The sequence below is a fragment of the Sturnus vulgaris genome, chromosome 1 (genome assembly GCF_052056855.1).
Source record: "Sturnus vulgaris isolate bStuVul1 chromosome 1, bStuVul1.hap1, whole genome shotgun sequence".
Lineage (NCBI taxonomy): Eukaryota > Metazoa > Chordata > Aves > Passeriformes > Sturnidae > Sturnus > Sturnus vulgaris.
Window position 1 is genome coordinate 42744404 of NC_142243.1, and position 72089 is coordinate 42816492.

Genomic DNA, 72089 nt, shown 5'->3' on the forward strand with positions numbered 1-72089 from the left:
CCAAGTAGGCAAAAAACCAAGGCGTGAGCTCTGCAGTCCCGAGGAGAGAGCAAGAGTTGCTTTCCTGCAGTTACACATAATCAATTAGGTTGGAAAAGATCTCTGAGATCATCGAGTCCAACCTGTGAGCGAGCATCACCCGGCCACTAGACCACGGCACTGAATGGCACGTCCAGTCTTTCCTTAAACATCTCCAGGAACAGTGACTCCACCACCTCCCCGGGCAGCCCATTCTAGTATCTAATCACCTTTCTGTGAAGAAACTCCTATTGTCCAACCTAAACCTCCCCTGGCACAGCTTAAGACGATGTCTTACGTTAGTAATGCTCGATGTACAACATACATTTTCACATCTATTGTTCTTCCAAGACAGTTGGTGTCAAAGTGCAGCTGATACAGGGACATGGAACCTCGGAGCAAAAACGTCTATTGCTGCCGGTGTTCGAGAACAAAGGGAGATTAGAGACTGGAGTTATTTGCATGCAATTTATTGCATTTCCAGCCAGAAAAGGTTAAAAAGAGAACTGTCAAGGTTTAGGAACTATCTGTAGTTCAGTGAAGCTTTAAATCAAGTTAACAGTCTCATAGCCCTTGGGGGATTTTCACCATTTCCATAATGTGCAGCGTGTTTTTCACATCCCAACAGAAGCCAATCAGTTATGTAAGCAAATTGTCTGGACAATTATACAAATGGAAAAATAAATTTAATTGATTCAACAGAAAAGCATGCTGTTTGTTTCACCTGGAATTTATTTCAACTTGTTGAGGAATAAAATAAATTGGGAGAGGTCATCAGCAAATGCCAGTGCCAGATACCAGCTCCACTTCCTAGGGTATACATTTTCAAATAGGGCACCCCTATCCTGCCCCAGTGCAGGAATTAATTCCTGCTTTTTAGCTAAGTCTCAACATTTATTGTGCTGATGGGGGTACTACTGTGGCTTTATCTGGTCATGATATTCCCTATCCATACCCAGGACACATCCCACTAGCTCAGCAACAGCTGCACCGATTTCCAAATGGAAAGTTTGTTTTATACCAGATAAAATTATCATCTGAAAAAGTTCGTATTTTGATGTCTTGAGCCCTAACAGAGAATTTTAAACATTTTTGCTTCTTAATTCTAAGTTGCTACAAGTGGCAATTGGAACTGTTTTCTCCTTACTCATTTATTTCTGTTTCGGTCCTTGGCCTATGGAAGGTCAAAAAAAATGGCATCAGTTTCTCCAATCCATCACATGCAATGGTCCAGAACTCTGAGACAGTCCTGTCAGTATCATTCTGACACTACACATCATTCTAGTAATTTAAACAAAAAAAAAGTTATGCAGAAATTAAGACTGAAAAATGTCGAGCTGGATTTGCAAAAAAACCCTCTCCAATAAAACCACAGATGCAAGACACATCTGGACAATGTGAAAGGACAAGGAATGTGAATCATTGCTTTTACTGTGGCTAAATTTTACTAAGCTTAGGAATACGACATTGAGATTTTAGTAATTAAACTTTTACTACTATAGCAGAGACATTTAATTTTACTATTTCTCCTCAAGTGAAACTCTCACTAACATCTTTTTGAGTTCTTCAGTGAACTGAGCACAGCCTGTAACCCTGGCAGTAGCCTCCACTTCCAGTTAAAGCTGGAAGCTGGCCATCTCCACAGCTGGGAGTTTCAGCCAATTTATTCATGAACATTTGCTACATTGTGTGCTCTGGTGTGGTGAAGAACTGCATAGTCTGACTGATTTCACACTTTCTTAACCTCCTCATGCTGCCTATCATTCTCTAGACTCTTGTAGTGGTTACAAGATATTAAACTCTCCACGTCTACTTCCCTGCTTGCCTATCCTGCTGCATATCTAAGAGTGTTCATTACAGGAATCTGAATAGAATGAAATAATTTAACGACAATTACAGACTCAGATATTTTGAATGCTTTATATAAATATTAAAAAACGTTTATTAACAACTTAACAACTCCTCCAAAATGCATCCCCCTTCTTCCCCCATTGCTCTTTATAAAACACCACAAAACTATCAAGGTCCTTTTTCCAGCTTCTCACCTCTGTCCCACATTTTAAAATTCTCAAAATTATCAGTATTTTTGAAATAAAATTGTGGTAAGTCTTCCAAACCACATTATTCTGTTTTACTTACAAGAAACTGTCCATACCCAACAAAAATAATCTTTCCAAGAGCATAGTGTGTAAACAGTGAAAACTGCAGAAAGATTTTCACAGAGGGAATTTCTCATGCATCTAACAACATACTGAAGGAGCACAGCGTTGTCTACTCCAAGCTACTGAGCACAGCACAGGGAAGTTGTTATTTGCACATTTTCCTGTCTCTTTCTGCAAACAAGTAAACATACACTTTATTTCCTATATGAAAAATTATACCAAATAAGTTGTTTTATGTCAAAGATAGAAATTCTTCTAGTTTAACTTATACTGAGAGAAAGCAAAAATATGGCTATTTTCTACTGTGTGGCTGGCTCTGCAAAACTGTGTTGCCTCTGTTGTGCTTAACTTTATTCTTCAGGATATTTTTTTCCATCTTTCCAGGCTCATTTCCATTCCACAGTGGACAAACAACAGTTTTGTCCTGTTTGGCACATGGAATTTTTCCAACTGAAATACAGAGAACGTTACACAAGAAACCTTTCTGGCCTTCTGATACACATCAAAATGATGAGGACCCAGACAGAACAAAAATGTGAAATAAGGGACTTAACAGCAAAGTTGTTTCAATTGCCTACTGGTTTATCATGGTGAAACAGGGAGAAATACTAAATTGACACAAACACCAGAAGCCTCAGTTGTAACAAAACTTCTGAGCAATGATGTGAGGAGCTTGCTTTGCTTGTTAATATAAAACGTGACTGAGATTACATCCTATCAGCTGAAGATGATACTGAAGAGATGGAGCCAAAACATTGCAAAAATTTTACACAGTTCCAAGTCAAGCTCGAAGGTCAATGATTAACCTCTGTCTGAAAAATAATGCAACATTTGGAGTTTTGCTCTGGGGATGATCTAAGTGAAAATTCAAGGTTGCTTACAGAGGAAAAAAATCTGCTGTCTCTAGAACATCCCAAGTTTTGAAGCCATACAAATTATAAAGAGAATTGTGTCCTTCTGTATCTGTCAAACACACTATTAGCCACATCGGGTACCACTCATAGAAATGTGGGATTTAGCTGAAGATCAGATAGCCTCTGTCTAATTCCAAGGGAGATTAAGCCACAAAGGATCTTACAAGAAGTAATTAGCAAAAATGACTTTGTTTCTTACTACCAGTTTTAGTTTGTTGGAACCTTCCAAAATTGCTCTTTTCACTAATGCTGGAGTGCCTGCAAGAGCATCAGTTTAGAGCCCTCACCTAAAACCTGATTGCTTCTAACCCAGTCTTTCAGCTACTGAGAAGCAAAATCAGCAGAATCCAGTTGGATTTGATCAGGGGGATACCCTTACGAATGGCAGAACCATCTTCATGAATGTGAGGGGGCAGAACTCAAAGTCTGTTTGGACCAGTGCCAACTGTATTCTAAGACTGAGGTGAACAGCTCCTACAGAAATGCCATCTGGTACCATTGGTACTGGATCTACCATTTTTTACAAGGCAGGCAGATGATCCCCACAGAAGAATGATACCCTGTGAAGACAAGAGCCTCTATCCTAGCATTTTTCTGTACAGGTGGCACACGAGGAAAGTAGTGATCTTGGTGGTCATCAGATCCAATCCTCTCTTCCAGTAGCAACTCCCTAACAGACTGGATGAGAAGTGGTATTGAAAAAGGTCAGGATTTGGCCCTGAGGACATCAGGAATCCAACAACTGACGATCAGATTCATGACATCAGATTAATGGCATAAACCCCAAGACTGGAATGGCAACCTCCCGCAAAGAGAAAAAACCCTGGATACCAAAACCCTCCACACAACCATCCAGTACTAAGGTCATGATGGCTTTCATGATTTAGAGCTGCAAAGGACACCTGCAGTAATGCTGCAGGAACTGGGAAGAGACTTATGCTACGCCAAAGGAGAGACGTTTTTCGAACACTGAGGTCCTGCGCCACCATCTTAATAATGGAACAGATGAAAAACCCATGAACTTCTGTATGTAAAAGAACTTAAGTGTTCAGAACAAAAGGCTTTAAAATGGATGGAGAGCAGGACCAAACGAGCTGTATTATTGGCAAGTTTGTGAAGGTTGGTGCTGGAGATCCAAATTAACAACACTACAAAAGTGGTGAGCTCAGTAACTATCAACTTTGACAGAGGCTGTACTGTTTTGCTGTGAGAGGTTTTCTGGTATTAAACGTTTGGTTCTTCTTATTCAGGCTGTAGAGCGTGACTTAAGCAACTCATGCTTTGAATGTGATTCAGGATTTTCATGTGGAAAAAAAGCAGAAATCCTGAAGAATCAGGAATGGTGGAACAAGCTTGCTAGAAGTCTCCATCTCATTGTGCAGTTGTCAGAACCTAAAAGATGGGCAAAACCACCTCTCTCTAAGAGCGCAATCAAGGGAGAAAGCAAGTTTTCCTTTTCAGTGGAAGTATCCATATATGCAAATGTGAAACCATACACAAGCTATTATCTATATCAAATAAATATCTAATTAAATGATCAACTAAACCTTCAGCTGTGAGCAGTGTCTAGGCTCTCAGTTCTGTGATGAAAGATATCCTCAATCAGGAATGTCTCAAGCGATTTTGAAGTTCTTTTATTCTCAGTGCTTTTTATTGGGCTTTTGGAGCAAAGAAATTAAGATCTAATGTGCAAGAGTTGGGACAGTGACCTCTTAAGTTACTGTAAGGCAGACAAAAGAAAACAGGCATTACTTCTACAGACTATAACTGAATGTGGAAAACATCTCACTCAAGAACAGTAGATGCACTCAACCAATGCATTTATCTACACTTCTATCTATGCTTATATGACTACCTGCTGGGAGAAACAAGCTAAGTACTAATTCTTTTTAAGAATGGAGAATGTAGCTTCTGAGGCTGCAGCTCCCTCATTATCTGGTAATGCCATTGCAAAACATCTATATAAGTCAGTGTGAAGTTTATATAGTTAGGGAAAATGACTCTTTCTGTGCTACTATCTGCATTATCATCAATGTAGTATTTAAAACCACAACTTGAATTTGAAACCTTGCTGTAGATCAATAAGACATAGTCTGAACACTTAGGGAACAGTGGAAACTATTTAGTAACTACTGAAACAGCCAGACCTTCTCAGCCCATTCCATATTCTCCTGAAGCCACTTTAGAGCAGATGAATGCTCTAGGCTGTAAACTTCTTCCATATTAACATTCATTGTCATATGCTTAAGAAAAAGCTTTGGATCAGATAAATGAGCCGCCTGGATCAGCCTCTCCACTGCCCCGTGATAGGCACTGTTATTGTGAACTGCATCTTCAGATCTATAAGGGAATTATAACAAATAAAAATTAGGTACCATACAGGCTCAGTGTCACTTGCTTAACACTTTATACTGGCAGGAAAAATAAAGAAACATTAAAATAATGCCTTGTATTTTTCACTGATAAATATTACGCTAATTTCTAGACAGATTATATTATTGTCCTGAAGAATTTAAAAGTTACAGAAAGTGTATTTTTAACATATTTAATGGTAATGAAAAATAACAGGCTTTAATGCTAGTACAAAGTAGCTCTGCAATATTCACAGCACATTTAAAGAAAAAATGTCTCTGGGCTGAAAAATTCAGTAGAATACAAACCATTTAATGAACTGGATATAGCAAGAATTCATGTACATGCTTGAATCCATAAGGTTTACTCAGTTTTGGAATGTAATCACTTTTGGAACAAGGCTGTGCCTAAGTGACATGCCTACGTTTTTTGCAAGAGCAGAACTTACTCTTTAAGAAAACAAGCAGATGTGCAGTAGCATACACATGGAAACAAGAGATAAAAAACTTCTCAGTTATCCCAGGAACAAAATGAAGAGATGTATTCTTAGGGAAGGATAAGGAAAACAAGATCTATTACTTACATGATCACATGAATAAATACAATCAAAAGGGTACATATCGGACAACAAACCTTTTCAGTATTATTTGAAGAGCCTGACCAGTCCTTGGACTTTGAATATCACTGGCGTTTGAAACAAGAAATATTTCAATGGTCAACAGCATCTCAACTTCAGACAGGTAAGAGGGAATCTTCAGAAGTTTGTGATACAAATTTCCCTGCAGCTCTGGGTAACAACCCAGTGATAAAGCATCTGTGAGTAAATGCAGAAACATAAGGAATTAGGATTACCAATACTAAACATAGATCTGTTTGCTTCTCTGTGACTAAATGTGGAAAAACCCCAACTCCAAACCCTTAAAATGGATTTTACTATTTCACCTATGAAATAGCCTGATTTGAGAACACATCACACAGCATTTACACACACAGCATTTACACACACACACACACACACACACACACACACACACACACAGTTATAACATGTTTGGATTTTTTTTTTCCAAAGACTTTTATCAGCTATCATTAAAAAGTTCTGTCAGAAGTCTGGGGATACCAAGTGTGTGATAACACAAGTACAATTTAGGCAGACAGAAGCTGTTAATCATGGTCAAAATGAGAGAACATTTGAACAGCGTGTCCTGCTTTGCTACCCTCTCTTCTGTCAAGTGACCCCAGCAATCCAACATATACAGCATTTCAGGGGAAAAAGAAAAGATATGAGGAAAACCAGTAATTTCAATGTTAACAAAACCAAGTATCCATCCCAGGAAGGATGGACTCTTAAAGCAGTCTGCTAACCTCAACAATCCTAAGACAGAATCAAATAGTAAATAATGTGGCAATATGGAGAGACCCTATGCAGAGTGCACACCCAGTATTATCTTAGCTCAGAAGTGAGGAGTTTAAAACAATTACAGACTATTAGCTTTTAGTTGAAAGGAATTTTCTTATAGTTAGAAAAAACTAATTAGCTAGACTTCTCAGATCTTAAATATTATGCCACCACAGAGATGCTGGTACACTTCTAGAGAGAAGTATGAGGAAATCTAATTTGCCTAGATGAAAATGTGAAGATGATGCATTTTTCAAACATTTCAGGGCTCACATACTTGAAATTCTGAAACTGAATGTAAAAAAATAATTTTATCACAATTACATTTATTTGATGCCAGGTAGTATGCACCGATTCTTATTTTCAACTTAACATTTCCTAATAAATATTTTGGTTACAAATAAATTCCTGAGAATGACACAGAAAGTACCGTTTTTCTTTTTACTCATACTGAAATGTTATGAGCACATTATCTAAAGAATGTAAGGAGAGGATACTGTCTAAGAAGCAACTTACTTTTGTAATAGGTCCTAGCTTTGGACCATAAAGAACTTCTTCCCAAAGCTTTGATTAATCCTCTAAGTAAAACAAAATCAATAGCAATCTTCCTGGAAAGCATGAAGTCTACTGCAGAAGATGAGACCCCAAGGTTCTTGTTCTCATAACAGGCATTTACCAGCTTGTTAAAAAGGTGGCTGTATTGAGAAGCATCTATAATATCTGAAATGAAATTAGGAATATTAATGACTGAATTAATTCAAATGCAAATCTGGTTGAAGGATTGTTTCTCAATCAGTACCTAAATCAGAACTCTTGCCCCTATCAGCAAGATGGAACAAGGCTGGGAAAACATGAATGCTTTATTCATCAGAAGTCTTTTCATACAGTAGTTCATTCTTATTGTGAAGGACAAGTGTTAAGGTTCAAGTAATAATTTGCTGCCAAAACCAATAGAATCAGATAAAAATACGTTCACTTGCTCAAGCCTATAAATACAATCTTCACCTGATCTCTTACGATTTAAGATTTCCACCAATAAAAATCCCCTTGGTTTTCTGCTTCTACTCTTATTCTGAACTGTCTCCTTTTTGGTAGGACTGAGCAGCCTTGTATTCACCTCATAACTCAAAGAACTAGATCTTTTCATTATTCTCTGAAGTAGATGGTCTTCCAACCAATCTCTCCTAACATACCTAAAAGTGGCAGTACACAGTGAGACCTACACACAGGAATCAGCTGAGGTTTCCACAGTGGAGCCTAAGTAACTATATAGCGCATTTTGAAGAACTCATCCAAAATTTGTCAGAAAAACAGAGCCTGAAAGAGCACTTGGTTCTTAACATGGTATATGAGAGATGCTTAGGTTAGCTACCTTAGTTAAAGAAAAAAATCACCACTTCATTCATCTGAAATTAAGATAAAATAAAATTAAAATATTCCTATTTCATCTCACTGTATAGACTGTGTATGATCCTTAAAAAGTTAATGGTTTCCTGTTGCCCTGTGTAGTAACTGAGCAAAAGAGGACAGGTGTGTGTGCACAAGTGCAGCAAGAGCTGCAGAGCACAACGCATACTTAACTGACACTACACTCTTTGGAAAACAGAAACAAGCTTCTATAAATCCTTCTTACTTCTTCAATAAATTTTAGCTAGAAAACACTATAAGTACAGCAAAGAATCATCTGTGAATTTTTAGTCTTTACACAGTATCTTTCTTTACTTACCAGAATGTTTCTGCAAACCTGGTAAGTTCTGCAGAACTTCAAATGCTTGCCTGTACAAACTCTTCCTCAAGTATTTGTGCACTATTGCACATAACAGATTATGTCGATTGAGGATGTCCATTTTATCACAGGGCCACAATGGTGCATCTGTAATCCACTCTGACTCTGTGGCAAACAACAGTACAGTGTTATTTCTAGGAACTGGAACTTTTGGATGTTGAGACTTTGGGCCATTAAGAACGTACTGTAAACTGGATCATGACACAAACTTCAGAATTGCACAGCAAATGTAGCTTGACTTATGAACATCTAATTTCTCGTGACCACTACTCCTTAGACTGATTCTCTGAACCTTTATGTTATAAATCACCCCTTCAGTGAAATATCACTGCAGTAAAATGGACTGTCAGTGGCATATATACATATGTATATATCTATGCACAGCTATAAAACTGAACAGCAAATTTACATCCTCAATATCATTTTACAGCATACATTCTGTTCTTCTTACATCTGAATTTCTTCTCTTTTCACCAGCTCGGAGTTCCAAAAAGCCATATGTAATAATTGAAGAAATATGGTACTGTTCTAAAGCAATTATATTAAATGGTGATACTGTGAGTCACAAAGGAACATTGCATCGACCCAATCCAGAAATTTGATACTGAATGTCCTCTGGTTCAAAGGAAAACTACATGGGACAACATCATTTTCCAAGCTGCATTCCTCCCTCACTACGGCAGATTTTTGGGTAGAATGGTGTTGACATCTGAAAAAAATTAGCTGTAATATTTCTTATATATATCAAGAAGAATATTAAGCAGTGAGATGATCACCTTTCCTTTATTGCCTCAGTATTATTAACAGTATTTAGTAATACACACCAGGTTTTAACTTTTATCTGAAATCTGTCACAGAAGTGAACTGTTCAGATTTAAGTCAAAATTCTAAGGTAGGCTTACCTCTCAATACCCTAATTGCTCCATCCAAATTTCCAGAATGAAGAAAGATTTCTGTGGCTTTATTAACAATCTGACATCTGGATGCTGACCTCCCTGGACCTATAAGTCCTTTAAAGAGTGTAAAATGTATCCGTAGCTCATGCAGTTTATCCAAAACCTTGCTTCCCTAGTGTAAGAGGGAGAGAGGAAGGGGGAAAGTCAGAGAAAGCAATGATATCAGTGAACACAGAGTATATATACATCAAATAGAACAGATTTAATTTGGTGACACAGATTTATAGGTACCAATACAGTTATCCAAACTGAATCAGGGGTGAAGTATAGTAAAATTTCAAATGAAAAGTTTAGGTTTTTTTTTTTACTATGTAGACAAAAAAATTCTACCAACATATTGTTGAAGAGTTGCCAACACACCATTACCCATAACATTATTTCTATTATATAACGTCCAATACAGTACTTCTAATATACTTTGTAATTAATTTGTATGTGCTTACTTTGGTTTATTAATACTTTTACTCAATCTACAAAATTCTAAAAGATCATACAGAGTTTTCATTTTGCAGCCGAGATGTAATTGTAAAACTGAAATAATTACTCCAGCATAAGTCAAACGAAACACTGAAGACTGTGTGCAGCAGGACAATAAACTGGAAGAAGCTGGGTCTATCTGCCTTGTAACAACCAACAACTTTATCATCAGATTCCAAATTGATATTTAGACTAGTTTTCTACAGAAACTTCATCTTAACAACTTTTTGGCTGTCCTTTTCTGTCAAAAACGGAAGAAAGGTAGCAGTCTCAAAGGTAATTAGGATCTGAATCTAAAAAAGATGATGATCGAGTCATGGTGAGATCAAAATCATGTCCCCAGCAAGGCATGGCCAGTCAGAATTCAGTACTTGCTCCACCTGGCTGCACCTTGCCAGTCAAGCAACAAAGACAAAACTCCAAACCAGATGTGTTTCAGGTCTTGCTTAGAGGGTGCATCAATGATGAAGTGGCTCACTAAAAACTATGGTGTGTGTGAGCGTGCATTGTGGTGGCAGAACAAGGCCTACGGTGGCAGAGGGAAAGAGAGGTTTAGGAGAACAGAGAAGTTGGCAGAAAATTACTTATTAAGAAGCTAATTAAAAAAAAAAAGCTTTATGCATATGTACATATACACTATGGACCTCGTATGTGCTCAAAATTGGGCACTTTTAAAGGCCTACAGGTATCTGCAATCTTTTATTTCAAAATAAACCATAAAAAATACTAACATTAACTGCAGTTAACATTTAAGGTGTAAAGAACCCATGCAATTGTAGATGTATGTGGCTGAAGGGGAAAATACATATCAGAAAGACTCAGGTGAAATTTGAAATCTAAGTGCAAACCAGAAATGAAATATAAAATTAAGGAGGATCTGCATGTATTCCATGCAAAAGAAGGGTTCACTAGGAAGTGGTCTTTATAGGAAGATGGAAAGTATGCAGCTATAAGCAGAAAAATGATCCTTAAAGGAAGGGCCCTCAATTAAAATGCAGCTGAAGAATGAGATCCTTAACTGGACTAGAACCTCTCACCAGTTCTCTGAAATATTAAAAATGTGAGTAAAAATAAACCATAGTGATGAGTAAATATCCAGAAAGCAGTCTAATGTTGCTTGAAGAGCTGTCTCCATACAAGACATATTCATGTTGAATGTTTTTTTGAGGTACACCTGTTTTATGAACTCTCCTTACCTCTTACAAAAAAAATTATCTTCAGAACCAAGCAGCATACATATTTTACCCCCAAGAGCCACCAAAGTTCTGCAATAAAGGGGTCTGGTGTTCTTGAAGGAAAAATGATATGAAAAGCACATTTAGAGTTTCAGGCAGTCCAACATATTCATAAAAGAGCACCGGGCATGTCCTAAAGCCAAAATTAATTTGGGCAGAGCAGAAAGAGAAAATCCATTACTACCTTATTTTTGGATTACCTTTTGGGCAAAAAAGACATGGACCAAGTAGATACCAGCCCACAACCCCAGGATTAGGGATTTATCTGATATATAAAATGGAGTGAAACTGGTAGAGAGAGGTAAGAATGACATCTTCCTGAAACAGAGGTAAGTTTGGGATCTGCCAATTCTGATAAAATTCGTTCAGAGCAGAGCCTCATTCACACTCCAATATAGTCAACACAGGTTATCTACAAAGCTGTTTGAGGATCTTGTCAGTAATCTCTTGAGAAGCAGGTTTGATACCTAACACAACACTCTTAAAGAAACAAAGATCTTTTGCTCTAGACATGAAAGAAATCAAAATATTTTAAGAAGCATCTACTTTCAGTAACTCTTGTTGTACAAGAACGCTACAAATGCTTTTCAACACCTTGCACCTCTGAAATTAGGACATGAAGATGAATCTACTTGAAATATCAGGGATTGTGCAATCCCAGATAAGGTTCTTCCTTAAGATGGATCTGGAAAGCAGCTAAAATGTCTGAAGGCACACAAACATTATATGCTGAAGAAGACAGCCAAAACCCAAGCCAAATTAAACTCTTCAGTGGGCATGTGAGCACTACCACTACTCAATGCCAAGAATTTAGATTCTCTCTTCTGTGGTCAGGAGTATCTTAACTGTTCTAACTGCTAAGTTTTGTGGAACAAAAATGCCTAAAGAGTTCTAGTGCAGTATTACTCAAGTGCTAATGCAAAGACCCTCTCTCCTTTCCTTTACTCTTAAACAATACCACACTGTGCCGCAGCTTGATAGGAACCTGCTGAAGGCCATTCAACTGTAGAAGCTGCTGCTGCAAAATTAATGGTTCATCAGAACAGGTATCCTGCCTGTAGACTAAGCACCTCTATCAAATATCTCCTGGGACTTGGTTTGACTCTGGAAACAGACTGAGCATTGCACAGGTTTTTTACATAACAGAATTCCTGAAGGTCATCCCCTAGAGGCAATCACACAAAAGACAATTTAATTCCCTGATGTGAACCAGAAAGGATTCCCTGATGGCAATTAGCAAAAAACAAAACAAAACAAACAAACAAACAAAAAAACCAAAACAAAAACAACCAAAAAAACCCAACAACTCAAAACCTCAAGAGACAAAAGGGGATGGGAGCATTTTCATAGAAGTGCATTCTAGAAATCATTTTGTACAGGATGAGGAACATCCCAGTACAGCATAATTATCAGCTGAAAGGATCAGACCCAAGTTCAGAATGGGATCACTGACCAAAACACAATCTAAAATCACTGGTGGTTTTTTATTACTTCTTATGCTATCACTTTTCATCTTGCTTTCTCTAAGAGATTGAATCTGCTATGCACTGGTTCCTTCCAGACAAATTTAACATTGAAATGGATCTTCCTGCAGTGAAATTATGACCAATACTGCCTGAGGCCTAAGAAATGTAAAACATGTAAAACAACCAAAAGTCTAGTCTCTTAACCCTGGCCCTGTTTAATATTTGACATCAAAGGTATGATTGTAAAGGTATTTCTTTGTGATATCGGAGTCTTGCAAAACTCACAGAAGTAAGAAACTTAGATTCAGTGGAAGAAAAGTACTTCCAGCAGCTCTGGAGAACAGGTAGTTCACCAAGTGCAGCCATGCTATGCTGCTTTTCTGCTTTCCTGGCCTTATCCATTCCATTTGAGGCCAGATGCAAAAGCACCAGTGCAGGAAATTGCCCAAACTTCTCTAAATATAACTTCAGTTGAGAGGACTCAGAATGCAGCATGATTGACAAGTGGAAGAAAGTGTTGTTTGTGGGAAATAATCCCATCAGCACCTCACCCCAGAATCTCAGGAAGACCCATGTCTTAGTTCAGATTCAGCCTCAGCTCAGAAAAATCACAAGATGAACATGAGCAATCAGTTTCTAGGTTGCAAGACCAAGTTATGATCGGCTCCATAAGACTACTGCTCAGAAAGGCACAATAAAATGCTTTGGTCCAGCTGGCCAGTTAGGAAGTACCAAGATGGCAGGGAGGCAGACTGGCATACCAAGTCATTCCACTAGAGAAACTAGAGTTTAATATCCAGAAGAGGAATTACTAATTATTTTTCTCTTTTTCTTCCAGTCAGTTTCGTGTAGCTCTGCATACCTTTATCCACTGCAGTACTTTGTGATAGGAATACATTACACTTATCCCAGTCCTTCCAACGAAAAGTCTGTCTCCTTTATTATGGCGTGAATTTTTCATTACTGGAAAGAAAAAGGCTTATTTATTTATTTATTTATTTTACATATAAAGGCAGTTTTAAAGAAATTACACATTTCAAAACCACAGTAATTGCAAAAATACTAACTACATTTTCTGAAATATTTGCCATTGAAAGCAGCATCTTCCTATGCCATCCATAAAATGCTTGGACATGTAATGGCCTAATTTAGTAACATCACTATTTGTAAAGTAAGCTTTACATTTTCTGGCACCACAAAGAAATTCTGGTAATTGCAGAACTGAGTAATTACAACCTCTTTGAAAGCACTGTTAGAATTTTAGAGCAGTGGTCTCAAAGTAGGATGTGAGCACAACAATCCATTCAGCTGTGGGAAGGAAATATTTTTTGTACTATTAGAAAATAAAAATGAGTGAAATACTTTACAATGTTGTGTTTATTTAGTATTTATCTCATATTTGTATTTCCTGTTTTTGTGTATGGTTTATAGTGAATTTAATATATTGGTGTAGTAGCATATGTATATAATATATAAATAAATTGTGCATGACTGCTGAAGAATTTTTACTGATGGAAGTGCCTATCAGTTAGAAGACCACTGCTTTAGGGAAGATAGACTAAGTTCCAAGCTCTGACAAAATCTTCTCACTGTGTCACAACTGGAACTTCTGACAGCTTTTTATGATATTAAAATCTGTGGTCAGAAAGGCTATGTCACATATGTGGAATAAATATTCACTATGCTTTAGTAGATAATACAGGTTGAAAAATATCTAAGTAATCCTTTGCAAAACGATTTAATATCCCACTGACACTTCACCAAGCCTCAGTAATCTGCAAACTCATTAGAAAGAATGATACAGATATGCAAATGAAGGGGCATAGGGAGGAAAGTGGCAAGAAAACCTGCCAGAACGATTAAAACATTGGGTTTTTGAGCACTCAGCCCTTGCAGAAACCCTTGGTTCTTTAGAGAATAAAATAATTCTAAAAATCCAACTTACTAAAAAAAAAAAAGAGTACAAATTATATACATGATGTATGTAATCTGCTCAATGTGTTTTAAAATACACAACTATATAAACATTTACAGCACTAAAGCTTATTTATGCTATTAACAGTGACACTTCACATGAAAATACTTAAATACATTTGCCGTTGTCGTGAGCATAGGCCATTTCTATTAAAAATGAATGAAATGAATTTTTATTAAAAATTAATTCCCAGCTCTCTTTTTTGATTTTACAAAACTCTACTGTTCCTCCTTCAGAATCTTCCTTGACTGTAAGTGTAAGCATTTTACTTCTGAAAAATAGCTTCTACTGAACATTACAGCTGACTGTATTTGAACCTCGAAAAATTCAGAGTATTGTAACATAAAATTAACTAAGAATCAGAAAACTATATGAATTAATTTTTTATCTCTTTTAAAAACTCTACAAAAGCACTTCTTGCGTTTTAATTTTACCTGCATCAGCAAAATCGCAAAAAGGCACTCCTGGTTTGTCTGTCTCAGAAGCTTTGGTTAGAATTTCAGCAATAGATAAACACAATTTCTGAACATCATCAAAATGTTCACATCCAGTTCTTGCATTAAGATACAAAGCTCCCAGCTTGGTCCAATCCCTTTTTTCCTTGCAGTGCTGTAAAGAAGGAAAAGAATAAATATAAGCAAACCTGCTTCCAGAAAACCAAAAAGAAAATATAGTGAAATTTGAGATATGTACCTGGGATAGACTTAAAGAGAAAAAAACATGATGATGAAACACTACTGCCAAGAATCTTCATGTTCATATGGCAGTTACATGTTGCCAAATTTGCATGGACTGCTAATTACTTCTATCCCTCAAGAAATTAAATTCCTTTTTTCATGTCATGACCCCAATTGAGAAAGCTCATAACTTATTCATCCTATTTAGGAACTGGCATTTATTCAGTATTTTTTTTCCCATGATGCACACTAAATTTATGGTTATTTTCTATATGAATTAGTCTTTTGCTTGCCAGATCACTTGATGACTTTGGTGTTAAACGAGTAAAAAAAAAATCAATACTTTTTTTTTCTTTTTATATTTCAATCTCTGGATCTACACAGGATGTGTGATAATATGTAAACTATGTTATAATTATGCATAATGAGTAACTTGACCCTGAATATGAAAGTCACTAGTGTCCAAATGAAGAATGTTTTACAGTATTTTCTTATTCTTTAAAATACTGCTTAATGTTGTCAATTGCAGCTTTTACAATTGTATGTTTTTATACTAGATATGAATTCTATTTGCTAAATAATGTATTAAATAAATTTTTGGTGAGGAATGATGTACCAATACCACTTACAAGCACAATAAATGTAAAGCAGAGGAAATAATTAAACTGTTTAAAATTACAAAATTTTTCAATTTGATGCAGAACAAAGATAAAAACTACAAGTATGTAAATTAAAATAGTGACATTACAGAAAGGCCAAAGACAGTTTTCTCCTGCATGTTAAGCCTTCCCAAACATGGCTTTACATAAGCTCACTACACTTAATAGTAAAGCTCACTAATTAAAAAAATGTCTAGAAATTGCTATTTCATGTAATTTAAAAGAAGTCATGAAGAATGCACATACTGTACCTGAATTTCAGCCACTGCCAAGTTGAAGTCAAAAATCCATGTCTTTGCAAAATATCTTTCCTTAAATCTTCCATATGAAAAAAAAATAGTTAAATTCTAACACATCCTATTGAACTAGCAGAAGGTGAACAATAAATTATCACAAATGAACATTAAACTGACGTGATTTTTGATCCTATTTGCTTTGTATCACACAACTGCACACTGAAAACTCTCATTTAAAATCTTGCCAAAGGAAGTTAGCACATATATTAAACAAATAATTGAGCAGAGCTATTTTCACAGATGCTGCATATTTGGTTTCCACTAAGAATCAAGGATATGTTTATGAATCACAAATTTAGTTTCTCAACTTATGTCCGTGTGTATATGATGCAGACGATACAAAAATGAAAAAGGATCACAACCTTGTTCAAGAGATGAGGAAGTATCAGCAATTTTTTAACAGATTTGACATTTTGCCCATCATATCCAAGCAGTACTAAAAAAATGACCCTCCTCCCTAGTAATGTTGGCACAAATGCTTATGTAGTCACACTGTAAAGGAAACTAGAAAACTACTTCAGATTATAACTAATCCTAGAAGGGTTTTTTATTGCAGAAGTACCGTGTGCTTAAGTAGGCCTAAATGATACATTAAACGATGATGTTTCTAATTTGGCTAGCTATATAAACTTCTATCATAGCTGGCAGCAGATTGTATAATGATGATTGATATGGAAAAAAACTAATAATTGTGTTCATAATCTAAGTTTTGATTTAACAATGCTTGATCTTTGAAACAGTATATTGACAGCACTTTAAAATACAATTAGGCATGATATGATAGGATTTTCAACCAACACAGCTTTTAAAAATTCCACATAAATTTATAAAAATAGATGCTGAAGAAGGAACTAGGCAGCTGTAATTAGAAAATAGTTCCTTAAAGACATACCTGGATTTTATGTTCAAAACAGTACGCATTTCCCAACCAGAAACTTGCAATTGGTGAAGTAACTTAATAATGTAATCAAAATGTTCTAACTCAAGGAAGATCCCAGCATCAATGAGCTGTAGTATCAAACAAGAAAAGTAAGCATAAAAAACTTGCTAAGACTTAATGCATTTTCAGAGGTAAATGGCAAACAACACTGGGAAAAACACATCGCAGTGAATCTGAGTCAGAAACGAAGGAATAAATGAAAACCAATACCACGAATTCAGCTGCTCACAATAACACTTTAAATATTATTTCAGTACTGTTTTTTAAATTGGTATGTTCAAGTTTTAAAATAGGCAACATATTTCAGAAATTCCAACAAACAACGGTAGTACAAACAAAACTCATACCTTACAGAAGGTACTCATTAATGTGGGCACAGCACTTCTTATATTCAAAGAAGCCACATGCTCAAAAACTTTCAGAAGAACATCTACAGCTGGCTAATATAGACAGAAAAAGCACAATCAGTTTTGCACCTCCATTCAATTAGAAAGCTTAGAGATTTTATAATAAGGTATTCTGAATTACTCCCCCCACTCAACAAACTAAAATTATGAAACTAAGATTTTAAAAAATATTACAAATTCACGTACCAGTGTCTTGATTTGTACAATTACATTCAATATCCGAAATACTTGCTGCAACATACAGTTGCTGAGCAATGAAACAAGAAGATCATTGAGCACTTCAGAAGCAAAATCCACACCAGGAATAACTTCTTTGTAATACTGCACAAATATTTGGACTGAAAAAGCAATTAAATTGAATGTCACTTTGGGGTTAACTGATGCTAACTATTCAAACAAGTTATTTCCTTAAATTTTAGACACAATGTAACAATGCTTAATTGTCCAAGATATTATGGGACAGGGATAGGGAGAAAAGATTCAGTCTGAATACAGTGTTAACCTTACCAGAACTAGACTGATTATTTTGAAGTATGTTCTATCATTGAGCTGAGCACTGTAAGCTCTGTATGTCTCCACAAAGTTTAGCTGATTTGGTGCAGCACAAGAAGAATGCACAAACCCAGGTTAGATTTGGTACATGCATCAAGGTAGTAGGGCCTTTCCAGACAGGAAGCTCTAGGAAGTGAAGTGCTGTGTTACAGTGGATGGTCCTACAACCTGTTCCAGTGCCACCCTTCCTTGATAGACACGTACAGTGGCCTGCTGGTATCCAGTGCTACCCACACTTACATGTTCAGCATGGGAACACACTAGAAAATGGTGCAACTGAATTCCCCATTCTCATTCTGCTACACTCTAAGAAGCTTTCAAAAACTTAAAGACTGGTACAAAAGGAATCACTGTCCAGAGTAAAAACAAAATAAAAGCCCTTTCTGACTGAACTCAAAAGCTCAGATGGATGTGAATGAACTGCAGTCCATAAAATGTGTTAACGTTTGCATATAGGTGGTAAGGACTAAACTAAAGCTGTTGGGGGTGTGTGCAGTGGCAACACTTAATTTCAAGAGCTTTCATTCTCAAGTTTTTGGGTTTTTGATGTTTAGCCAGGATGTTCAAAAGCACATTAATAAAGCTTGGGTTCTGTTAAACCTCCTCCCTGCCTTATTTACATATTTCTACTCCCAAGTCTAGTTACAGTCAGGTTAAGTTTATTTTATGTGGCAGTAAGATTTCTAAGGACCTCCTGAGGTAAGTGTGTATCTAAATTGAATGTATTCTTTCATTTGAAGTACGAACTTTTTATTCACTGCTGAAGTAGCAACCATTTCTCTCTCAACAGCCTATTCAATTTACTTCAAATATGCTAAGTAACAAAGATACATCAACAGCTACTACTATACCATACCTGCACGTTTTAGGAGGCCTGGTTCACTGATATTAATGTATGTCCTAAGAATTGCCATGCAAATCTGTAAAAAACCAGAAAAATTATAGTAAAATGTAACTTCAGTTTATGCCAAACAAAAGAACTACTCACAAACATGAGTTCTATTATATAATGAGCTTTACACTACCTCCATGTAAGCCACACATATTGATAAATTATATAGGAAGGTAATGGGGTCTGTAGACAAAGGCTCTGTCAAAAGGCCAGCAAATCAAACAGAAAAAATAATGCAGAAAAAATGTTTGGGAACGAAGCTGTTGGGACCACAAGCGTTTCCATGTGTGTGTACTCATAGCAAACAAACAAACAAACAAAAAAATAAGAGAATTTGAAAATTCAATTATTTCAGGATTAGTATAAATGTGGCAGACTGAACAAAGAAAGGGAAGCAAAAATGTGAAAGTGAAACGTGGTAAGTAAAAATTCCATGAATGTATAAACTAAGAAGTCAAAAAATCATCCAAAAATGAAGCTGGTAATGCCAGTTGTCAAAAATAACCATTCACAAGGACACAGAATAAAAAATTCAGAACTCATTTGATTTAATGAGCCATTTCACCACAGACCGAATTAGCTGAAAAAAAAAAAAGATAAATCCACACCTATATATTTTAATGCTATTTAGTATTGGAACATTCTTGTCTTAACATCTTAAGCTGTCAACTTTGTGATACTTAAACATTTTGCTCCATTTCTGCAGATGAAGAAGTAAAGATTACTGATATTATATCTTAGAATTCCAAGTTAGGGAAAATCCCAACCCCCTTTTAGAAATTCTCTCTCACTTCTGGTACATTTACAGTCTTTCTGCACAACAATGTAAAATGGTCATGTTAAATACTATTTTGTGAAAAAATTAAGTATCAAGAGACAGAAAATGCCCTAAATTAGTAGTCATGGTACTACAGAACTGAATCTGGTTTATTTTTACATGCAACTTCAAAACAACACAGGATTCACTCATGAAGCTTATTATATAGCAAATGAATTATCATCAAAGCAGAAGATACTGGTTTATGGCCAAGACATCTTTCTTACTTTAAAACTATTAGTCTGTTTAGACCATCAAGCCAAAGAATACAAAAATTGGACATCTAAGCATAAATGAAGCTTATTGTTTTTATTTGGAAGCAGTATGACAATGTTGAGCTATACTCCAAGATATACCTTTCAGAAAATCATGTCAAGTTTTTGATCAGTAATATATGTCAAGTGTCACTTGGGAACAGATTAACTCACTTAATCCAAATCTATACTCCTGGGTGCCTGAGGACATTTCCAGAATAAACTTTAGCACGTGCTTACAGTATGGAAATTAGTTTGCTTTCTTTTGGAATCTGTTTTTCTCCTTCTTTGGACTTCCCAAAAAAAGCCAAGAGTGCATCTGGAGCTCTGACTGTTCCAAGTATTAGTGAAATTGCTTGGACAACCACTTGTAGTAGTATTCAATCATGGGACATGCTTTATTACATTAATAAAAGAAACTAAATGTGTTCTTCATTTACACCTTCTAGAAGGCTTCAGTTGATTTAGTTGTTCCAATTTTAAAAGGTGTAACTTCACCCACAGACTATGTAAAAATGTGAGAATCTTTAAATTTTGAGTTAGCTGTAATAGATTGTGAATGAAGGTACATGAAAGAGATGATTCCTATTTTTAAAAGGCAGTATAAATCACACTATTCTGTCATCTATCAATTGATTCCATGACTCACTTAACACGACAATTTAATAAAAACCATAATAAAGGCCTCCGCATCTTATAAAACCAACCAACTCTCCAGTAAAAACATGGTCCTACTACAATAACACAGAGGTGCTTATTCAGAAGAACAAGCACAAGAATTCACTAAATACTTCAGCATATCCCAGTCAGTGCCCACTCTGTTGTTTAATAAGGGAGAAACCCCCATAATGCAGCCTTTATCTCAGTGAGATCAAAACCAGCATCCTTCTTACAAGCAGTTTCTATACACTGTAGAAGCTCTTTGAGATCCACAATCTCTGTTCAGAGGTCATTTAGTGGTGGTTAGAGACAGTAATAAAAGGACAGTGTAGAATCTTTTCTTTAGGAAGCCACATTAAAAACACAAAACCAAAATCCACCACAACAGAAGCATCTATCCAAGACTCTGAAGTTGTAAAACAACACTAATGAAGGCAGAAATCTTCTTATTTTATATCCTTTTTGTTTCCAGTTAAGAGGTTAATAGGACCAAGGAAAAGGAGAGTATGAAGTCACAGAAAGTAAAAAATTAATCAGTAAGGTTCACAAAGCAAAGATAAAAATCACAAAGAGAAAAAAAATCACAGCTTGCATAACATGCTTTGAAACCACTTATTTAACCATTAAATGATTGTCTGTGCTACACTGAAGTGTCATTTGAGCAAAATAATTTCCTGTATTAAGTTGTCTCTTGCCCTTTCACTGAGGACCATGGAGAAGAGTCTAGTGTCACCTCCTTTACTCTCTTCTCCATCACTGATACATATTTTTAAGATTCACTCTCCCTTTAAATACTTTGGCAAGTGTTTGAAACAGTCTTTTGTTTACCTAATACAACACAGATTTCACTGTTTGAAAACAAAAGGCATCTTTTAAAAAAACCCCAAAAATTGGTAACTTGTACAACTTGCTGAGCTCAAGCATATGCCGATTTTCAAAATGTATGATATTTTATGAATTCAAGAACTGCTGTGTTGTGTGATCAACTACAACTATAAAGTGTTAAATAATAGGAAGTTATGCCTTAAAGCATCAAACACTTACTCACGGAAAAAGAAAAAACATCATTATGGGGAAAGGTATTTCTCTTCAAAAACTCTGGTAACTATTACCACTAAGAATACAGCTCTAAGCAGACAGACTATCAGTCTGCATAACAGTTCTTCTCCTGAGGAGATTTATTCCTCCTGTGTAAGATTAGACTCCTTTATCGCTTCTTTACCTGTTTTTCATTTATGTACTTTGGTGCCACCATGAGGTGCTTGGCCTATTATCATTTTCAAATGGGCAGGTCTAAAAACAAATTCATACACAAATAAACAAAACTCAGGTATACTTTCAGGCTACCAAGAATGTTTGGCTAGGTTTGGTGGGTAGAGCAGTTAAACTGTGCTGGAGTGCTGCACCACAAGTAAAATCAAATGGAATGGATTTTTAAGAGTTTTAGGCAAACAACTCTTTAATGTATCTGTAGCATAATAAAGCACTTCAAACCACAATAATTCAGATAAACTAGCTGAAAATTACAAATATTCACTACAATCTGCCAAAGATATATCACACTTGAGAAAAGGAAAAGTGTTCCATACAAAACTACTCACGAATTATCTTACATATCATAAATAATGTAAGTTTTCAAAGAGGTTAGAAATCATTAACAAAAATATAAAGCAGCTTTTTTTAATATATAAAAAGGAAAAGAGAAAACATTAAGAAAAAGAAAACCAAATTACACTGATACATTTTAAAAATTCACACGCAGTATATTTAAGATATCAGTAAGATGGGCAAGCTCCTTCAGATGTTACTTTTTTTAGGAATTATGTCTAACAGGTTAACTACAAGTTATTTTTTACATTTTGATTCTGAATTTTTTTACTTGCTGACATCAATGATAAAATTGCTCTCATACCAGTAGGATGGTAGGTAAGAAATAAATCTTGTAAGATCTGATGAGGACAAGTTTAGGCCTTTGTTATTGGTTACTTGCTTTGATGTTTTTGTTTCTTCCAGTTAACTTACAAAACTTTCATACAGCCAATTTCAAAATATTATTACTTGTCAGTACAGTTAGCTTGCCTTGCACAGTTCTTCGAAGCATTCAACTCATAATGTCTCTGTTATATGGTTTGAAAACACATTTACTTTGCCGATCATTGGAAAACTATTCTTGCTTGCAAATATGATGAGAATTGTTGCTCTATTTAAGATTACAGCATCTTAAAACAAACGTGCCTATTGTTGCACAAAACATGCAGAAGGTAATATACCACAGATGGCTTTTGGCTTTATAATGCATACAAAGTCTTTGCAAAGATTTGCTTGAAATTTCTGATGTTCAGGATAGACATGTCTCAGAATCTGCCCATTCTACTATTCTGTATTTGTACAGCCTAATTGTTGATGCATGTTCTCTTAAAACAGCTACTAGTTCAAAATTATACCATTAAAAAAACCCAAAACTTTAGAAGACCTTGAGAGGAAGAATTTCTGAACTATTTTTTCATCCATCAATCTCTGACTGATTACTCACTTCCCATATATAAATGAACAAAGGAGATGATGTTTTGGTTTTAAAAAGTGTTCACATTTACAATCTTTTCCTTACTTCAATGAATGTTTTACCTTTTCATCCCCTTGTCCTGGAACATGACAGAACCAACATTTTGTTCTTTCACACCCACGTGAAGTCATGAAATAATATCTGCAGTATTTACGAGGCAAGTTAAGTGCATCAAGGATCTGCTGGACTGAATGATAAGCCTGGAATAAAATAAAATTACAACAAGCAGAAAAAGCCAACTAATATTTCTTGAAAGCAAGCATGGTCTTTGGGTTTTTTTAGAATTTCACAATATCTACAAACTGTAAACAAAAGCTGAAAAAGTAATCTATAATTATGTCTCTGAAACAACCCTCGTCTCTATACTGTACTTGCAGCATTTCAAAGGACACAAAGATCAATCCCTTGTCATGCCACGTTAGTGCCTAACACAACAAAAGCCTGTCTTGAAGACCACAAACAGGGATAATGCAAGAAGTGCTAAATGAAATGGAAAATGCGTAGAGAGGAGGGAGAAAGGTGACAAATTCCTGCACAGCTCTGAGTAATCATCTGAGAATTCTGGGGCATCAATTTCCTTGACCCTTTTTCAGTGCCTGGCATCATGGAAAAAGCAGGCTGTCCTATACATATGAAACCTTCTCTGCTTTTCAGTTCTACAAACACCAATAAAGCCAAAATCATTATTTGATTTTGCTTAAGCTGAAAAGCAGAAATCAAGAGAACTTCACTGTGAATAGCAGTCCATTCATCACTGATTTTGTTCTCAGAAATTATACTTACTCAGTGATAACACCTTTAAAGTTGTAAAAGCAAACATATACAGATTCACAGTTTCTGACTTGCTACACAGGGAACTGTCTGAACATCTGTAAGAAATTTAGTGCCACACGATCAGAAATCAAAGATTTAACAACTTACAATTGCATTTTTCTCCATCGTCCATGGCTCAAAATCTCCACAATTCTTCACTGGCAGTAAAGTACTTCTTCCTGAAGATTTGTAACCTAAAAATTAGGATGAGGGCAGCAAATCATATAATAAAAACGAATCATACTCAAACTACTCTCATTTATCTTATTTTCCTTTATATTTATAGTTCCTTCAAGTCACAGCAATGATTAATGAAAATTTGATTAATGCAGTCTAAAGCCAGTAATTTAAATTACAGTTTTCTTGATTATCCTAAAAGTGAGACTTTACACAAACTTCAAGAGTAAGCACATTTAAATTAAAAACTTCACTACTTCATCCAAGGTTCCTGCTCTAACTTACAGAGATAAGAAAAGGAATAAAAATATCCAGAAGCTTTAATTTCAAAACCTATCCACTTTATCAGTAATCTTTGCATTCCAACATCACTAGCCCTAAATTTAAGCTATTTTTTTAGAACTGACATACTTTTATGTTTTAAGCAGTGGAAGGAGCAAGTTTAAGCCCAGTGTAAGTTATTGGTTTCTTAACCATGAAATTTGGTTTTAGAACTTCAATTACTATTGAATAACAGTTTTCTTTCTTTGAAAAATGAATAATGCTAATAGAAGATAAAAGTTCAAATTTTCAACTCCATATCTAAAGACAAAAGAGAGCTTTTGAATACTCTGCATTCTAGGATTCCCATCTGGCCCCTTCAAAGAACTGAGTGTTCAAAAGACAGGGTGCTTAGTCCTTTCTGGCAAACTACAGTTACTAAAGAGCATCCAACAAAGAATGTTCTACTAGATACTGGCACTAGGTACATGGCTCTTAATCTCCATGTCTTCCTAACAGATAGGGCTATCACAGGATAGGAAGGAAGAGCATGATGTAGAACAATGAGTATTTAATGTTACGTATTGTCACATTGCAAAAACTTGTGAAGTGATGGTGGGCCACTTGGTAAATTCAGGATTGGATACATTTAGTGACAGGACTGAGAAAACAGCCAACCACTAGCTACAGAAAAATGCCACTGGGAATTTGATCTTTCCTCCAGATTTTTGCCATCCCCAAGAACAGAGTTTTTTACCAGGTCTTTTCAAGTTTGTACTCTCTCTTGCTGACTGTAGGTCAGACTTGTAGGGAAGCAGGCACTGAAGTGAAATAGCCAATCCTGCCTGCACAGTTCTGGGAACAAAAGGATGTTTTGCCCTGTCCTAGCAGAGAAACTCTTGCTTTGGCAACTTTCAAATGACTTGACGAAGGAAGACAGAAGAACTTTTCAGGAGGTCTATATGCTTTGAAAACCAAAGACATGAACAGGTTCAAACAACTGGAGTCTGAAGACATATTCAAAATTGCTTTTTATAACATGTGTTTCTTTCACTACCTGCAAATACTGTTAAACAACGTGATGACAAAATTATTCTACAAGCTCAGACTGACAGTAAAATTTGAAACTAAACAAGAACCCCTGTCACTGATCTTAAGAAATCCATGTTTATAAACATCTGTATTTATCAATAATTCTAAAAACGCTAATTTCCAAAGCACTTGTTGCAAACAAACAGAATGCAGTATCTATCCACAAGTAATTGATTTCTGTTTTTTCTCTACCTTGTACTCCAAATAAACCATGCATCCATGCAAGGCTAAATGTCAGATTTGTTATGTGCAGTGACTGCAGTTCCATTATGATTTCTCTGGTGGCACAGACAATGAAGAGGTATCTGCCCCATGTGTGAAATACACTGGGTCAACATGAAGTGGTACTTATTAATCGATATAATTTTTTGATCCAGTCTAGTGAATGCCTCAAAAACATTTGAATTAGCATAAATAACAAAGTTCTGACTTTCAGCAAGGTGGGCAAACCACTCTAGCAAGTTTTATTAAGAACAATCAACCAACCAAATCTCCAGTCACATTCTCTGACTACAAATAAAGGAAAACAAGTTACTTGCTAGTAGTCTGACAGTGTGTCAGACTACTAAGAATGCAGGCACTGCTGTACCATTAAAGTATCTGAGAGGCATAAATATCAGATAAATTATTTCTATTTGACCCTACAAATAGAATTCTGCTAAAACCTTACCCCAAACCTCTCACTAACCTACTATATCAGATCTTGCAGTTTTGCTTTTATATATGCAAAGTAGAATTTCAGCTAACATCTTCGGGAACTGAAGACAGTCCTTAAGATTTCATAGGCAAACAAAGCACAAAACAAAAAAATCTGAAGGGTTCAACAACACAGCATACAATACCATTTGTCCAGGATTTCATCTCTGTACTTCCACTGAAGAGATTTACTTCTCGGTCATTCAGTGGTAATCCTGATAGCATTTCACAGTTCACTTTGCATTTAGAGTCACTGTTGAGTATTAAAAAACCAAAAAATTGTTAAAATTGGTTTGTTTAACCAAATTAAACAGGCATTTATTTCAAGTACTGTATGCCTAAAAAGAGAGATTAAGTGCATAGAAGATGAGAATTTCTTCAACACTTTACACAACACTTCAAAACTTGCCATGAACTTAAATAGCCAGCAGTGCCAACAATTTCACTTTCATTACTCTCATTTGCCTGGTCCATTCTGATTATGATTTAAGATGAGATTATTCTGCCCTAATGCATAACCACACGAAATTCAATAAATAAGTAGAAAAGGCAGCTGAGAATCACTTCTTCCCCCCTCCCCCCCATGCTGACAAGAAGACTGAGATGATTTCTGTCACCTCTGAAGAAGCATCTACTTTATATTAGTCAGTTATGTAATATCCACCAAAGGAGTAAACCTCAAGGCCTTTCAAATTACATTTGAAGAGTAACAGTAAAACTGTTTTCTTTCCTAAAATCTGACTACTGGACAGAAGATTCAGGTGATTTTAAAGGGAACTCCAATTAGAGACTGTTCTGCTTTTATTCCCAAATATGTATATTCCAGAGAATTAAACGACTAAAATGTGGTGTTTTCAAAAATAAGCTAAAAATATTGCTAGCAAAATACTTAGTAATCTCTTTTGTATTTGTAAACAAAACCACAAGAAAAATATAATCCCCTTCCCCCTTTCAATTAAGAATCCTGGTTCAGTACAAAGGACATTTTAACCTGCTCGCTCCTCTGTGGACAGAAACACAGTTGCTGCCTCCTACAAGGCATTAAAGATATTTAATATTTCTCATAGCCAGGATAATTCAAATAGTTCCTAAACTTCAGGACAATTTGAAATAAAAATGCTACAGTAGAGAGGAAGAAATTCCATCTAACAAACTCAAATTTTTCAAGATCAGTCTTTATTCTCATCAATGCATTTGAGTTGGTTTCCAGAGGGAATAAAAAACTCTACAGTTTCAGTTACTCAGAAATTTCAAATTACCACATAAAATCTTCCTATGCTTCCTCATGATGCCAGTCTCAGTTCTGACACAACAGGATTTTCATAGCAGTTTCCCTTCAGATTTCCTTAGTCTAGACATGAAACTGCACACCATTCTGCCAGGAACTGCAAACTATATAGCTCTACAGGCATTTTTTTAGTAATAGCATCACTAGAAGTGGAGTTCGCTAAATAAGAACAGCAACTATGTTTTCTCCTAGACAAAATTTTGCAATGGTAACGTTTTTCAGTAAAACTAGAGAACATAGTTCAACTCCAAATGAAGGCCTCTTCTCTAACCACACAGAGTACTGCATTGCACAAACATATTTTATTCAGCACAATCTACTTACTCTGTAATATAAAGAACTATTTGTACTACTAAGGCAAATTTAAATAAGCATTTTATAGCAGAAGGAGGAGCTTGGAGCTCTCTAGTGGATTAACAAAAAGATGCAGTATTCTCCACTAACAGACTTCTGGTGCACTCAAATCTGTCGCAGAAATGCGACTGGTGTTGGAATAAAGGCAGTACTCTCTTCTATGTCAGCTAAAGTTTCTTGGTTATTTTGAAAATTACTGTGTCCTAGATCCAGCCATGACAGGGTTAATTCTTGCAGTAGCTAATTGGTGATTACTGCTCCTAAACCACAACATTCTAAAATATGTTATTTCTCTTCTAATTACTTAAGAATTCCATCTTAAGTATACCTTTCCTACAAAAACTAATTCTCCATCATTTGTGGACTGTTGATGAATGAAAATTTCTCAGTCTGACACTAATTCAGGCTCTGACAATCACCCACCATAACAACAGAAAGTGCTGGATTCTGCACTGGAACAGAGCAACCCTGGAAGTAGAGGCAGACTGGGGAACAAGAGGCTGGAGAGCAGTGCTGTGGAAAGAGACCTGGGAGTTCTGGTTCATGGCAAGGTAAATGTGAGTCAGCAGTGCCCTGGCAGCCAACTGGGGCCCTGAGTCCTGGGGGGCATCAGGGACACCATCACCCACTGGCCAAGGGAGGGGACTGTTCTGCTCTGCTCTGCACTGGGGCAGCCTCACCTTGAATATTTTGTGCAGTTTTGGGTACTACAATGTACGAAAGGCATTAAACTATGAGAGAGTGTCCAGAAGAGGCCAATGAAAATGGTGAAGAGCCTTGAGGGGAAGCCTGGTGAGGGGCAGCTGATGTCACTTGGTCTGTTTAGCCTCGAGAAGATGAGACTGAGGGGAGACTTCACTGCAGTCTGCAACTTCTTTGTGAGGGGAAGAGAAGTGGCAGGCATTGATCTCTTCTTTCTGGTGACAGGAGCCGAGGGAATGGCCGAAGATTTGTCAAGGGAGGCTTAGGTTAAATATTAGAAAAAAGGCTCCTCATCCAGAGGGTGGCTGGGCACTGAACAGGTTCCCTAGGGAAGCAGCCACAGCACCAAACCTGACAAGAGTTCAAGAAGCATTTGGACTCAATGCTCTCAGGCATACGGTGTGACTCTTGGGAATAGTGCTGTGGTGGGCCAGGAGTAAGATTTGATGAGCCTTATGGATCCCTTGCAACTCAGCTTAACTTGGTAATTCTGTGATTCTGTAAATCAGACTAAGAAACGACGTGTACAACAAACACCACGAACACAGCTTGAAGCTAGAAGAACGGTAAAGCATGTCCACATGCACGTGGCATGTTTTTAAGCACCTTTTTCTACTGCTGTACAAATATTTGTCAGCCTGAATTTGAATAAGATATTTCAATTCTTTCATAAGCAGAAAAGATAAATGAAAGCGTCACGATTTATTTATTATTATTTTTTGGTTTTGTTAAGTTCTGGTATGTGCTATTGTGGCAAGAAATGCATCTTATGCTACATTGACACTGAGATGCAAAAGTGAGACACTATCATGAAGTTAATATATATTGCCACCAGTTGAAAGACAAAATAAGCCCTATTGTCCTGTCAGGCTATAACTATACTTGTTCTGTATTTTTTACAGTGAAATGATATTATTTCACATACTTATTTTCTTCATCACAGTTACAATAAGCATGGAAAACTGAATTAAATACTGGTAGTGTTCAGGTAACAACATCACGTTTTATTTGTATACTAACTGGGGAATACCACAGGTTACATGAAGGACACACTGTATGTACCGTTTTTCAGCTTCACGCTTGTTTTCTTCCTCAACATCAGGCACTCCATCTGCAAGCTTGAACTGTGAAGATATTTGAAAGTTATTTTCAGGTACAGCAAAGCACTGCTAAGCCCATTATGCCTTACTCTACAGACTTCAAACTTTTAGTGATCATTGCAAGATGTTAAGATAAGACAGTCTTAGCTGTAGAGACTGTAATTCAGTGTGTAGGACTACTTTTACAACATCTTTATTCATGGACACACGGCCTGTATACTCTGTGTTCTTTAAAATAGTGATTGTTAATTGGAAAGAAAGGCAATGTAACTGTCTTCACTTCTCTTTGCTCTCATGATAATCTCAGCAAATTTTAGGCCCATTGCCCAATTTTAACTGTGCTTGACAGGTGTGCGGAACACCACAAAAGTTATTCCATGAAGTTTAATGAAATTTAAAACTGCACCGAGGAGGAATTTAAGCCTTTTGCTCAGCTCTACACAACCGTGGATAGTTAGTAAGTCCCCAATGTTATGGAGAAAAAAGACAGCACGAAACATATTTGGAGGAGAATCTGAAATGACTAGTACAGAATGAAGTTATAGAATCCTAGCCTTGTTTCGTCCATTATTCATGAAGTAAGTTAGGACTTCATATTCTAGCACAAATTTATTATAGCCAAAGAATTAGAGCTGCATATGCTTTCATCGGATTTCCAAATTTTATTTTACCAGTTCCTGAACAGTTTTAGCATTTTCTCCATTGTTAGTTTTTGTCCTTCTCACAGGATTATTAATTGGAAAAACTATCAATAAAGCAAAATCTGAAAATCTCCCCAAATGGCAGACTACCTGCAATAACTGTTCTGCCATTGCATTCCCTCTGCAGGTGTGCACTGCTATTTTTTATCCACATACAGAATAGGTTTAGCTAGGGCTTGGTATGAATTTTGTGGTTTGAGTTTGGGTTGGGTCAGATTATTTGTATGTATTTTCTACTGTCCAACACAGCACAGAAAAGCAAGCACTAGGACACTGATTTTATAAACCACAAGGGTATGAAATGACCCATTTGGGACTGATCTGGTAATATTGCAACAAGTACCCCACCTTCAGCAAACCTTCCAATTTGACACACCGTTATTGTATCTCCAGAAGATCAGGAAACAAAATGGCACTGTTAATTTTGTGAGTAACATGTTAGCAGCCCCAATTCCATTTCCTGAAGGAAATGTTTCTCTTCTTTTAAACAATTTTGAAAGGGAAACTGATTCTCTGCTGTTTTGATTAACTTCTCAATTACTTGCCAATTTTTAACCATGTGAATTTTACAATTTAACTTAGCCAGTTAAAATCACTAGCCACTCCTGAAGTAGTGGAAAACAGTAAATGCTATCAGCAACTACATGAGTGGCAGAGAGATGTAAATTCCAATTAATTATCAAAGAAGCAAATAGTATAAAACTTCAGCAAATCTTAAAAGACCTAGACTTATTATCTAGAGGAGAGAAGAGAGAGAAAGGTCCGATAGTCAGTGAGCATGAAAATTATTTCCTCTGAACAGTGAGAAATTTGTACGTTAAAGGCCCTTTTGCTCAAGTAATGAAGCCCAGAATGATTCTTCTACAATGCATGATGGCTGTGCAGCTCCCCAGCTTTCCAACACTGCCCCATCCTTCTGATACTGAGAGGCATTTAACAGCAACATTTGAAATTAGACATGTTAAGTAAAAATGTCATCTATGCAAAGCAGTATTCATAGGTGTACACTGGAACTGTAATTTTCATACCATTGGGAACAAAGCATTACTGCAACAACTGATATAACAATATCTGTTTCACTTCAAATTTGAAGCTTAACTGTTGGTGACAATTAAAAAAAACCCAAGTTTTCTTAAGCAAAGATTACATTGCTAATACAGAGTTATCTATGAAATGCTAATATTCCTTTTATTACAGGAAATTTAAAATTTTGTTGATAAAACAGCATTAGTAATTAAAATTATCCTATCATGTGGATTGTAATTTCTTAAAACTATTTAAGGAGAGAAAGCATAATTTCTCAGTACCTTTTCATCCACGTCCAAACTCGTCAAAAGTTCATCTAGTTTGCTCTGTTGCTTATCTTTAAGAAAGTCCTCATTAACATCTCTTGAAGGACTGCTTCCTCTGAAGGAGTTGTGGGTTTTCACATCTTCAGCTGAAAATGTATAAATGCACTGCTTTATGTGTTTCCCATGCTACTAGACAACAAAGCTTTTACCTCCTAAATATTACAAAGGCTTAGAACTAATGACATTTAAGAACTCCTAGGACTTCCTAAATGTGAAATTTACATGGAAAAATATTTCATGCTTAAGGCAGGAACCATTTCAAATAAATATTGCTGAATCTGCAATTACAATTCTATCCAAGCTGTATGTTCTTTAATAATCCCTGTAGAACAGTACAACAGGTTTATTTATAGAATATTGAGTTCAGTATTTTAGAAATAAATTCAGTTAAGCTTTGTTATTAAAACACAGCCAAAGATAAGTGTGGTAATTTTCTAAGCAAAAAGACTTAGTCTTTGTTAGAAAAGGGCCTAAGTTAATCATACTGACATGAGGCAACCCTGAACTAAATAGAGCTCTGAGAAACTCCAAATTCCTGTAATATAGTGAACTCAGTAAGAATTCAGTGTCAGGAAATTTCATCACCTTTGCAGATGCCACAGGAAATTAACAACACACCTGGCTGCAACTTTCTGAAACAGCTGTTTATGTACAACAGATGAGTCTACATAGAAAAGAAATTCACTACTGGGTCCCACGAATGACTTCCAACTGCACTGTGTTGTCCAGACACAGGAAGAAAGAATCAGATTAGTATTGGAAGAGGATTGATTAATCCAGAATATTTTAACTGTAGTACTTTTTCCCCTTCTTAAATGTGAAGCCACTAAGGCAAGGACCCATGACCTCACTAAGTAACATAGGACACCAAAGCAGTAACACATATTTCTATTTCTAAATAAATACATGAATACTCAGCAATTAGCAAAACCAGACATCTTTCTTTTGTTCTGTGCTGGTCTTTTAAAAAAGTCATGTATTACACGTAAGTTACTGTGTGCATATTCATCTAAGATTATGATGTGATCCTGCTTCTCAGATCTGGGAAGGACTTTAGGCACCACAAAAAGAACCAAAGACTTTCAGCCTCAAACTGTGCTAGAAAATGAAGTAAAACAACAAAGAAAATGCAGAAGTTACTGAACAGTACAAAACTTGTTGCCAGGCTTGGCTTTAATCATGTCAAACATTGCAGATTCCATGGCACAGGCTGCATCCCTTTACAAGACCAGAGGCCTAACTGTGCACTTCCTCTTGACTCCTGCTCAGGAAACTTGTGTCTATTTCTTGGTATCTGAGCTCTTAAAACTTCATTACCTTTTATTTTGCCACCTGAGGCCTGAAATCTTCTCTCTTCCCCAAACAGTCTCTAGTCACTCCTTTCCAAGAGGCACTACCTGCCACTTTCTACACCACCACATGAATGTAACGCATTAATGTGGACAACCAGCACAAGAGGTTCTGCCACAGACACCTTTCAAGCCTGAAGCAAAATCAACATGTAGTCAGAATGCCAGATTAACAACAAGCTGACAAATTGATAGCACAAGGAAACACCATGAACCTCCAAAACCAATCTCAGCACTCTGTGGGTTCACCACTGTCAGTAACGGGCTTCTATTCAAAGTTAAAATCCTGTTCCTCCAACCTGTCTAGCAGAAACTTCTACATTAGGTGCACCTTGCACAGTAGGTCTGGTATGCAAGCTATAGAAAACAAAGCAAACCACATTTATGTGCTGCTTAGCTGGACTGTTGTGCTTTAAATAGGAATAAACCCCCCACTAAATCATAAGTAACCTTATTTCATTAAGAAAGGGCATCCTTTAAAAATAAAACAGGGTTGCAGTGGAATAGGCAGTATCCACAAAAAGCCCCAAAAGGACAACCTGGAAATAAACCTAATTACAAAATTCTGTGTGCTGATGAACACAAGAGAAACTCCAAAGCAGTATTATAGGACTCAATGTCTTACTATGATCTTAACAACTAACAGAATTCTTGGCCTAAAACTATCAGAGAAATGTCAAAAAAACCCCAGAACTAAAACCAAACAAAAAAACCGACTCCAAGCCACCAGTACTACCAACAGACAAGTACTGCAGAGAAGTTCATGTTCTCTGTATGATGCAGGCTTGTGTCATTTTGAAAGATGTTGACTCAATATGCATTAAGAAACAAACCGCTGTTCCAATAAAAAGATAATGTAAAACCATACAAGCAAAACCATACAAGTTCTCTGGCTTTTTTTTTTTTTTTTTTTTTTTTTTTAGTGGGGGAAGCAGAAAGCCTTAATTTTACTACAAAACATCTTTTTGGTATCTTTCTTCTTTTGATTAGATACCAACAATTTCCAGTGACCCTTACCTTTCAACATCAAATTACAAGAATTTTCAGTATCACTTGACATTCCAGATTCTCGCATGCATCTGTTTTGAACAAAAAGTTTTAAGATTTCCATATTGCAAAAAAGCAAAAATAATCTATCAGTTACATAAAATCAAAAGTTTTCAGTAATACCTTTAGCCATGGACAGAATCCTTACATCTAATACACCTTTTAACTTTTTAACTTTCTCTTTTTAGCTTTCTCTTTTGGCTTTCTTATGTTTATCCCTTCAAGTATATATCTAAACGTGTTAAGTAAAACCAAGACATTTCAAAACCCAAAATTTTTAGTAAAAGCTCATGATGTCATTTAATCTTTGCCTAAGGGAAATTTTCTCTCTATAACAAATCAAGAAAATACTGTGCTAATGAGCCAATTCATCAGTTTCTAAAAAATGTGATTTACAGTAATTTTATATTCAAGATCATTGGCATAACAATGAATCTCAAACAGAGTAACAAAAACAACAGTTCATAGGAAGATACTTACTTCACCTACCTCAAGAATAAGTTGGGAAAATATTAATACCTTTCCCTTAGAAAAGCTCAGGAGGGGCAAATATGTATTTTTAATATTACATACAGAATATATGATCACCACAGATTTTAGAAGCTTGTACCTGGTGAATGACACCAAGTGTAATGACAGCAAGCTGTCCAGTCAAGGTAACAGAAAATGGCTAACAAAAGCATATGTGAAAAATCAGTTTTACTGCTCCATTCAGGCTTCAGGCCAGAATGTTTTTCTGATGCCTGGAAGTGACCAGCACTCTTCTCTATGTAAAATGCAAGCACCAGATAAAAAACCTGTTGAAGTCCCAGCTGTATTTGGTAAAACTCAACAGAAAAAAAATAATATGAACTGGTCATGATCTGGTTATTATTTAGTGATTATCATAAGTTACCTGAAAAAACTGTGGTAAAGTCTATTGCCTTATTTCAATATTCTCATATGCAGTTCATTAATAGGTTCCTGACTGCTATGAACTATGGTTAATCACCATCTAATAATCTTTGCATAAAATTATGGAAGGTAAAAAGCAAAGTAAGAAATTTTACCTGTTGCTTTAGCAAATCAAGGGGAAATTCTAAGAAAGAAAAACCATGCATTCTTGTTTTTCTTGGCTAATGGCAAACAAATTTAACAGGTGTCAGAAAGAAATGAATACTCCTTCTAACAAATTTACTATGCTACAGCCTAGCTGCTTCTCAAGAAGTTGGACACTCCTACTGCAGACCTGCCCCGTTCTCTAGAGGCTTGTTTTGGCAGAAATTTTATTCTATTAACATCTGAAAGTCTTATATTCTCATGTTCAAAAAAGTGTTTAGCACCTCAGAGAAAATTCCCTTCCTCTTTTGCACATGGGTTTAATGAAAAGGAAAGGATAAGGAGACCAGTGAGTTTAAATAAAAAATGCAGTTATAAGGTGGTACAATCCTGAAAATAATTGAAGTATTACTTAAAATACAGGTAACATAAAGCCACCTAGAAAGACCATGCAAAGAAAATTAAAACAGCCATCCCAATAAGAAACCTAATCTTTGGAGGAAAATCTTGCATTATTTCTATCTAAACTTTTTTTTTTTTTTTTTGGTAAAATTAAAAATATAATCTTAAAACTTTTTCAATGAACACAAGTATCAAAGCTTAAGAGAGAAAACAGATTAAACAATAGGTGAGTTCATCCATTCCATGAAGAACTACTATCTCATTTACAGAAGCTAGTTTCTACTTTAAATTTCTTTTCCTCTTCCTGTGACTTTTATTATCATCTCAAAATCCAGTAAAACATTAACATCCAATGATTTACACCAGGAACTTGCTGAATGAAGATGCAGGATCATAAACCTCTAGAACACCTTAGCTAAATCACACATCTGAAAGATATTCATATGTCTGGGGATATGAGAAAAAGAGGGAAGAAGAATGGCAGAATGGAACACTACTGTAGAGACAACCATTTATTCTTAGAGATTCAAGAGAAGAATAAGCTACACCTAAAGAGTAAAGACATGTCTAAGTATTATACCACTTTACAACTAAGAAAACTGTCTTCAAAGGGATATCTGCTATTTCAGGTCAGATTAAGAATATTATTTGTAATTATTTTTGTTTCTATTTTCATGTTCCACTTCATTTAAAGAAACCCTTTAGGACTACCTTGTCCTACAATTCAGAGTATATCCCAGCTCTCATGAAGAACAAATTAATTTATCTGCATTCAGAATACTGTCATAGCTCAATCAAACTTAAGATACTCAAAATAAAATAAAGAAATAATTTCAACAGAAATTAGTGAAGTTCTCTACAGAAGCCTGACCACTACAACCAAAGTACATGGATATGAGATAAAAGTACTTAGAAATACTGTGATAGAAAAATAATTACATGCATACCTAAAACTACGCTCTACTGAATACGTCTTTTCTGAGGTAACAGGAGACTCAGGCTTAATATACACCTTTGTGTCTTCAATGCACTTTGCAGAGGATGCTTTCACTGGAGTATTTTCACAGTGTGCAGGTACAAGCTCCTCTTCATTACTAGCTCCAAAAAGGTCAGGGTCATCCTGAATCACATCAATGACAAGAACATCTTGATTGTAAGCTTCAAGGATATCTGGTAAATTTTGACTTTCGTGCTGTGAAAAATTCCCTCTTGATTTTCTATCACCATTTATTTCTAATTCAACAAAGCGGTCGACTGCATTCCAAGAATGATCAGGAAAACTAGATTTCAGCACACATTCAGTACTGTAGAAATCAGGCACAGATGGCTCTGGTTGTCCATCAAGAAGAGGATGTGGATATGCAGAAAAACTTTCAGAGAGCACAGAGATCTCATCAGAGAGGTTTACAGAGCCACTGTGCTGGAAGTCCTTACTGTCAATCTCATCTGTTTTTTTCTGAATGGAAGCTGGAGATGTAGCAACACCCATGACAGGAAGAGGGTGCTGTTCAGATTTTAGCAAGAAAGTCTCTTCACCTGTCTTCTGCCTTCCTGGACTAGTGCTTTCAAGAAGCTCTAGTGGACTACAAGTTTTGCTTTCAAATGAATAGACAGATTCCCGTTTCTTGGATTCAGGTTTGTTTATGCATAAAGGAATTTTGAATTTTGTCAGGCTTCCAGAGGTTAACGGTTTAATTAGGTTCAAATCAGAAAATGTCTGGTTCACTACTGATACTTTATGGCTGAAGTTTATACTGTTTGTGTTACTTGTAGAAGTACCATTCTGGACTGTTGCAGGCAGGTTTCTATTTGTCACACCTCCTTCATTTTTATCCTTTTGTTCTGTTGTACCATTCTGGACTGTTGCAGGCAGGTTTCTTTTTGTTACATCTCCTTCATTTTCATCTTTTTGTTTTGCTGTAAAATTCAAGGTTGCTTTAACTTCTTGCACATCACCATGGTTAAAAGTCATGGCACTTCTATCTGTATTAACTGGTGATTTCTCATTTTCACTGTTCATTGTCAAAGTCTCATAAATGCCCACAGAAGAGGATTCCATTGTTTCAAGTGAAGCCTGACAGTCAATATTTGAATCAATCTTTTTATGTGTAATTTCTTTTGTAATTTCTGCCAATGATGTATGCAAATCCAGCTGTCTCAGATTCCCAGGCACTGCACTATGTCCTACTACTTTATTGGTTTTATCAGAGGAATCCTCAAAAGCAGCCTTTAAAAGTCTTCCTCCTTCTGAGACGGACCTATGATTTTTAAGAAACCATTCAGAAGTCCTGGCACAAGATTCAATGGGCCAAACTTTTTTACCAGTCATAGGTATTGTTCTTTGACAGGTAAACTGCTTTAATTTCTTATTAACTTTGTTCAAATTTCCTCCTGTCTTGCTTTTGGGAAAATCAGAAACATCATGGATCTGCGCTAACACTCTCAGGCTATCTGAGGCAGCTGCACAATATGCCACACTGCTTGAATTTTCTCCTTTTACTACAGAGAGCTCAGATGTCTTCTTGAAGCCAGTTTCTAGTGCCAGTAATTTGGTATTATTGTTCCTCCAGGCCGACAGAGTTTGTACTTCATGAGTATTTTTTTCTGCATCAAAATCTGATGTATGTGAAGCTGAGAGAATATGATTTAGTCCTGAAACTGCAAATGAACTTGACATGGCAACTGCTGCTTCTGTTTGTAACTCATCCTTCTTGCATTTACTAGCCACGTCTGCAGATTCCTCCGTGGTTTTCATCCTTTTTCTAGGCTTTCTATCAGTATTCCACTTTTTTCCCCTTAAACACTTACTGCTTTCACTCAGGCAGCATGAAACACAGCCATCTTCATTCTTCTCTTTATTAGATGATAAACCACCTTTTATGAGTGAGGTCTCATTTTGTCTTCTACTAGCGCTGCAAATTATGTCATTCAGGTCTCCTGTACCATGGGCTACATGGAAGAATCCATTTAATTGATAACTGTTGGTAGTTCCACTAGCTGAAGGCTTCACTAATGTATTGATGTAACTACAGTCCTCTAATATCACAAATGGATCCTTAACGGTTGCACAGAGCAAGCCACTACAATGGTTTAGGGCATTACTGCAATGTTCAGCATCACATTTTGCAGACGTATTCATCACTTTTTCAGCTGCAGTCACACTTAAACTTTGCAATTGCTTGATTTGACCAGATCTACGTTGCCTTTTTCTACATTGCACAGCAGGCTTTTTTGTTACAGCGTGGCATAGAAAGCTCTTGCTGTCACTGTCACCTGCTGTAGAAACTGCAAAAGATCTACAGTAGTGAGATTCCTTTTCCTTAGAATCTTCTGCCCTGTTTTGCTTTGTCCTAACCTTCTTCACAGTCTGTGAAGTACCAGAGTCTTGCTCAATTGCTTTCAATTGTTCCTCTGCTGATTAAAAACACAAGAAGTGTCATTAAGGAAAACTCTAAGAGAAAAAAACTACCCTATTTTATAAAGGGAACAAAAAACCCCAATCATGTAAGGCTGCTAAAGAACATGATACTGTTTAAGGCTAAAATATTTCTGTGAAGTGTGATGATTTTTAGAAAAAATAAACACTATTGGGACACTTAGAGTAAAAAGGACATAACATTTTCAGAAACACATGCAAAGAAACCTTACAGCATCATTAGAACATCGGAAGTTGTGTACTTCTTGTGTATTCCACATAGGTGGAAAAGAAATTAGAGCAAATCTAGCAAGAAAACGCAGATGCTGTCTGCACGCTCAGGCTTAAAAGATCTTTTGTTCTGTGTAGTAGGAACACTTATTCAATCTTTCAGAGATACAGTCCAACCAAATGCATCACACCAAGAAGATCCAGAAAAATTGAAGGACTTGGACTGTTAGAGACTACTACTTTTTACTTGAAAGCAAATAGAGATTATGTTAAAAACTGTTGATCTGAAAATTTAGACTAGAGAAAGGACTCAAGAGCATACTAGTATAACGTTTTTTTTAGACCTTCGTTTTCAAGGTAAAACAATGTTAATACTGCAGTTTTTCAGAATACGTTTTTTACATAAAATATTAATAAGCTACAATAAGTATTTGTCAATTGAATGTATTAACTTCAAAAGTAAAAATAATGTTTTTAGACAACCATCCTGAAAAAAATACTTTCAAGACTCCTCTTTCAGAATTGTTCCAGTTTGTCTCAGTATTCTCTTAAAATATCAAAATACAATCACTCTTTCTGTGTCTTTTGGGATTTCGCAGAAAATAGCAACTAAAAAGTTCTGAAAGCAAACCCCAGCATCCTATAAAGGCAGAGACACTGAAATAAGACAGCATCATAAATAATCAAAAATAAACAGATAATAGACATATGAATGAAGAATTGACTGTATTTTATTCTCGCACTGCTGAAACTACTGCCCCCTTTCTTACTTGTGGCTGACCACCTCGGCAGAAATGGGGAATGTTTTTGAGGGAAACAAATTCCCAGCACTTCCTACCGAAGGCTGCCTGTTTCTATCCATACCTCTCCCTCCCTCTTCTCTACCCCAAAAGGCTAACTGCCCTCCTCTCCTTGGTGTTAAATAGGCTGCTCTTCTCCTTCAAGAAAAGCATTTCCTCTGAGAATCTGTCTCCTTCTAAGACTGGTGGTATTCACAGTACTGGGAAGCACACCCCACCTTTTCTCAAACTCAGTCAGCAGCCAGATTTTAAAGGGGTCTTGCTGCAGGACCAATTTGGAAGCCCAAATTCTGCACGTGCACTTCTACAATGGAACTCTAACAGTGCTTACCACTTTCCCCTGGGCTATCTGGTCCTTCCTGAGAGCTTGAGCTCTGCTGCTCTACTTTCATGCAACGCTTCTTTCTTCTGGTTGTTGGTTGTTCTTGTCCACTCAGATCCTGCAGCTGCTGTGACAGCAATGCACTTCTGTTCCTCATATTCAAAGCTCCTTTCCTGGACTCTAGACACTGTGTATGCTGTTCTAGCAAGGCAGAACCATCCCTCTCTTTGGGACCATGTACTTTTGGTTTCACCACTGATCTCCTGCCTTCCTTGCCCAAGCATCTCCATTCTCTTTTCTGTGTCTCTAGTGTTCTTGATCCAACTAATTCACATCCATTCAACCTCTCTGGGGTATCATCCTTTTGCTGAGGTTTTGGTTCAGGTATGGCTTCCTGAGTGCCCAAAACCTCCTTCCTAAAATCTGGGATTTGAATATTCTGTGTCATTATGGAGCCAGTGCATTTCACTTCAGTATTCCATGTGATCTTTTTGGGTTGAAGACCTCCTGGTTCTGGAAAACAGGATATTCCATGTCTCTCTGTGCTCTCAATTTCCCCCTCCAAGGATGGGACTTCAAATTTTATTTCCATACAGGAATGTTTGCCTTCATTTTCTGAGTTTCTTGAACCCATGTGGAAACCTAAGAAGTTCAGGTCTTCTGAGCAACATTCATTCCTTTCAATCCCTGCTGAGAACTTACTAGGCAAAGTAGTTCCTGAGAAAAACAGCTGTTGACTTTGAACTGTCCCTCTTAGAGTCTCTTCCCAGCACATTGCTGCAGCCATGGATGCTGCTTGCCAATCTTCACACTCAGCTGTGTCTGAAACTGCTGAAGCTACATCCTTGCTTCTGCTGGGAGACTTCCTGCGCTGGATTCCCTTGTTTTTTTTACCTGGGAATTTCTGTCTGTTCTCACCTTGCTCCTTCTGCACAGGCATAGGAAGAACAAAACACTTGAAAGAAGCGCCAGAAAGGCTGGCACGTTGCGGAAAGGAGGGTAAGGGCTGCCCAAGCTTTCTCTTTAGTGCCAGCCGAGGACTCCGTTTGACTAGCAGCTTTTCCCCTGGCTCACACCCTGTCCCTGAAGAGCTGGGGCTGCTGAGCTCCGAGTCAACCAGCTTCACCTCGCTGGCTCTCAGCACTTTTCCTGACCTCAACTGCGCCATGTCGGTGGTGCAGAGACAGCAGCAGAGCCCACAGCACCCACTCGCCAGTGCACCTTTCCCTGCAACCTCGCTAGTCCGGCACCCACGATGGCTACAGGCCCGACCGGGAGCGGAGGACAACCCCACCCAGGCCGCCGCCTCAGAGGACACCCAGGAGAGCCCAGACCGACAGAAAGGAGGCCCAGGCCACCCAGAGACAAACCACGGCCACCGATAAGCCCTTCCTGACACCCTCACCCTCACCACGACAATCCCCCCCTCCCCCCCCCACCCCCAAACACACACCCGGAGCAGCCTCACAGACCAGGGCGGTGACGGAAGCGGCCCTACACCTCTCCAGACTCAAGAAAGCCGCTGCCTGCAGCCTCCCGCGCCGCTTCCCCACCCTCTCTCTCCGTCGCTCTCTGCCCTCGTCTACCGATTCCAACGCCTCGTCTAAGCGCCGCCTGCGCGCCCAAGGAGCGGAACTGCGGCCGCGCCGGCGGGCAGGGCTGGGGCGGTGCCGTGAGGGCGGCTCCGCGGAGCGGCGGGGCGAAGCGAGGCGAGGCGGGGAGCGGCGGGAACACCCGCCCATCTGCGCTCGCCCTCCCTCTCACCGGGTTAGCGGTGCCGCCTGTGCGGTTAAACCCCAGGGCTGGGGGTGGTGAGCGCGGCTCCTCCTGGCGGCTGTGTCCCGGTGTCGGCAGCCCGCAGCCAGGCGGCCATGCCGCCATGTCTTGGTTTGCGCTGCGCGGCCGTCGTGCGGAGCTGCCGGGCCCGGCCACGGGCACAGCCACGGCCGCGGGCTCATCGGGCGCCCAGGGTATCGGGTGTGGAGCTGCCAGAGGCTGTGAGCAAATGCCCAGCTTGCCCCGAGCCCGGAGTCGCGTGGGTAAACACGCAGGCTCGCCCATTTCGTTAGGTGTTCCATCCTCCTCGTGACTGCAGAATTCCCTCCGTCGAGCACAGCGCTTCAGAAGCTCGCCAACACTGGGAGGCCATGCGGTTATTTCGGAGAATCACGAAATGGGTGAGGTTGGAAGGGACCACAGAGGGGTCACCTGGTCTAGCCTCCCTGCTGGGCCAGAGCAGGGCCATCCCAGAGCACATGGCACAGGATTGTTGTGTCCAGAGAGTTCTTGGTGTGATAATTGATAAAAGATTCGTGTTAATCACAAAAGCATTGGGGTTTGTACAAACCAGAATACTAAGCTCTGAAGTGAAGCATGGACACTAGATAATGGAAATTATATGATAAAATAATTCTGTTTAAAATCACCTTGTTATATTATGTTGTATTATGTGACATTATAATAGGTTATGTTATGTTTTCCAAATAAGTTGTATCAACTACCAGCTTGCAAAATCAGACTTCCCAAAAAGCCCTTCCTGCCTTTGTCTAATCAATACTGCCTATCTCAAGAACCAAACTCCCAGAACTTCTCTGGTGGTTATCTACAAGGACCAGATGGCTATCTGTGACTGATTATCACCCAAAGGCTTTATGTAAGGATGTTTATTCAACCACCACTGCTTACGACAACAAAAATCCAAAAAATTGTTGATTACAATGAGAAACCACAGTATAAGAAGAGGGTGCAAATCAATGTTCAGTGGAGCATAGAGTGGGCGGTGACCCCTCACATTCTCCAGGACGCTGCTTGCTCTTTCTATATCAAATAAAGCAATCTAAATTTTGCTGAATATCGAGACTTTTGTCTCTCATTTATAACATTGAGTATCTCCAGTGAGGGGCACTCCACAACCTCTCTGGGCAACCTGTTCCAGTGCATGGTGATCCACACAGTAAAGAAGTTCTTCCTCGCATTCCAGTGGAGCTTCCTGTGCATCAGTTTCTGGCTGTTGCCTCTTGCCCTATTGCTGGGCACCCCCAAGAAGAGCCCGGCTCCATTGGCACCTCTGCTTTAGCTACTGGCAGACAGTGATGAGGTCCCTCTCAGTCATCTCTTCTGGGGGCTGAACAGGCCCAGCTCCCTCAGCCTTTCCTTGTGAGAAGCATGCTCCAGTTCTGTAATCAATTTTAAAGCTCTCCACTGGACCTGCTTTAAGAGCTCCATGTCTCCCTTGTGCTGAAGACACCAACTTTGTATTTCAAATAAAATAGATTCTTAGGACTTGAGTTAGGGGGAGAAAATCACTCAAAATGATTATATAGTCAGAAAACAATAGAAGTTGGTGTTTGGGCTCTGAATGGAGTGATAACTTCAATACAGATGGAGAACACCAAAGCTTCAAGACCATCCACTGTGTGATAACTTGATAATGTAGAACTTAGCTTAAAAAAAATTGTACAAAGAGTGAATCTAAGTGGCAGGTGTTACGAAAATCCAGAATTATTAAACTTAATAAGGTGGTACTCTAATGCCAATAATGCTGTCAGCAAAATTGCGTGTAGTTGGTGAAAGACTGTGTCCCACAGGCAGTCTCTTTGTGTTTGCCTCAGGTGGCCTCTGAGGGATGAAATACCTTACTCAAATTCATTACACAGTGGCTTAGTGCTTTCTGGTGTTCACACTTCATACATCCTAGTTTTAAATCCTTGCAAAGAAATAAGGTGTTTTATGTCACCACTTGCTAGAAGTGCAGTACTGTGAATGTAAAAGAGTAGTTGGAAAGGTGTATTTTACTAATTGGCATTAGTTCACTGTATGACTTCAGACCATATAACTCTATCTCTGTTTCTCCATCCAGAGGTAGAGATAATACATTTCAGTCCAAATAAAAACAGAGAACATTGGATTTTTGCTAAAATATCTGCATAGACAAAGAAAGAACAGGGAGGCTGGGAAACTGTTAACTTTCATTTGCTTGTCATCTTTTTAGATTGCACATACATGCTTAAGTACAGAAAGTCAAATGGCTAACTAAAGCTAATCAAAGAAGAAAATACAGATTTCTTAGGCAGTTTCTTCCATGGCTCAGTATTGTGCTTCTGGTCCTTGGGACAGAAAGGACCCAATAAAAGAGAGTTAACTGCACAATATTTATCATTGTCAGTGTTCTGCAAGGCTGGTATTACATGAAACATTCAGCTCTGGTGAAAATTAACCATTTAACCTTTCAGTTCAAACCTTCTTCAGTGTGTAGCAGAGTCTTAAGTTTTATAACAAGATGAAGAAGAAGATATGCTGAAAAGCAGTATTAAAGGAAATTTGGGGAAATGGCATATGAATGATTTTATTGCTAACTCTAATCTTTAGGATTTTAGTTTTAGTCAGTTATTTGCAATGATGAGAACTCTCCTCGGACCAGATTTTTATGAAATGAATAAAAATCTACTTGAAATGAATACTGATTAAAGGCATTCTTCATTAAAGTACTTTGAAAAAAGCACTAGAGCTTCAGAAAGGACATTTTGAAGCAGCTGTGGATTATGTTAAAAAACAGATTGCAGTTTACAATACTGCTAAAAAGAGGTAGTATAAACATTGTCTTGCAAAATGGATCAATTTAGCTGTCTTAAAAATACTTGAAAGATAAGAGAATTTTAATATATAGGCACATTAAAAGAAATCCTGTGTCAAGTATTTATTAAAATTGTAGGTTATTAAAGTGGAAAAAACTTTTAAAAATCATATAAACAGCTTAAGAATGAAAAATTAGTTATTTTCACATTCCAACAACATTTGAATTAGTAATACTGCAAGGAAATGTTTAAACTTTATTTTAAAATTATATCTTGTGTAGAAATAAAGATAAATGCTTGTTCTTCTTGAGCTTTATAGTTATCTATCTCAATGCCATATCTAAATTTTAGAATTAATTAAACTTTTTCTGATTCATTGCTTTGTTTCACTGATTTCTTGTTCATTTTAGACACTTCAAGACAGTAATAGAGAGATGAGGTACCAGGTGTCAGAAAGTAAAAAGGGGATTGTGGTGCCCAAAATATTTTTTCCCCAGAATCACCAGTATACTTAGAGATACCTGGCAATTTTCAAGCAGGAAAAAGGAACTTGTGTGACTATATTTCTGTAAAGTCCATAATTTTTTTTTCCTCAGAGAAGGAATCTCTCTCTCTTATGTCCCCAGCTGATGTAATTTATATTGCTACTGTGGAGAAATTGTGGCTGCAGATCTAACAATGATACATTTGAGCAGTCTTCCAAAAGTTTTTGAAAGATTGAAATTTATAAACACATAATCCAGCTACATAAGTGAGCAAATCATATAATTTTTTTACTGGGCTGTATTTTAGACTTTGCTAATATACTCACCTAGCAACAGGAATTAAGCTGTCTTTTTTTTTAGCTAGGGAACTGGAAAGAATTAACTTGAAAATGAACCTTTTTTTTTAGTGAAGCAATGTGAAAAATGTCCCCTTGGACTACTTCTTTTTACACTGCTTGCATCTTTATGCTTGGCTGAGGGATAGATTTGTTATCTCCAGCAAACCATGGTGAAAAGATTTTGCCTATGCTGTAGTAACTGAGACTGAGCTCCAAAGAGTATATTTAGTCTGTTGCATTCTTAAAACACACTGAATGAAGCCCTTAAGTGATACAAATAAAAAGAAACAGAAAAGAGTTTCAGTCCAGTATGTCTAAGAAACTATCCTTTTATAACCCCAAAAATTTATTAACAGTTTTGAGCTATTGGTTTTGCAAAGATAGTAAATATTGATATGATTTTTAAGTAACTTCTTTATCCCCTGATTTCTGTTCAAATACTTGGGTGCTTTGGAAATAGGTGTATTGCTAGTCTGTTGAAGTAAGAAGTTGTTTTTTCTCTCAAGCCATTCATGTATATCCCTCTAAAATTGCTTTTGCTTTTCACTTCCAGGCTCTTGAGTCAGGAGCCACCTTTGACATGGCATTTAATGAGAATGCTGCTAACTGCCCTTGTGTTGGGCTTGAGGTACAATGTTCGTGGTGAGCTCATGTCCTTGGTAGCTCCTCTGTGTAGGTGTTGACCCAGTTCATACTGACAGCTGTTTCCTTGTTTGCCCTGACACCGTGAACTCCGGTAGACAAGGGCCAGTAGGGTGGCAAGAGCAAAGATACCTCGGTGAAAATACACAATCTGTTTTGTGAAACTGCTGAGTGATTACACTACATGGCAGACTAGGTGAATCCAGTGAGTAGCTGGATTCTGTTTTTATTATAGAGCTGTACAGGGCAGATTAAAGTAACTTCATTTTCCACCAGTTTAAAATGAGTCATTAGAGGATAAAGGACAGCTGCTATATTTTGTAATGAACCATCTGGTACTTCTTGGTAGATCCTCTGATTCCTAATTTACTACTGAATTGTGACAGCATGAAAATCAAAATTATTGATTATATGGAATCAGTGTTTCCCTCTGGCAATTCTGTTTCTGTCAAAGGATAGTCATAGGAGGGATAAGGACCTCTCACATTGGGTTTTGCAAGCCTTGAAAATCATCTGTATAATTTGCCTTTTTTTTGTAATTATGCTGCTTGACATTTATTCTGGAAGACTGACTTTCCAGATGATCACATCTGATCTGAACCTTACAGAAAGTGGCACTAATCGGTTTTAAGGTTCGACAAGGGAACTCCTATGTAAAGTTTTTATTCTGTTTTACTCCCTTTCATTCATGTATCTTTTTAAGTTTAAGAATAAACTAGCTAGTTAGCTCTGGAATAAGGAATTTTAAAAATACACAAGCAATAGAGGATTAACTAGTCAAGTAGAGGACTACACATTCAGTCTCGATTTTTTTTTTAATTCTCTAAATAAAACATTTCTTTGCTTTCACACAGATAATACATACCATGTACCTACCACTAAGTCTGCCTTTAGACTCAACACCTCCTAGTGGGTGGATGAAAAAGATGGAGTTAGGAGGAAAGCGTCTGCACACCAGCAAGTGCATGATACCTCCATTTTGCTGCCAAAAAAAGATTATAAAATGTGAATTCTAGATGAGAAAGTTAAAAAAGAAAGGAAAAGAGGAAATTAAAGTTGAGTAAATCAGAGCTAGAAAAGGCATAGGATTAGAAATGGTAGGGTATGCAGTAAGGTATGGATAGAATGCAGTAAACCAGTAGATAATCAGGGGAAACAGTGCTAGACAAAAAACCCAAAACCAAATGGCTTCAGAAAATCACTCTTAAAAGACAGAAAGGGGTGGTGAAGACTAAACACAGTAATAGAAAACTTTCCTGTGGTTTAGACTGACTGAAGAAACAGTGCGGGATTGTCTTTAGCAGTGCTCCTAGGAAAAGTAAGGAAATCCTGAACTTTGAACAGTGACAGTGATCAGTTGCAAACTGGGACCCCAATCTGAGACCTAATTAATCTTGCTGTTAGACATTGAAAGTGACTGGCTCCTACATTCAATTTCTGGCTCCAATTTCTTGTGCCATGGTCATCCAATAAGGCCTTACATCTTTGTCTGCTTGGTGGTGTCAAAGTGGCTGATGTTCTGAGTGTGAAGCCTCAGAACAACCTGCTGTGTCTTTTCTTCCTTGGGTGATTCATCCATAAGCATCAGGTCACTCCACATCCCCCAGTATGTTACATAGTTTGTATATCTAGTTTTGAACCTGAGGAGTGTATTTGCAGTTACTCTATGTTTTTAGAGCTGTAGATCTAGGAAATGGCTGCTACTTACATATTTATAATTTTTTTGAGGCAGTATTACTCTCTAGCAATGGAAGTACCTTCTACAGTTGATGAAACCATGCTGTTGTGCAGTGCACTAATTATATATCTTGTCCTAACCAAAGCAGCATGCAACCATTTTGGAATGTTTCCCCGCTGACATATCCAGGGTAATCTCTAGGAGGAGTTGCATGAAAGCTGACATTATTGGTTGACATATACAAGAATGCAACAGCTTGCTGTTTAGAAAAGTCAGAGATTTACCTGCATTTGCATTCATCTGCTTACTTCTTCATATGTTATTAATTATGCTGTTTGAAAACAACACAAAATGATCTTCAAATAAACCAGGCACATACTAGGTGCTGTAGTGAGGGTTGGAGGTAAAATTCATTGATGCTAAGTCAAACCAAGGCACCCATTCAGCATGGAGTTGCATCCAGCATAAATTATCTGCTTAATATTGACAGCACTTGTATATCTTCATACTTTGGTGGGCTGAGTGACTGGGTCATAACCTCTGAGTGGTATCTCAGCTATTTGCATTCTGTGTATGAGAAGACAGTTTCATTTAAAATCTAAATACTCCTTGCCTGTGTGTCCTACTGCTTTAGCCAGCATTTGGGGACAGGCAATTTCTTTTTCACCTCTTCACCTAGATAAATATTTTTCTAATCAGCATGAGGAATGCTGATGTGTTTGTGATGGCCCAGGTTCCATGCTGTGTTAACTGCAAGAGTATCCACTCTTTGGGTCAGACTGAGCACATAAATAATTGTGGAATGTGTGATTTCTGGAGTCATTGCCCTGCAAGCAACTACTCTGTTACTGTGTAGATCTGATCAGAATATCTCTGTGCTTGCTGGTGTAGACAAATATGTAATTACTGAAGAAATTGGATGTTTCACTGTTATAGGAGGAGTTATTTACTGGACTGCCCTTCAGCCTTGCCACTTTCAAGTGCAATTCCTTTGACACAACATAGAGAAAACATTCTTTAATAATATGACACAAGAGCTCTGAAACCCCATTACAAGTCATTACTCCACTATAGGTTTTCTGCATAATATTACTATTACTATTACTATTACTATTACTATTACTATTACTATTACTATTACTATTACTATTACTATTATGTTGGTAGAATTCTTAGGTGAGTAGTTATATTCCTGGTCCCCAGGCCAGTCAGCTGAGGACAATTGAATAATCATCTCAAGTGGTAATTTCATGAAGATGTGAAGACTTTCTGAGCAGAGACTGTACATGGATGGCTTAAAGACTTTAATTCGTGATGGTAATTAAAACTGTAGTTTCACATTCACAACATTTGGCATGTTGCTGAAGATGAAAACTGGGGTACTTTGCATTAATCATGGTGTGATGATCAGGTAGGAAATGAGGTTATGTGTTCACACAGCACATGGACATACATGTAGATGAGAAATCATCTATGTAAAGAAAGACTCACCCTTTATTAAGCGCAAGTGAATCCACATAAAAGAGAGATGCCAGATACCAGGTGTTGTCCCACTGCTTACAGAGCTAGGGATTATAAGATCTTGAATGGGGTTTCAGGCAAGACTGGGTGTCAGGGGGCATCTTGCTTGTGAGGGAAGAGAGCTTCCATGTGAGTTAAAATTACTGGCAGAGCTTTATGACCAGAAGGTTCTAAATGTTGTTCCTGAGGGAACAACTTCCTAAAGCTGGGGCATATGAGCTGTAAAGCAGTATTAATCCCTCTGTGGAATAATATGTTTCCATACATGACACATCTGAATGTGTTTCAGGACTGTTCCTTGGTCTATCAGAATTTAAAGGAAAATAATTTATTTATGTACTTTCTGTTATGTAGTGAAATTTCAAATAAATGTAAACAATATATTTATTTACATTAGAATGATATAAGTTGCTTTTGTAAACATGCAAACAGGTATTTATCTTTGCAGCTTATGTTTGACTTTCGTACTCTGTTTTGAACTGTGAAAAAAGCCAGGTATTTGTATTCATTTCGCATGTTCAACAGTCTGAAAAGAGACAACTGAAATCAGTCAGTTGCCTTATGTGGGCTAAGAATGATGCTGGCAGGGATTCAGGTGATCAGGGTTGGGCGAATGCTGAAATGAAACCTCTTCCTGTGCCGCAGGATATACTCAGTACCTTGTCTTTTCCCCACCCAGCCATAGCATTTACACTTCAGGTAGCTGTTTGTCACACAAATCTGCATTGTGGTCTTCCTGGGAGCTGTTAGCTTGGTTTTCCTGTCTGCTGAGGAAATTAGTATTAGGAAATAGCCAAAGACAAAGGGTTATTTCCAATCAGGAATCTGTTTGGATGTTTTTAGCTAACATATTTTCCTTGGAGTACTTCTGTGAATACAATGTGTTTCCTTACTTTATCGGCTGTATTTATTAAAACAGAAAGGTGAATTAACAAATTGCTGCCTCATTAAAAAAGTGAGGCACTATATGCAGCATTTGCTTTTTCAGAGACTTGTTTTCTGACACCCTCATCTTCCTCTTCTCTTTCTCTAAATAAATGTTTTCTGTGGAGTGAGATGGGAAAGTTTCTGTAAGCAGTTCAGGGGCTGCACTGAGTTCTTATATTCACTTTGGAATTTGTCTGTGCAGCTGGTTCTACTGCACTGCCAAGAGGCTACACATGGTGTTGCACAGAGCTCTGTGATGGAGTTTGCCCTTTTGGTCTTGCCCTTTTATGTATGAATAGATGCTAAGGGCACACCCCAATGTGAATGAGAACTGGTATTCAAACAACAAATCTCTCCATGCTATAGCCTCACCTTCTCCATGCTAGAGTGCTCAGCTTGGGTTTTGTGTCTGTTTTTCACTTTCAGGGTGACCCTGCTTGACCAGCATGTGCTGGCTCCATGAGCTGGAGTGTGTGCTCTGCCACTGCAGCCAGGCTTCACACATGTACAAACCTCTGCATTTTGGGGGAAGAAAAAGAAACAGGAGTAGCAGGAGACTGCAAAAAAAGAAATCCTGGCATGCTCTGTGAGGACACTACCATTTCTTTTCCCTTATCTACTTGCTGCTCCACCATGCATGAAGGCTTCAAGCCATATTATATGAATTAGTACATAGTCTACAAAAAGGCTATAGTATATAGCCTGTGTTTGCTATAAAAACCATACTAAACCAGCACACCTCATTAGTCAAATAGAGATGCAGAAGTACTGTTCTGAAAAGGAATTGTGTCCACTGCAATAGTATTCACTAAGACACACAACCTAATTATTTTATTATCCCATTCCAGATAACGCTTCATGTCATCCTTTTGGGGAGGCTTGCCGTTTAAACTGTAGGCCTTTGGGTCAGGGACAATTATTTTGGGTGTCGTTGATTCTCAGAGTGAGCCATCAGCTGATGGAGCCTGCAAGTTGCTGCTATGCCCTGTACATGTGAGATAACAGTGGTGACATTTGCAGGGCCAACTGAACAAAGAATTTTATCATATATGGCCTTTAAATATTGACTAATTGATTTAGCACTTGAGAAATATTTGGGGCTTGTGGATTTGTCTACTGAAACTGTAAATAACTGCTGTGAGCAGTCTCCAGCTGGATTCAGAGAACACTGCTGGTCACAGTGACCTTCCCTTCTGTTCATTTTTTTTTACTAAAAATAGTTGGAAAAAAGAATTAATCAGGACTGTCAGGATGGTAAATTTGGATAATTCACATTATCCAAACTCTATTAATTCCTATGTTAAAACATACCTTTTGTGAAATGAAACCATTTTTATAAGAATGAAACTAAACTATGTTGAATTAAAATGCCAGAGGTTGTTACAGTTAGGTATTTATATAGATTTATACACTCCATTTTCCCTGCTATTTTATGAAATCCTTATGATAGAAATTGTTTTCCAGAATCATAAAATGTTTTAGGAGAAATATAAGCTGTGGGTAGGAGACTGGATTTTTCAGGAATGAATGGCTGCCCTGCTTGCAAATTCAATCGTGGACCAAATAACATGATGGTGTAGTGAATTTGCAAAGCTGTGGCCAGGTAGTGATGAAAACCTAGTAATGTTTTGATTCATTGATAAACAGGGAGCATTTATTTGAAAAACATGATGGATGACCCTCTCTTGATTGTTAATCCATGACGACATTCTCAGTGAATAAAAAGGTAATTCTCACTGAAAGTCTGAACACACAAGCAGACTTGTCTGTGCTAACTCAGTCCACGGGGTTACCAAAAGAAGTGGAAGAGTTTTTTAAACAAACTAGATGAATTGGCTCTCCTAAGTGCCTCTGGTCTTTAAATCTCTGATATATTTTGCCACTTTACAGCATTCATAACTGGTTAGCTGATACTGAATAATGCCTACCATTCCACTGAGAATTCCTGGACGTCTTTCCTCTCTTTTACTCAATGTAAAGTTTATACCTTAAGATAATACCATTTAGTTCAACTCACTCTAAGCTACATCATACTAAGGGATCCTTAGCTTTCAGAGGTTTTGGGTTGCTTTTGAAGGAAATCCAAGAATTAAGGTTTTGCCAAAAATGTCCCACCCCAAAACTGTGGAACCTCCAGGAATATCGCTCTCTACTTCCTTCTGTAAGCAAACAGTTTGGACATTTTTCATTAATGTCTTTCTGGCCATGCCTGTGCCACTCAACAGGATTGGATGAGAAGATCCCTGAGGATGGACAAATCGAGGTATTTCCCACAACAGCAGCAGTATGGTTGTCTCAGCCTATACCCTTAACCAGCCCTTCTGAGGTTGCAGAAATTCTGTCCTGCAGTATCCCGTCACGGTAAAAGTTTTCTAATTTCTATCAAAGGTTCAGACTCCTCCAATGGATGCTTTTCTGAGAGAAAAAATAAAAGCCTGCCAAAATTTTCCAGCTGGCTCTTGTTAATGTAGGGAGGATGCATGGTGATTTTCATAGCTAATAAAGATGTTGATGTCCTACTTTATAATGAAGCTTAGTTTTGACTGTGGAAATGTGACTGATTCTTCCACAGATTTAACACTGACATAATAACTCAGCAAGTGTTGTGCTCACTAGCTTAGATCTCTCACTTAGCAGCACCTTTAGCTGGATTAACCCTTGCCTTTTCTGTCTCAATTATGAATGTCTGAAACCAGTCCCCTTGCAGGGGTTGAATACCCAAAAACTTTGCTTAGTCCACGGGACCCTGCCTCCTGTTCCTGGCTTCATTTTGGCATCACTGACCTCTAATTGTATTGAAATGACTTCTTGAATAAGTCCTTAAAATGCTGACTTTCTGTGTATCCTATTGCTTTCTGCAAAGTCCTCTGAGCTGACAGTTGCTCGAGTAATAGTCTGATTAGCCTGTGGAGGTTAATCACTTCATATTTGCTGAAAAGAGGGGCAAAAAAATAGGGAGGTGGAAATTTTCTCTGCGTGTTGTGTTTAGGACAGGTGGTGACAAGTGCTGGTGCTGGAAGGATTTGTCCAAAGTGTCTGTGTTCCCAGCAGATGGTGCTGCACTGGTGGCCACGAGCGAGGGATGTGTCCAGGACTGACAGCTCCTCGTTCCAGTACCATCCCTTCCCCAGCCCTTTGTGAGATGCAACTTGAGATGCAAAGTTTATTGAGGGAAAGGGATCCAGAGGGCGCTGGAAGCCGCCACTGTGCAGTGTGGAAGTGGCCTGTTTACACATGTGCTTAGGTGCTGTGCAATCTGAATTTCCCCTTGTGGTGTTTCGTTATGTTTGTGTTAATATTTAGTTCATTTACACTGTTGGCTTTGTATTGTATTCCCCCAAGGTTTGCATAATTTGTATAAATACACAACTTACTTTTGGGGCTAGAAATTGTGTGCACCTTCATTTTGTCAGTCCTCTTAGATGGGTCAGGGCACTGCTCCTCTTCCATTCTTGATAAAGGAAAAAAAAATCTTTGTCTCACTTCCTTTTCTCTGTTTTGGAGTAATTTGTAAATGTGAAAAGCACTTAGCAGGTAGGTAAGTAAAACTGCAATTTTTAGAGTTTGCATTATAAAAATCACATTTTTGCCACAAGCACTGTAACTAGGAGTTAACACTAAAAAAGGTGAGTTGACTTTCAGCTCTGGCTTGTGCTTCTCGAACAGGAAGAGATTGGCAACAGTCAGAAATTATTTTGGAGATATCTTCCTGCCATGTGGAGGACCATTTGTCTTTGACCTGTGTAGTGACTAATAGGGGGTCAAAGGTCCTGAGCAGTGGGGAAGGGACCTCATAAGTGACCTCATGGCTGATGAGACCAGCCCTAGCAAAAGTAGCTTTTTGTTATTAATGTTTTCTCACAGATGTTGTCTAATAGTCTGAACAGACAAACTTTTCAGGGCAGCCTTCATATCATTGGCATCTTTTGTGCCTCATCTAAATACGTTTCACAGTGCTTAAATGCTGTGTTTTAAGTGTGTGGGAGGAAGAAAAAGTATGTGCAAGGTGCTGTGAATTACCCTGTGCTTTAGAAGACGACTTGATTTCTAAAGACGTTACTACAAAGGTCATAGTAACAATATGTTAGAACCCCTAGCATTATTTAGTAGTAATTTTTAATCGATTCTGGAGTAAAAAAAACTGATTGTCAGTGTTGAATGTAATCAGGTAGAATAAGCATATAAGAAATCTTCACAAGCAACAAAACAAACCAGCTCAACGTTTTCTCCCTTTCAAGGCCATGGCGTTTTCATCACATTGACCATGTAGCTATAGCAGGACTTGCAGTATTTTCTTCTTTGCCTTTGTGATTATCACTAAGCAACTGCCCCCTCACTGTTTCTGTGCTCAGATATGGTTTAGAGAGATTTGCCTAATTTTGAACTTTTTGTCTTTCAGAAACTGCATCAGGAATTAATGGACTAAAAGGAAAGTGCCTTGGATGAGTGACATTTCTTTGTTGAAGAATTAGAAATTACATTATCTTCTCCAGCCGTCTATGAAGAGAACATGAAAAGTGCCTCTGCCACCCCCACAGCATCCCACTACTGTTGAAATTTTGCAGGTGTGGAGGAGGTGAATTTTGGAGGTGCCTGCAAACAATACAGCAAAGGTATGTGCTTGCACATAAATGTCCTAGTTCAGCAGTTGAGTAAATCATATGCTGTCAGTGCAGTTCAGATGGTTTGCTACACTGCAACACAAGACACAAGATACTTCTATGCAGAAATCCAATTTATATAACCTGTTTCCCCCTGAGGATGAAATCTACTGAAAAAAAAAAGTTTTTGTACTGCTTCTTTTAGGTCATTTCCTAGGAGGGGGGAGCGCTGTATAATCTCAGAGTTTGAACTGCATTGGTGCATAGAATCATAAAATCTTAGAATGATAAGGGCTTGGAATGGACCTTAAAGGCCATCTAGTCCCAGTGCCCCTGCCATAGCCAATAAACCTTGCTGTCCATTCCAACATGTGTGTTGGAGACAGTGGGACATCACACATTAGCTATGGGAGAAATAATTTTTAGATGTATGTCTAGATTTTCTTTCTAAACACTGGACATAAAAATGAGTGCAACAAGAAGTGTGTCCTACACTAGCTCTATTCCATGCTCACTGAATCTGCTTAAAAAGAGTGGTAGCTTTTTCCAGCGATGCTAACACAAAATTTTCAGGGTATCAGCTGAGTAAAGCCTTTTGTTAGCCTCTATTTAGTATCAATAAGGAGAGATAAAAGAAAAGGATGTCCTGGAGATTTTCCTAGGGCAGACTTCATCCCTTTTTATTCCATCATGAAATGAAGAGGCATCCCTGAAGGTACCACAAATTTATGATACAGGAAACACAGAGATGCTCTGTAGTAAAGCAGCAAAATGCAAAAAATGATGTGCAACCCCATCATTATGAAATGACATACATGTCATGTTTGTAAAATGGCTGTTGCTGACATGAGTTACCTGCTTAGTTCCTGGGTGAAGCTGACCACCTTCAGTGTCAAATATCTTGAGGGAATAAAGGAAAATCAAGTGACTCTCAGCACCTCTTCTTTTCTGTGCTCTAATCCACTTCTGAATGTCATGGAAATATGGGCTGCTGTGTAGCAAAACTCTGTATATTTAATTCAGGTTTTAATTCCATAAATGATCGTGTTCTTCAGTTCATTCTTATACCAGATTTTCATTAATAAGTAGTAGGAAATTATGTAAGGAACTTCATTGCTTGATACAGATGATTGTGGCAAGTTAATTGCACATTCAAAATTCCCCCCTTATGATTAAAGTTTCAGAGAGCCTCATGACACAGTTATGGGACATTGCTTTTCTTTAAGATTAGTTGTCTTTCATTAAAGACTAGTTTTACAGCTTCTGGTATCGGGTATATAATTTGAAGGAACCTCATTTTTTTCCCAAGCAGGTAAGAACCATTCTTCTCTCTCTGGTGAGACTGAATTGAAGAGGGGCATACTGTCCTGTGAAGATGGTATGAAAAATCCCATTTCTGGACGACAGGCATAATAGGAAGTGCAGTTCCCAGATTCCACAGGCACGCAAGAGAAAGCATGCTTTGGCCTCAGACAATCAAACCTTTAATTGTAAAGTTAATGCTGATTTATTGCAGACTACAGAGTGATTTTTTTTCCCTTGGCACTTACTCAGAACAGCCAGATCTCTCCCCTTTCCCTGTGCCATTCCCCGTGAATGGCATACGCCATGGACTAAGGTAGCTGCGCTCATGCCTGGAGTCGCAAAACTTCCCCTTACAGCAGCACAGCAAGCTACCATTTATTTTTAATTGCTCCCCACCGTGTAGGCCAATTAAGGATGAAGCCAGCAGGGCAAGGATCACTGGCAAAGCCTTTGAAGGGAGCAGACCCAGCATTTGCTTCGCCGGAAGGCTGCCATTCACACATTTGTGCAAGAATGCAAACAATTGGGCTCACTCAGTGGGATCAAGTGCTATCTAGTTCAGTCTGAGCCACTTTCTAGTGCAGATGGCAATGAGAGTGGCAGCACCACTGAATATTATCCTCGGGGTTAGAAACTTTCCAAATGAGATTTCCATTCGTGACCCTCCCCATTTCAGCAGGAAACACCTGCTAAAGCAGCTTTAGGAAATGCCTCTCATTAGCAGCTGCTGTTTGAGCTCAGGTTTTCCTAGCCATCCGAGTTCAGCAGGCTTAAGAACTTGATCTTTTGATAATATGAAAGGGAAAATATTAGAGGATAGTGGGTACAGCCAACATTTTGAGCTCGTGTTTTCTACCATCTTAGTTATTCCTTTAAAATTCTTGTTTGACATATTTATTTTCCCTACCTTTTGAACCTCCTTGAAAAGGGGATTGCTGGGCATCCTAAACTGCTTGGCCATTCCCAGGACATCCTGGATGAAGGGTTTGCGGGTTAGATTGGAATTAGCAACCCAGTATTTTCAATGGTTTGCAGAAAGAATAAGTCTGCAAATTTGGTCGTGAGTGTTGTGAGTAGTCTGTGCTTTCCCAGTTCTGCCGAAGAAACCCAGGATTCATGTCCAGTTTCACACAGAGCTGGGAAATACCAGCCAGCATGCACAAACCCAAAAATCACTGCAGAAAAGTAGGAAACTCTGTTTTATCTTGGGAAAAATTTCAGGAGGGCTTGCCATTCCTTGCAGTGGGTTTTGACAAGCCGTCAGTTGTGGCTCACACATCAGCAAGGTTTTGTGCTTGGTGTTAGGGACACACAAATGCTGGGCACAGGAGGGGTTTGGTGTTTCCGTGTCTGAATGCTCAACATGCAGGTAAATGTTAGTCAATAAAAGCCCAAATTCTGTCTTTGTTCTTCTGTTCATTGCATGAGGAACCTGCTGGTGTCTCCATGAACTGGTTTCCCAGAGAAGCTTTCCAGCTACTCACTGGTCAGGATGGTGAAAGCAGTGGGTGCAGTCAGTGCTTCTGGCTAATAACAATGACCTGCCCTGCTGGTTGTCTGCACATCTCAGTCATGCCAACTCCACAATTTTCAGTCTTTAAAAAGAATATTTAATTTATGAATGCCTCCGTGTTTTACAGTGGAGGAGAAGACTCTGAGAAATCTTAGATTATTAACAACCAGCCTTTAAGAATCATTTAGAATTCTGACCAAAGCTTATGTATATGCATAGGGGTCTTTTCTAGATGAAGATAGCCTTCAAAATGTTCATTAAACCTCTTACCTGAGTGATTATTTAGTCATCTGTTTGGGGAAGCCCTGTATGACTGAAAGGGCTGGTGTCAGGTTTTAAATGCTATTCTTTATACAACAGCAATGGAAAATGATGCAGCTGAACTGAGACTGCAGTTCCATCATGAGTAGGCAGGTTTCATTTCACATATATGCCATGCAGCCTGGTTTTGCATGTTGTAGAAAACAGACACTCCCTGGTTTGTTTGTGTATTGGATTTCCCCACAGAAACTCCTGCTAACATCTATACGGCAGAAGGCCAGTGTGGCTTGTGTTATTCCCAGCTGCTTCCCACATCCCCAGACCCCTGCAGCACATCTCCCTCCTCCCTTCCCTGAGCTGCTCCTACAGCCACTGCAGCCCAGCCAGCAAAAAAGAGGAGGAATTTCCTGACACATGCCGAGCCCCGGGAGCATCGTCTCCCCGGGCTGCCGGGCTCTCACTGACATGGCATTGATGCTGAAGATGAGAGGACTGACGTGTCTCTAGGGCTGGAAAAGAAATGGAGCTTTTGCGATTACTTCTGTTCTGATCTTAGTTTCTCTCTCCCTGTGTGAATGCTTTTTAATATTTCCCTGCATGTAGACTTCTGGGGATACTGCAGCTTTTAGTACCACATGAAGTCATTGTGAGGATCACGTACTGATGGCTGGTAAAGCAAGCCGGCTATTAACATTGGTATTTTCCTTTTTGTTGTTACATTAAATGCATTTCAGCAGTAATGTAAGATTTAAATTAAATTTCGTCTTTCATGACACCAAGAAAGTGCTGTGGTTTTATGACTTGTTCACATATCTGATGGGTGTAACTTCATCCTAAATTTAAAAAAAGCTAATAATTATATACAGAATATGTATAAAATGAATTGCCGCATTTGTTTTTTTTTCTTTTCTTTAGATACCCGTAACATTGCTATGCTATAAGGATGGAAATTCTCAAACATTCTTTTCTGGAAAGAAATTCAGCTTCCTAAAACTGTATAAATACTAATTGAAAGAAGATGTATTTGTGCTTTGCTGATAATGGAGTAATATGGTGCCTCTGTACACTTTAATCTGGCATTCAGTGATTGTACAGCACGGTGATCTAACAGTCTTCAGATTCCAGAGCTTGGAATCAGCAGTACATGCAAAATTGTTTTCAGCATGGTAGAGAATTGTAGCGAGGGAAGAGACAAAGCTATTCAGTGTTAGACGAGGATTTATCACACCTGTAGTGTATGTTTTGTAAGTTAGGATATGACTGAATATCTGTTTATATGGCTATTATAGAAATATATATGTGTGTCTTTGTGTGTGTGTGTGTGTTTGGAATGTGATTTTTTCAAAAGCAAGCTGGATGTGCACTCCTGTATGTAGTTAATAATTTCGCTATTATGCTTATACCATGAAAGCTCAATAATTGTGTTACAGTCCCCCCAATATTACAATGGTTTGTCTTTTTTTCATCACAGTTGATAAGTTCTATGTTTCATCAATACATCAAAACTCAATTTATATACTAAAATAGGAACCTGTTATTTCAGAGGGAAAAAAAACCAACCCTGCTTATATTCATGAGCACCTATCAGCTTATAATAAAATAGCATCCAATTCACACCAAATGCCATATCCTGCCTTGTGTTGACAATACTATCTCAGCCTGGGGATTTGACTTTTTGTATTTACTTCCCATGTTTTTGTAGTGAGAAAGTCTTTGAAAGAAAACTTTTGTTCTGATTTCTTACTGAGATGAGAATCACATTTCTGTCGACAGGGAGTGGCTGGGTCTGCAGGTGCTGCTGTAGTTTAGAGAATTTTTTGTGCCTGCGGTCTGGAAAGTGCTCTCTTGCATCTCCAGAGCCTTAATATGTGTTAAGGCAGCTGAGATGAGAAGACAGAGAGGCAGCCTACCATGACTGTCCATGCTGCCAAAATGGAGTGTAGGAAATGTAGCAGGTGTTGGAGGCTTTAGGTATCACACCCATTGCGACTGAGTCCTGGCGTGCTGCGGAGGGAAGATGGCCATGGCTGTACAGGCAGGGATGGTCGGGGAGAGAGGATGGCCAAGCCACAGGAAAGCAAGTACAGATGGAATGAATGAACAACCACACTTTGGAAACAAGAGATGGGAAGAAAAGCTGGCTTTGGCTGTAACTGTGAGCAGGACCCCCAGAACCTGGGTTCACTATTTACATTGGCTTGGGCTCCCTGTATCATAGTGGGTAAAACAAGTGCAGTGTTTCTGTCTTTCAGTAGTCCATGTGCACCCAAGTTCCTTGAGTTCCTCAAGGCTTAAACTGATCATAATGTAGAAGAACTTCTGGTCAGCAAGCTCCAAACACCTTAGCAGTGTTCTTTGTTCGAAGGAATTTCCTTGCTGGGGTTCTGTACAGTTCAAGCCTCTACCGCTTTTCCCAGGAGCTGTCTGTTGCTTTCAAAAGACAGGTTTGTCCTATCTGGGTACAAATATTTGCCTTTCAGTTTTCATCTGATTTCAGTAGATGGGCAACACCCACTATTCAAGAAATGTATGTTTTCTTTTGCTAGAGGGATTGCTTTTCTTTCCCCTGTTGACACCAATCACAGGATCAAACATGTTCTCGAGCCCTTGCTTGGGTCACGGAGCTGTAAAACCAGCACTGCAAAGGTGCTAGCACGAACCTAAGCCTGTGCTGCCTCAAAAAAACCAGAGACACTCTCCAACCTCCCTTTTACATGCACAGTGAGGGGAGAGAGCACGAAACTGGAATTACTGCATGTCAGCAGTATCTGAAATAGAACAAATGAGGATGCGTGTTTCAAAGAGGAACTGGACATCTAAATCTCCAGTTTATTTGAGATTTATTGATCTTTCATGGTCATACTGAGAGGCAACTGTACAGGGGATGGTCAGTGGTATGCCACAAGAATAGTCCAATAAGATCCTTTTTATCTCTGTATTTCAAATCCCCACTTTTATCACATAAACAATAAAATTAGAAATGTCTTCTAAAAAATCATTATGCCCAAAACATTAGCAAAGATTGCTTTTGCTAACAGTGGTGCATTTAATTCTCCTAGTGCAGCCCAGCATCTATCTTACTAGCCCAAATTTGCATTTGATGTAACTGCATGCCATGGATTTTGTCACCAATTATCATTCTTTTCAAGGGAGAATGTTTGTGATTTGGGCTGAAATATGCTAATTACTGAAAACCAGCGACACGTGAAGAACTCAGTATTTCAGCTTACTCCCGATACCAGCGAGAGCGGTGAATGTGAAATACCACCTGTCAAGTGCTTGCAGCCGATACAGCACACATTCTGCAGTGTCCTGCGGAGTAAGAGATGTGGGAAATAAAGATGCTGGAGGGGGCGATGCAGTTGCTTGCCTGCCTCTACGATGTGTGCACGGAGCAGCCCGGCAGCGTGGCATGTCAGGAATTCCTACGCTGAGTGGGAAAGGCAGCATCGCAGCAAGCTGCTGAGCTCGGCAATGCTTCCCGTTCCACAGGGGGAAAAGTTTGCATGGGGTTTTTTTTTTTGTTTCTTTAAAAATCCATACTTGCAAACCAGCGACTTACACACAAGAATAACACTGAGGATTATTTTGAAAGTGCTTTAAAAAGATTGCAAGGGAAGGAGACTGCTGATTGTTCAGAGCCACGCAAAGCTGTTGCTGCCTATTCATTTCATTCATCCTAAATACCCAGTCGCAGTTTAATTCCTAGATGTACTGTATGCCCTTTCGTGTATAATCAGCCTAATTTGTCTTCAGCTGTAAGCAAGTGAACCAAGATTCATTTAGTTAAGCAAGCTAAGCAAAAACATTCTTTGCTCGCAGATGGGTAAGCCAGCCGATATCTTAAGATAAATGAAGGGAATTTTGTTTTCTTTTCTTAGCTACTGTAAGGACTCCTACGGACGGAAGAATGACAAAACAAATTTTGTCCCTCCATGTTTTTAATTAGTTAAACAGGGAAAGACTAATAGATCTCATCCTGGAATCTGGAATCCTAATTTGCAATATTGGATGTTGTTTTGACTTCAACTGGCACTTTTAACAAATAGACTTTTCACTGGAGGTTTTCAGAAAGACCGCATGTAATATTAGATGAGAGGTACTTAATTAATGTAGGAAAGCGCCAACAAACTATCAGCCAGCACTGACTTGTCTTGGATTTGAAATAAAAGGTATTTGCTCTGTGCTGCCTGCCTAGCAATTACCATTAAATGTGTGTGGATTTAGGCCAATTCTTAATGAAAAAGGGGCCAGCTCACAATAAATGTCACCCGTGTTGTCTTGGGTTACCCTGATAGCATGGTGAATGAATCAAACAAAATGCAAACATTAATCTGCTGACCCCAAGGCGACCAGTGTGAGGCAGAGATCAGCTATGACCCCCCCTTTATCCTTGTGCCATGTCTGAGGGCATAAAGCAAGAGCCAAATCTGCCCATCACACCTTCCACACGAAGAGCAAAAAGACTTGGAGAATAGTTTCAATAGGACATCATGTTGTCAAAAGAAAGTGTATACAGAGCAAAGTGCTGGGAATTGAAACACTTTTAATCCCAACAATCAATTTGCATATTAGCAGAACTTCCTACCAAGAGAACTGTGCAACCATTTTTCAGCCATATCCTTCCTCCTGACTGCATGCAGTGCAAAGCAGGTGGGGAGGGGAGAAAAGTGCACCTTTCTAGGCACTGGCATTTTTTTTGGTCGAGGAGCAAAGTCCAGGGTAATGGAACTGTCTCAGCCCTTCATCTCAGTGTCGCATCCTCACAAGGTCAGAGCAAAAGTGAGCATGAACTGCTCTTTTTGCTCATCTCTGTATTTCTGGGAAAAATTCTAGAAGTTGCTGGAGCAAAGGAGGACATATCACGTTCTGCCCCCTGGAACCAAGGAGCCCTGCTAACTAGGGATGCAGGGGAAAGAGGAATGGAATGCTCTAGAGCTGATGGAGAAGGAGGCTTTGCAGTGAAGAGGTTGGTTTAGGAAAAAGGAGACTGTATCTCCCCAAGTCTATAGAGGGAACCCAAAGATTGTGAAAACTGCAGAAATCCTGAGAGCCCTTGTTGAAAAGATTTTGCTTGTTACAGAGCAGAGTGACTGCCTTGGGACCAGTAAGAAGCTAGGGAGCTGGATACTCTTTTCTGTCTTCCACTCCCTGTCATCATGAATGGCCACCATGAAGGTCCACTCCCTGATTTCTCACCCGTGTTCACCTAATGGGCAGCAGGGAGCAGGTTGGCAGCTCCCTTGAGCTTCAACAAGCAACAGAGGTAAAAAATTTGCTAACTCACCAGCCTAAGGTCTCATGTCATCATTACCTTCCTTCTCTTCTTTTTGAACAGTTTGCAAATGGCAGCTTAAGGTAGAGATTTCCTTTGCCACTGTCCTCTCCCTGTCTTCACCTGCTCCTGGCCAATCTCTACCATAGGCACTACAAGAGACACTTTTTGCACGGGAATATTTTTCTAATTCCAGCACTGTACAAAAGGGAGTTCAGCCCTGCCTGGGGTCAGTGTGCCCTGCTGCTAGATAGAGCCTCTTCTCCATTTCAAGCTCCTTCAGGTCTTTCAGCTTCTCCTGGAGCACCCAAAAGCCAAAGTTTGCCCTGTGTATTGCTTCTGCTGGCAAACGTGGGCTCATCCTGAAGTAGGTCAAGGTAATTACCTGGAAAATAAATTCTGTTTAGAGAACTTGTTATTTCTTCAGGTTAGTCAGGCAGTCAAATGGGAATTTTCTTCATATCTTCAGATCAGAAGTTATCTGGGAAGGTACAGTTATATTTTGCACTGGCTACTCACTGGTGTAATTGCCTTCAGTCTCACAGCCTCAGCTTTTCTGTGGTAGTGGTACTCAGTAAACCTTTCTCTTCTGAGCAAACTTCATGCTCCAAAGGAGCAACCTTTGGTATCCACCTGCAGCCCTGGTTGCCTCCCATTAATTCCCTTTGGCCCCCTGCTATTTGGATGAGTTCTTTCTGTTATTTCCTTTTTTTTTCATCTCAAAAAGCAATCAAATTCGTAATAAATTGAATTACTTTTTCAGTTACCTGGTTGTTTGTGTAATTGAAGGAAGTGGTTAATTTTTGAGCACAGTAGGTTTTTCACAGCACTAAAATTAGTTTTTCTTTTGTTAGACCAGAGATACATGTGCCGCTAACACAGTTGAGGCACAGACCAGTATTTAGATGAGAGGTGAGAAATGAAAAATGCATTGATTGACCAAAACCTTCTGTGCCACTGAACACTGTGCAGTGATCTAACTAGCGGTGAAACAAATAACTTATCACAGCATTGGAATTACATTCACGTATTGGGAAATTCTCTTTTTTTTTTGTTCACAAAAGGACTTGATCACATGCCATTATTCAGAGACTAGCTGAAATCTCTGCAGGCCTTTGCTCTGTAATCTAAAAAGCCCTTTGCTTTTACTATGGTAGGCTTTGGCAGCTACAAGAAAATGCAAAATGATGGCCGTGCTTGTATTGATTATCATCCTAGTTCTGCTCTCAGTGAAGTCCATCACAAACCTGCCACAGCCTCCTGTGGGAGTGAGTGCAGGCTGTGTATAATTGCAGTTACTTTAATACAAATTTACTTACTTGACACTTGAAATTCTGCATTCTTGCTGCAGTAATGCTGTGAGCAGCATTAAATGAACTGTCTCCCAGAAACAGGCTGAGACTGCTCATACTCACCTAGGGCCCTGTTTTCCTCACCTATAGTCCTATTTTCTGCTGGAGGAGTGACAACCTCTTGCCTGGAGCAGGTCCTGTAGCAATGCAGGGCTTTCTTCTGCTTCCCCATGTCACCTGTGAGATCCCTGTGACGTACTATGTCTTTGTGATGGATGTGCTGCCCACTGGCAATTGCTCATTTTGATGCTCTGTGTGATGTCTCTGCTTCACGTCTGGTCCTTATCTCCTTATTTATTTTATGACCTCTCTATCCATTCTGATCTTCAGTTGCTCCAAATTCTCTTTGTTGCCTACTTCTCCTGTTTGGTTTGCTCAGTTAGTAGCCTGCATCTGGTTTTTGGGTCACAGGGAATGAACAGGCTCTGGTTGAATGCCTTCTTTTTCAGGTGGCATGTATCTATAGTTTTAAAGCCATTCAGTGCCTTTTATGAGTTCTTTGCATTGTCCAAACACAGTATGTATAGACATTTAGCTTTGCCAATAGGGCACCTTCAATTATATCTTTAATTCAGTCTGCATGAGAGGGGGTTATGAGGCTGTGGCTTTTTACAGAGTCTATTTTAAGTTTGTGGGTTGAGCAGAGTAACAGAAATTGAGCAGTTTCTACCATCTCTTTATGAGGTACAGTGTAAACCTGAACAGCCCTGATGCTGTGTGGCACTGGGGAGGATTAGCCTGCTCACAGCTGCTCCCTAAGTGTGTCACTGGAGCAAATAACCCATGAATTACCTGCTTCTGCTGTGTGCCAGCACAAGGTCAGGACCTGGTTTTAATCTCGTATTAGATCTTAGATGCCTCCGTGTACCCACTTTTTGCATACAAGAATCAGCAACTTAAAAACTGGCTATTCTTTCTACCTGCAGTTCACCAGCTGCCTGCCAGTGCAATATCCAGGTTCTATAGAGAGCTGCTGAGGGAGGAGGCAGAACAGTCTACCTTTCAGAGAAATTTCTCTGCCCTAAAAGATCTGAAATACCTCAAAGCATTATTTGCAAATATTAATATGGAGAGTGCTGGGTACCCAGGGGGTACAGGCATCCAGTTAAGCCTTTAGAAAATGTCTGTCCCAAAGCTGAAGTCTTAGATTTGTGTTCCCTATTGAACTTATGACCTGTTGCAAAGAAATAAATACTTTAAAGATCTCCAGCTTGTCCTGGTTTCAGCAGAGACAGAGTTAATTTTCTTCTTAGTAGCTGGTACAGTGCTGCGTTTTGAACTCAATATGAGAATAAAGTTGGTAACACGCTGATGTTTTCGTTGTTGCTGAGCAGTGCTTACACTAAGACAAGGACTTTGCAGGATTTTAGAAATTATGCTTGCACAGAGTTTGCTTTACCACATCTCCTCCAGCCTGGGAGCAACGACCACTGGATAGGCTGGAGATAGCTGTGTAGTAGGGGTTGTGATAAAATTCAGTTTAAACAGGGAGAATACAGTGCATAATTTGCACCAAACTGTTTTTATATCACAATGTCACAGAATGGGTAAGGTTTGAAGGAACCACTGGAGGTCACCTAGTCCAGCTTCCCTGCTCAAGCACGTCAGGCTCATCAAGGTCAACTTGTCCTATGATCTAGGCTCAATTATCTTGTAAAACAGAGCTTCCAGCTTTGCAGTTTTAGAGGCAGAACCCCATGAAGACCCTGAACACAGCTGGTTTGCACCCTGTACTGTTGCTGCTGTGACTTACACCAGTGCACACTGACAAGCACTTCATGGTCGTCAATCAAAACTAACTTAGAGGTGTCTTTTCCTTCCTATCCCCGTATTTTCCCCTTGAGGTGATCAAATACACAGATATTAATTTGACAAGACACTTCTTAAATCTGACAGGAGAGGAGAGAGTTTGAGTGGGTACTAGCCTTACTGGGGCAAGTTACAAGGAGCTTCTGGCCCGTATATGAGCTCTGGAGATGCAAGAGGGTAATGGCAACATGTTATAGGGCTCTGTCCCTGCAGACAACCAGAAAAAAAAGAGAGATGTGCACATGTATGTATGAAACTCAGTGCCTCCAGAATCAGACTGGGGAGATTTTCATGTATGGCTGAGAAGCTGTGCTGAATCCATCCGTGCTCACATCTGTTGCAAATTTTACTCAAATTTGTTGAATGATTTTTCGAAGCCCTTGGTGAAATATAAGCCATGACAGGTTTTTTCCCCTCACTCATGATGAAATAAGATTAAGGGAGTAGCAGAAGACATCAGATGAAATGGGGAAGGGATTCTGTCAGGGATTCCCCATCAGGGAAGGGCCTGTCCACTGGCTGCCTGCACTAAGGAAGGAGGTGAGGGCCCAGGGTCCCATGGGCTTGTATGAGCCCTGGTCTCTGGTTCCCATTGCTGAGATGTCTGCAAGCTCACTGAACACTGTAGAAACTATGGGTGCTACTCTGGTGGTTCAAAAGGCAGCATGTTTTATTCCACTTCAAAGTGGCCTACAGAACTCATTTTACCTGGCAGTTGCACATAGACAAGAAATTCAATATGAGAGAAAAAACTTCCCGTTTCACGTTTTCCACCCTTCCCAAATCAGCATGCTTGAGGACCAGTGTCCCAGCCCTCTCTTTCCCAAAGCTCAGGGACTGACTCACCTGCAGAGGCTGAGGCTGAAGGCACAGCTGATCATCTGTTGAGGCTGAAGAAACTTTTCCTGGTTGAGACTTTTGGTTTTTGTTCAGCTGACAAACAGGAATTATTGGAAACTCATTTGCATTGCAAGTGTGCATTAAAATGCATGAGGCGTGTAAGGCTGGGGCTGGTAGAAGAAAAATGTGTGCAATTTGTGGAAACTGTGGATTGTTATGACTCCTGAATTGGCATATTTATATGCTTCATTGTTCTTAGATTTGGGATTTTTGGTTTGTCAAAGCTAGTGTGTGTGTGTGACATACATACCATGACAGACTTTTTGTTGTTTTTCTTTCATGGAAGACCTTTCAGTACAACCAAGGCCATAGCCATCACTACTGGGCAGCAGGCTAGATGACCCAGGAGAGATTCTATCCAGCTGAAATCATTCTTTTTCAGGAATACAGTTGCCAAGCTATGATATTTCTTGAGAATTCATCATACTACAAATCACAGTTGGGGAATGAATACAAATCTTGTGTGATGTCTCTAACTGAGACAGTATTTTTAATCTTCCTTTCTTGGTTGTCTAAAGGCAGTAAAATTGAAGGCAGAATTAAGACCTGTTATGCACAGGATCAAAAAATGTTTTTTGAGGCATAACATTAAGAGGTGTTTTTTGATTTGGGGATCCCAAAAGCAGAGGTGTTTTGGAAAAGTAATATATGCAGACATGTACTGATAAATGACAAGCTCATTTATCTTAGCCCTCTTTTTCAGAACACTTGGAGGAGCTTTATAGATCCTGAAAAACTACAGATTCTTGTAGGTAGAAAAATCACTGAATCAGAGAGAACAGATTTTAAATTCTTAACCACTTTTCACATGCTGCTCTGTAGGACTAAGAAGTCATATAATGCCATAGCATGTAAAACATTATGTCACTAATTATATAAATTGTGTTTCTTCTGGTCTCCAAAATACACAAGTAAAATTTATGAGACTGTATCACAAGTTGGATATTGCCACATAAACATGACAGATACTGCTTTTTCATTAGGTGAATTCAGCATTCCTCTCAGAGAACAGATTTATTGGATAAGAACGATGCAGGACAGCCTCACCATTACCTCCAGGAGCTTTGCAGACCTCCACTGTACCTGCTGCAAGCTCCTGGTCCCTGCCATGCCTCAAACCAGGGGGCTGTGAGATGGGTTACAGCACACATCTCTAGTGCCCGACAGAGAATGAGCTTATTGGCAGCTTGAGCAAAGCGTCAGCAGAAAAGGAAAAAGAAATTTAATATCTTGTAGGTTTTTTATCATAGAGGCAGCAGGACAAGCTGCCAAAGAAAAGAATGATTGACTGCTGCTGGTGCTTCCAATGCTGGACTTGGATTTCAGGAGCTGGGAATATGGCAGGTGTGAATGGATGAGGAGAAAAAGGAGCCAGGGAAGTTCCTTTTGTTCAGAGCTGCTGTGAGGGAGGGGCCATAAAATGGGCATTCTCTTGTATGACAGAAGTGGTGACAGAAACACCCCACTTCTTGTGAGGGATAATAAAAAGGAAAGTTGTATAGCTTCAGGCAAGAACATGTTATCCCTTAAAAACACAGGGAAAAATACAGTATATTTTAATATTTGTGTGGCACTTTTAAGCTAGAAATTGTTATGAACGCTAAATATTATGTTCTCTAATGTGTAAAACGATGACTAATACTATTACATTCTGTCATACAAGAGCCCTGGGGATGCAAATTCAAAGAGACACAATAAATAACCATAAAAGAAAAAAAGATAAAGGAGAACAGAACGCCATTTCTCATTTCAGTGAGAATGTGCTGATTGACACCAGACTCATGGAGACATTTCTCCTCACTGCTTGGGCTGCAGAGCCCACACACTGTTTAGGGAGAAGGGGGTAGCAAGAAAATGGGTCTGGCTGGCCACTGCCTGCCAGAGCAGCTGTGGATGGGCACTGCATGACTGCAGGTTCCCCCTGTGTGTGTAGAACCCGTGGTTATGGACCAGACTCTTCCCCTCATCTATTTCAAACCAGTGAAAATAAGCAGCAATGCTGCCTTACACTTCTGAGCTGTTAAAGTAAAGCTCTTGGTGGGTTTTTTGAGAGCCCAGCAGCAGCTTTTCCTACAATAGCTCTGTTTGAAAACTGCTGCTTGGGGAAAGCAGCATCTCACTGCCACCCACTCTCCTGACTCCTGCTGGACACTGCCAGAGCTCTGTAGTGAGGGATACAGCCTTCCTTCCTCCTACACTGTGTCTGCATTCTTTTTTTTTTTTTCTTTTTTTGCAGAGTTTTTACATCATTTGTATGTGCTGTTGTCAAATGAAATTGCTACAGGCTGGGGAAAGAGTGGCTGGAAAGTAGCCCAGTGGAAAAGTACCTGGGGGTGCTGGCTGACAGCCAGCTGAACAAGAGCCAGTGTGTGCTCAGGTGGCCAAGAAGGCCAATGGCATCCTGGCCTGTATCAGAAATAGTGTGGCCAGCAGGACCAGGCCAGTGATTGTCCTTCTGTACGTGGCACTGGTGAGGCTACACCTCAGATCCTGTATCCAGTTCTGAGCCCCTCACTACATGAAGGACATTGAGGTGCTGGAGTGAGTCCAGAGAAGGGCAAAGAAGCTGGAAGGGTCTGGAGCACGAGTCTTATGAGGAGTGGCTAAGAGAGCTGGGGTTCTTTAGCCTGGAGAAAAGGAGGCTCAGGGGTGTCACTCTCTACAACCACCTGAAAGAAGGGTGTAGCAAGGTGCAGGTTGGCCTCTTACTCCCAGGTAATAAGCAACAGGACAAGGAAAAATGTCCTCAAGATGTGCCAGGGGAGGTTTAGGTTGGACAACAGAAAAAAATTATTTTCTGAAAAAGTGATTAAACATTGGAATGGGCCTCTCAGGGAAGTGGTGGAGTCACCATTCCTGGAAGTGTCCAAGAAACAGCTGGGTGTGGCACTTAGTGCTATGGTTTAGTGGACATGGTGGTGTTCCACCAAAAGTTGGACTCAGTCTTGGAGTTATTTTCCAACCTTAATGACTCTATGATTCTGGTTTATAATCAGTTTTGGGGGGAAGCAGGATTGTGCCTGACCAGATTGATGCTGTGTTGAGATGACCACCTTGGTCACAAGGCAGGGGGAATGGTGATGAATGCCATTTGTCCCTGCTGTAGCAGGTTTTTTTGCCACAATAGCCCACACCATCCTTGTAGCCAAACTGGTGAGACATGGTTAGGGAGTCATTTCTGGGGCTGCTACAGTTTAATCTTACTACAGGTGAGCTGGGTGAGGGGACAGAGCACACCCATGACAAGTTCCTGATGGCACTCTGGCAGGTGTCAATTCTTACAGGCAGGGATGGTCCTGACTCAATGGTCATGCCATTGGTGACAGCCTGTGGATGTCTTGCAGGTCCTGCTGGTTGCTGCTGGCTCTGCAGAGGGGCAGGGCGCTGGAGGCAAGTGCAGTGCTGCAGTGGGAAAACCCAACCCAGAAAGAGAGTAAAAAAGTAATGGGATTGTTTCTCTAAACCCAGATATAATAAGCAGAGCTTGATGAAATGTGCTGGGTGAGTGCATTTTGCATGCGGCTGTTTCTACGAGAGTAATTTTTTTCATTTTGCTTTTAATTAGCCAGGCTTAAATTAGCAGCATCTACTGTTGATATTCCTCCTTGAACAGCCAGAACACTTTCAATCAGGAGACTTATTAATATGCAAGAAAGTGATTTGTTTTGATTTGAGTCTGGGAGGGTTTCCCCCCCCACCCAAGTTTTCATTTCAGTATCTTCTGTTCTAAAATGAAGGTGAAATTGCTGTGGCTATGTAGGAGAAGTTGGGTTATCTGGGGAAAGAGGAAAGTCTTGATGGAGAGTTTCAGAAATTCCCATGTGGGTTGGCATTTGATCTGTAGGAGACTCACCCAGGCTACTGTGCTCCCTCACAGGGTAATTAAAATGAACACCATACAAATATTTTTTTTTTCCCAAAGGTACTCAGCTGTGTCCTGCTCTCCCAGTCTATAGTTTTGGATGGGAGGGAGGTGTAAGTTTTTTTACTCCATAGTTCCTGAATCACTTCACCAGTATGTTTACAGATGACTGATGCTGACCTGCACATAAAAAGACAACCCATCAAGCCACACACATGGTGGATGGCTTCACTGGGTCTTGCTAAGAATGTCAGGTCCAAGCACCATTTCCTTGTTCTGAGTTTTTTGGGCTGATGTGGCAGCAAACTTAATTTATTTCTCTAATCTGGAAGTCTTCGGAGAGGTGTAGGCACCAAGAATTAAACTGGGCCAAAACACGGAAGCAGGTGGCTGAGAGGCAGTTTTGGGCTGTAGAGCATCATAGGTCTCCTCCCCACCTTGCAGAGGTA

General features: G+C 38.8%; 1 protein-coding gene across 1 annotated transcript; it reads right to left on the reverse strand.

Annotated features, from left to right (window-relative positions):
* Positions 1–5223: 5223 nt before the first annotated feature.
* TOPAZ1 (testis and ovary specific TOPAZ 1) lies at positions 5224–41938 on the reverse strand. The gene is made up of 20 exons (XM_014884049.2): positions 40607–41938; positions 36777–39243; positions 34360–34421; positions 31949–32079; positions 29903–29964; positions 26643–26749; positions 24379–24464; positions 23520–23657; positions 19128–19191; positions 17906–18057; positions 17660–17752; positions 17265–17380; positions 16328–16394; positions 15175–15349; positions 13628–13728; positions 9534–9699; positions 8572–8736; positions 7362–7565; positions 6080–6260; positions 5224–5434 (listed from the first exon to the last, which is right to left on the reverse strand). The coding sequence occupies exons 1-20, from the start codon at positions 41763–41765 to the stop codon at positions 5224–5226; spliced, it is 5907 nt and encodes a 1968-aa protein (XP_014739535.2). The 5' UTR covers positions 41766–41938.
* Between the last annotated feature and the right edge of the window lie 30151 nt (positions 41939–72089).

What these genes read in the sequence shown, in the direction of transcription:
- TOPAZ1 (XM_014884049.2), bottom strand. Translation starts at nt 41,765, where the DNA reads ATGGCGCAGTTGAGGTCAGGAAAAGTGCTGAGAGCCAGCGAGGTGAAG. An exon ending in AGATAGCCCAGGGGAAAGTG is followed by an intron (nt 39,244 to 40,606) that starts GTAAGCACTGTT and finishes GTTTTTAATCAG; the next exon opens with CAGAGGAACAATTGAAAGCA. An exon ending in GTTTTGAACATAAAATCCAG is followed by an intron (nt 16,395 to 17,264) that starts GTATGTCTTTAA and finishes TTCATATGGAAG; the next exon opens with ATTTAAGGAAAGATATTTTG.